Source organism: Aphis gossypii, unplaced genomic scaffold (genome assembly GCF_020184175.1).
Source record: "Aphis gossypii isolate Hap1 unplaced genomic scaffold, ASM2018417v2 Contig00698, whole genome shotgun sequence".
Taxonomy (NCBI): Eukaryota; Metazoa; Arthropoda; class Insecta; order Hemiptera; family Aphididae; genus Aphis; species Aphis gossypii.
In genome coordinates this window covers 17,168-83,278 of record NW_026083234.1, presented here as the reverse complement: position 1 = coordinate 83,278, position 66,111 = coordinate 17,168, and the positions used below count along the sequence as shown (strand labels likewise).

The window sequence follows — 66,111 nt, the reverse complement described above, 5'->3', positions numbered from 1 at the left end:
TAATAAATAATATTTTGTTTGTCAAGCAGTAACCGAAATTGGTTTCTTTTCAAAAATGTTTAGTAGCAAATCTCTAGTTTTTATATACGAATAATTATTTATTAATCTTATTCTTCCATCAGATGATATTATTAAAGGTCGACCTCGTAGACGAATAATTTCAGATTTTACGTGAGTCTGTGATATAGCTGCAGAAATAAGTATTAAATCTGTACGTTAATAGTTGCTGAATTTAAAATCAATTATAATTATTTTATTTTTTGGTTTTTGCCTGTAATTAAACAACATCAATTAATAGTATCATAGTATTATTTTATCTATGTTACTAAAATATATTTTAATAAAAATAAAATACTGATTTCATAACTTTTTATTTTATATAAAATTTAGATTATTGAATGTACTTTATATTTTATTGATTTATTTTTTTTTATTTTTGCGTAATATGAACTTATTTGATATTAAATATTTCGTTATTCATCTGATTTTTATTTCACTGAAATTTTGTAAAATATAAAAATATATTTATTTATAATCAATAATATAAATATTTTATGGACACATAACTTATTATTTTTTAAAAAATATATAAAAAATAAATACGATCATATCTTTTATATTTATTCACTAAGACTAGCAGATTCACCAGCAGCTTAATATTAATCTATAATGATATAAACGATATTCAAATAAAATGATAATTTTCAACTTTGATTTTACATCATATATTTTTTAATCTGATCGCGTTTTACTATGCCATACTTTAATAAGTCATATTTATTAACTTTTATTATATGTACCTATATATTATATATATTAAATATTGTATTTGAATTCAACCAATTTTATTTTTTTATATTTTATTCTAAAAGCTCCGTTACCCCAGCACTGCCATGTTTGAAACTGAATATAAAAATTATCCAGTATTATGTACTTTATTTTGTACAATTTTGTACAACCAAAATAAAATTTTGTACACCTCCCCAAACACGAGAAAACGCGATTTCCCCGTGTCCGTGCTGCGGTAACGTTACCGCGGCACTGCCAATGGCCGATTTTTATAAAATCAAAATATAACTCATACAGTATTATGTACTTTATTTTGTACAATTTTGTACAACCAAAATAAAATTTTGTACACCTCCCCAAACACGAGAAAACGCGATTTCCCCGTGTCTGTGCTGCGGTAAATTATGTATTGCTGTTTGGTATAAGAACAAGTAATTCGTTGGAATACTTAACCAATATTCATATATTTATTTTTTTTAAGGAGTACAATATTAATTAAAGTTACAAAGTAATCTTTTAGAAAGTAAATTTTAAAAACTTGTTATTTATCATACAAATAAATATTATTGCTGGTATCGTAGACATTATTAAAGTGTATATATTAGAAGTTCGACATTATTTTGTATTGATTTTGGTTGTGTAATATTATCTTTTAAATCATCATACACTTCCCAAAAGTTATTTGTCCTACATGCAATAGCCTTATAGTGACCACTTTTCATTCTGAGCTCTGTACGTAAACCACTATTAAATATAATAGTTCCCCGGATGTAATATGTACGACCTTTTAGATTTAATGTTTTTGGTATCTCATCTAATGTCCACATTATTTCTCCAGCGTAATTTTGTTGTACTTCACTTATAATATAAATGTCGGGAACACTTGTTGATGCTTCAAGTTCTATACAAAAAAATAATTTTATGATTATAAACATTAGATTTTGAGATACAATTTAAAATAATTATTTACCTTTTGGAAGAGAAACCAGCTCAATCAAAACATTTTGTTTAACACTCACTGTAATATTCCTTACTGAGTTACAGTGGGAACATATTATTGATTCAGTTTTTAAAAAAACTATCTATTTCTTTTTGGACATCTATTTTCCCATCAATAGCAGTTAAAGTTATAATTTCACAACTTTGGTCTATGGAAAATTCTTCGCACAAGAAATTTGTACAACGATTTATTTTCTTGTATGAGGGCATATTTTTTAATAATTTATGTGCTGTAGATGACACTGTATCCATTGCATCTATCATACTAATGCCACCAACGAGTTGTTTGTCCCTTGATAGATAATATGGGGCTAATAATAGTATTCGTTCTTTATGCATCATTTTTTTTGTTTTTGTATTTAGCATACTTTTAAGTTAAAAGTTACATTGATAAATAAAATATGTTTGTATTAAATTATTCATTATAATACAATTAACACATTTTAAAAATGTAATGTATTAAGCATAGACAATCTACCTATATTATAAATCACACTAAAAAACATGTTTATATTACAGTCTTTAAAACATTTGTCAATTATCAAATTGTGTTGCCTCTGTCTTACTAACGTACATCATAACAAATTTTCGCCCAGTAGAATACATTTTGTGATGTTAACTTTAATATTAGAGTAAATTTACCTAATATCAAATTTAAAGGTATGAATATTATCTAGACAATGACATATGATTTTAATGATATTATTATTTTAAAGTGAGTTACAGCTGTGTAAAATATAACAACTTTAAAATGTTCATAACTCACTTTCAAATGATAATATCAATAAAATCATATATCATTGTTTTATTCATACCTTTAAATTTGATAATAGGTAAATTTACTCTAATATTAAAGTTAACGTCATAAATTTATTCTGTTGAACGAAAATTTGTTATGATGTACGTTAGTAAGACAGAGACAATACATGCGGGTGTATGCCATACATCTTAATAGTTAGAGTAATATAAAATAGTAATAATAATAGTCATTAAATTATTAACTAAGTCAATGGTATTTATATAATATTATGATAGGTAATTATATAATTTAAAAACATGAATTTAAAATTAAGAATTGTATTAATATTATTTTTCACTAAAATTAATATGATTAATTTTCTTTAAGAAAAACTAATTTTTTCAAAATTTTATAAAATTCTCAAATTTGTATTAAATTTTACAAATAAATTTTTTATTGTGACATAATAATTAATATCAGTAAAGATTACCAGGCCTCACTGAGTTCAAACTCGTGCGGAGGCCTAGGAGTTATCTTTTACACAACACATTTAGGTACATTTATCTTTTTCTCCTTAAATACCTACTCAAATGGTACACAATAAAAAAAACAGGTAAGTGAGTATCGTTCTGCTGTACATTAGGGGGTGGGGTGGATCTCGGACTAGGGTAGGTTAAATTTGAATGCAATGATGGGTATCATTGTATACGAAAAACGATTCTGAAAGGAGATGATTTGTAAGTCTAGGATATATTATATTAAACTACCAAATAGTGAAAAATATTCATGATTTTGACGAATTTTTGTCAATATTTGAACTTCAAATGCTAATAAAAAAAAATTGTGCTTATGTATTTTTATAATTTTCGAATGAGAGTTAGAACAAATTATGTGGACCCTTCAATTAAATTTTCAAGTAAATTGTCCTAGCTAAATTTTTTTTATCCACATTTATAAAATAAAAAAAATTTGATTATTTCAAATGCCTATAAATAGCTCAAAAAACGTCAAAATATTTTGAAAATCAAATCACGTAAAGAAAAGGCAATCTAAATAACTGGTATAATTTTCAAGTATTTACGACTTATGCTATTTGAATAACAACAAATATCAAAAATCGTTTGAGGCTAAACCGTTATTTAACGTGGTTTTGTAAAAATTTAAATTTCAAACACTCATAAAAAATTTTTGTATGAATCCGGTAAAGTTTGTTTTGCAGATATTTGAAGAAAAATTTATGGAGAACCTTGTACCAAATTTTCAAAACTTAGTTATAAAAGAAAAAATTGTTACGATTTTTCTAGATAATAGGTTTTAATATAATAGGATATTTTTCTAGTACACATATTTTGATTTGAATTTTTTAAATTTTGAATTATAATACAGTAAATAGTCAGTGATAATATTAATTAAAATAATATAAATCTTACTATTTCCGTCCTGAACAATTTCATGTTTAAACTTAATTATTTCATTTTCGATAATGCTGATGAATTCAATTTTAGGTTTTCTTCCTCTATTTTCACCTGTCATTTCTACTAAACAAAATACTTACTAAACATGCAAATTTAATACTAATTTAATATAATTATCAAGTAACTTACTTTTTAAATTTTATTTGCTACAAGGTAATAAAATTAAAAAAAATGCTTAAGAAAGTATTGTAAATTATTATCCGTATGCAAAACAATTCACTGTAAGCTGGAATATTATACTGAACCAAAAAAAAAATAGTTTCTATAATATCACAACCATGCGATGAGAACAATAAAACTATTTTATACCATTCAGACATACAGTATACACATTATACATAAAATATAAAGTATAAAAATAGACATCGATTAATATTTTGTTCATTCCTATATTGTATTATAATATATATATATTATATATTATAATTGTCATAAATTCAATAATAACAAAATTCTCTTCCTAATCTAAAAATACCGAAAACAATAATAAATCATCGTTGGCCGCAGAACATAATAGAATCTAGTCTATGACTCCATGATGCAAACAACAGTCTTGCCGGATGTTCCAAAACTAATATCAGAAAAATATTATTCTTATCAAACTATCCCAAATATAAGTTTTTGAATTCCTAAAGTATGGTAAAAATGGTAAAATCCAATATTTTCTCATGTTTGGGGAGGTGTACAAAATTTTATTTTGGTTGTAAAAAATTGTACAAAATAAAGTACATAATACTGGATAATTTTTATATTCAGTTTCAAACATGGCAGTGCTGGGGTAACGGAGCTATCGTTTAGTACTTCACACTAGTTAATCATACTTAATCACGATCACAAAATAATAAAAATAAAACTTTCGGGATTATACGCAGATTTCTATAACTATACTCCTGCAACGTGCTCTGATGTCTCATATATTAAATATAATATACATAGGCATCGAAACGTAGATAATAAATGACCAAATCCAAAATGGGGAATATTTCTTACAACTCACGGACGAGTTCGTTAAAACAAATATGATCAGTAATTTTAGGCGTAGAAGTGAAAGGCGAAAACTAATCAAAAAACTTAAAAACAGCGGAGTAACTTTTCCTAGAAACGCTGGCCGCATCGATAATATTATACAGCGGTATCGCTCATGGTCACATACAGCATCATTGCACGTACGCTTATGATTTGACAGGAAATCATCGACATATAATTAACACACAGCGTCGCTCAGATAACGCAAAGCGTGGGAAGAAGCGGATGCAGGTGACGCTGACCAGCAAGGTCCTGCCGGTATCGCGGGGGTCTCTGGACGATATATAAGGGGGTCCAAATTAGGCACATTTCAGACGTGATCCACCAGAGTTAGAGCGAGCACCTTCACGTCACCCAGATCAATAGTTTTGTCATTTGGACTTAGAATATTTTTCACAAGTTTAATTATTTAATTTATTGAACTTAGAATAATTTTCAATAAAAAACACTTAGAATTATTTCAAGAGTCTTCATTTATTTTACAATAACCTATCCGATACGACATCATTCTACTGATTGTACGTGGCACGTTACTTTCCGGTCCACGAGAGATCAGTACCGTCACGCGCATGCAGAATGACCAGCAGCGACGGCGCTGAACCCGATTTCCCCCACTATGTGCCGCAATCGTCGTGTGCTACGACCTGTATACAGTGTTGAAAATGTGCTTATACTATACAGGGTGATGAATTGTCATAAACACTATTTTTTTATATTTTTTATACAATGTTTATATTTTAAGATATTTCAATAAATACACGTCAAAAGTATAAGCAAACAAATTATATTAAATATGTAATTATATAGGTTATTGTAATACATAGAAATACGTCGTCACAAATTTACAAAAAATACATGAAAAACAAAAAAGTAATAACAAAAACTTATAAAAATCAATCTGAATCATCGGAAGAAGAAGTGTCCCCTGTGATTTGCATGACATGCGATGTATCTTCTTGATCCAATAGTTCATCCGTATTGTTGTCAACAGTGCAGAGTTTGTTTTCTTCTTTTATTGCATGACTTACAAAATTGGCCCACATGTCTGGTGTAACTTTTTTGATGCCATCGATCAGTAATTGTCTTACGTCGTTAATTTTGAATGAAGTGTTGTTTTTTTTCACGTGATTTTTCACAACCGACCACGCCATTTCTATCGCATTCAATTCGCAGTGGTAAGACGGAAGACGTAGTACAGTTTTGTTTGATTTCAAAGCTTTTTCATCGATTACGTATTTGTCGTGATGATGTCTAATTTCCTGCACCTTTTCCAACAACAAATGTTTCACCAATGACATATCCACTTAACAGCCTTTTGAAGTCAACCATTCAACGATTTTGTCTTTTCTCCAGGCTATTGTAGGGATGGGGTCCTTTTTTACAGAATGGTATGAAGCATTGTCCATTACTAAACTTTGGGGTAGTTAGATCACCACATTTTATCCAGCCAATTCCTGAAATACAATCTGTGGTTGAAAATCAAATTGATGCCAGGGAATTTATTTTACAAAGATGGCCTATTGTCAATAAACAAATTAATAGTGAAATTTAATATACTCACTTTGATACAAGTGATACAACTATACCATCTATACCTAAACGTCCTACTATTGTTTTATTTTGAGTATTGCATCTTATTCGTGGATTGGACGATGAAGATGAAGAGATATATCCCGAGCACGACTAACAACACCACAAATCGTTCTCATCAGTCTTGAAGACTTGGCCTATAAATAAATATTACATTAAAAAATATATAACTATTAAACCATGCATGCAATACTTGAATTAGAAAAAAATTAAAAGTTAAAAAAACGTGTATATCTTAATATTTAAATATATAATTGATACCCATTATCCAATAGGGTATAATTATTAAGAGTATGCTTGTATGCATATAATGTTTTTTAAAAAGCAGAAAAACTCAATGCAGTTCAAATCAAGCACTGCATGCATATATAATATATTAATTAATATTTATATAATTTGATTTTTTAACATACTTTGAATTTTTAGTTGAACCAATTGTGTCTGATAAATTCTATATATGCCAATACTCAATTACTACTGTCATTGCATATATGCATACCTTGCTAACACCAAGGGTTATGTGCTCCTTGCCATGAGACTTATACAAGGATGCCATGGTATAGGAATGTAACGTCCCACGTATGAGCAACCGTACTGAAGTAGATTTGAAATAATGTGAACGCAGTTGAAATATTTTCTAAGTGTTTTTTTTATTGGAAAAATAAGTCCAAATAATTAATTTAATTAAACTGTGAAAAATATTCTAAGTCCAGGAGACATAAATATTGAACTGAGTGACGTGAAGGTGTTCGCTCTAACTCTGGTGGATCACGTCTGAAATGTGCCTATTCAGGGCCCCCTTATATATCATCCAGGGACTCCCATGGTACCCTCAGGTCCCTGATGGTCATGTACACATACATCCGCTTCTACCCATGCCTTGCATCATCCACGCGACGCCGTGCGTCAATTATGTGCCTATAATATTCTACCGGGTGAGTGATTACGTATTTAGTATATTCTACCGGGTGGTAATTACGTATCCACAACATGTCACCAGATAGCAATCATATAGTCATTATTTTCTAGCGGGTAAAAAGCATACGGGTCATCACCGATTCATACTTTTGATTAGTTTTTACCTTTCATTTTAGGTCCCAAATTGTAGGTCTATACTCGATTAATACTTGCTTGGATGCTCACGCTTAGCGTAATTATAGGGATGTTTGTTATGCCCTTAGTGTTGTGTTAATAATTGTTGGCTACAGTATGTAGTTGTTTATATATTATATTTAATATAAGTATCAGAGCACGTTGCAGGAATATACCATATTATAGATGCCCTTTATGTCGAGTAGAAATTACAACATATTATATAATTGTGTATTTTAAATATGTATAAATATTTTTTTTCTTTCACAGAAAAGTTCCATTGATGATGATTATTCATATATTTCTGGTAGTGATGAATATGAAAATCAATTTGGTTATAACAATATAAATGAGTATAACAATTTAACACAGAAATCGTATCATTGATCATATATCTGAAGGTTAAGATGAGTATAAGTTGGGTAGTAGTAATGAAAATGAAGTATATGTCTGTAAATTATTTTGTCTTGCAACATTGGGATTTTCATAAAAAAATGATAATTTTATTCAAAATATATGCTCAACCAACATGACTGATAAAAGTGCAATTGTGTCTCCTTTAAATAAAATAAATAAAACTGCATGGAACAAATGTGATTTAGAACAAATAAAGGCACACATTAATTTATTCAACCCAACAGTGGCTCATTATAGGAAGGAATATGCCCCCAACAGGAAATCTTGCCAAATGAAATAAATGCGACCTACATGTATACTGATTTTAAAGAAAAAAATCCTGCCATTAAATGTTCATATGATCTCTATAGAAGAACATTAAGAGAAATGAATATATCTTTCACCAAACTAGGCTATGAGGAGTGTGAACTTTGTGAAGTATTTGATTAACAAGATTCAACGCACACAAAACAAACATTAAATGAACAGTGTAATAGTTGTGATGTTTGCAAAAAATACACTTTGCACTTGGAACAATATATAAATGCTCGGGCTAAGTATGAGGGCCATGCTGTTCAAAACAAGAAAGGTAATAAAAATAATATAGATAAAATCTAATAAAATTTTATTAATAATATAACTAAATGTAAATTTTATTATTTTCACAGATGATGAAATGTATGTATCAGCTGACTTAGTCAGTATAGTTATTATGTTACCTAGAATGGAAAACTTTAAGGCAGCAATTTTTACCAAAAGGGTTATTGCTTTCAATGAAAGCTTTGTACTAATTGGCCCCAAAGAATGTATTAAGCCATTAGCGATAATATGGAAAGAAGGTATACAAAGAAAAAGACAAGAAGATTTAACGAATTGTTTTCGTGCATTTTTTTTATATTTCAAAGACATGATAAAAATAACGATTTGGCTGGATAATTGTTCAGCTCAAAACAAAAATTGGTGCTTTCTTACAATTTTAACTCAGATAATTAATTCTCAAGAGATCGATGCTCTAAAAATTAGTTTATTTTATTTTCAACCCGAGCATAGTTTTATGTCTGCCGACCATTTTCACCACCAGGTTGAGTTGGCTATGAAAAAATGGGTAAATCATATGATTATTCTGATTTTGAACAATGTACTAAATCAGCTAACAAAGGTTTTGTTGATGCCAAAGTAATGAGAGTAGAAGACTTTTTTGATTACAAATCAGAATGTTCAGTAGACAAATTAAACAAAAATGTTGTTAGACCTATGTTAAATGATATAGTTCACATTAAAACCGAAAGAGGATTAGATTACTTAATGTATTCCACTACCTATGATGATTATTCCCCACTTCAATAACTTGATTTTCTTAAGCAGTCCACGTTAAAAAAGGCATCGAACAACCACTGCAAAAATTAAGCCCGAGAGGAATCCATCCTTCAAAAAAACAAAGTATTATCCCTTTAATGTCACAAAATCGGAGGAAGTTTTGGTTGGATTTTCCTACTTCAGAAACAGCAAATGACCTATATGAAGAAGGAGACTGATTTATATTAATTTATTTTTGTTAAGTTTTATCTATTGTCTAGTTACTAGTAGGTACCTAAGTATTGATAAGATATAAGATTATTATTTATAAAATATTTAAAGTCCATACTATATATTTGTTTTTATTAAACGATTTATGTCAAGTAAGACATTTTAAGAAATTTTGTTTTTTTTATTTAAAATTTTTTTCTTTTAGATAATCTTAAAGTTTTTCATATGAATTTAAAAATATTTGGTATTATTCAATGCATAAATTATAATATTTTAAATATTGCGTGGAGTTACTGTATTTAATATCTTGAATAAATCTTTAATTTTTAAAGTAAAACACAGTAACTCCAGTATAAGGGATTTACTGTTTTTAGCTTCTTATTCTGATAAGAAGTTTAAAGGTAATTCCATTATCTTATACTTAGAGTTATGATAGACAGTTAAAAATATTACCAATCAATTCTACGGATAATAATTAGTTAATTTAAAAAAAAAATTGTTTAAGGATTTTTTTTTTTTTTTCGTACGGCGTATTTAAGTCCGGGAGTGGGCCCGAAGGCCTAGTTCGGACGCCTATTTGGCAGAATTTCTAATGGGGCACCCGTAGGTTTCTGCCATGCCCCGGGGTGGGGGATGGCGGCACTTATTCTTCGGACACCGTGACTTGCCCGAAGAAAAATGCCACCCGGTGACCGCGGATCGAACCAGCGACCGGCTGCGCCGCAACCGACGCCTTAGATCGCACGGCCACCTCGTCCCCAGTTTAAGGATCACCGTACGAGTTCATTACGTTCCAATTCGTGTTATGTCCGTTTCCCAACATTTCAATTTTCGGAGATACCCTTTTTATGGTTAGGACGGCAGAATTTCACTAACGGCAATATTGATAAGCATTGAGTGAATAATAGTGCAATGTCAAAGTAAATTTCTTTATTTCAGTGCTTTACCGATGACCTTTAGCATGCCTTTTACAATTTTTTAGCTGATTGAGAAAAATTTCTTGCGAAAGCCCTTCAAATTTACTACTTATAATTTTAATAGTTGTTGTAAACTATTTATCTTTAACTGCTGACGCCTAACTTTTTGTTGAAGCAATTTTAGTTTTTTCTTTAGCTTAGTTGATGTTGATGTTGAACGAGTTAACGGTGATTTTGGTAACTTCAATCTCCTAGCAGGTGTTACTAATGTAGAAGAGTACCGAGTAAATTTTTAAGGTGTCTTTAATAAAGGAGATATAGAGTGTGGTGTTTTGATGGGTGTTAAATTAATATTTGGTGGTGTACTAGTGATAGATAAATCAATAGCAACTGATTCAATAGATTCCTGTGATTTCAAAATAGTAGTATTTAAGTCAGGTGTAATTGTCATACTAGTACTTTGTAGTTGTGTTTCATGAATAATTTCAGTATTAAACACTTTTTTAGGTGGTTCCAAACTTCCAGACATAAGAAGGGAAGGAACTGATTCATTTTTTAACATCAATTTATAACTTCCTCCAGGTTTTGCTACAAAATCGGAGCGTAAAAAATGGTCACTACACACTCTACTAGAATTATTCGGATTAAATCCTTTACGCTTAACTGCATCAATCCACAATTGTAGTTTATTGGAATCTTTTAAAGGAAACCTACAATTCATCAAATACAAATAATAATCGGATTCATTTTAGATAGATAACTAAAAATTCTCACTTAAAAAAATGTTGGGAACAACCACGTATCTGTCTATTTGTACATCCATGCACTGAGCATGAGACTGGCATAATGGCAAATAGTATATAACAATGTAATAATTAATATTTAAAATCGTAATTTAAAAAACCAATTATATTCGCAAATATTCGTAAATCGCAATTCATAATATTCATAATTGATAATATTATGATTTATGTTGAATGGTGCTAATAATAGCATTAACAGTGTCCTCGTGATAAGAATAAATGTAAACATTGCCTGCTTTGTAAATGGCGGCCGACTTCAATATCAGTCACAACTATAGTACAAAGACGGCTATCGGATTGTTGTATATATCTATGGTCGTATCTATTATTTTTATTTTTAAGACGTGATAACACTAACAATTTCATTTATTCATTGTTCAACCAGAATATATATTTTTGTCATTTGACGTTTTTGACACTATTATTTAAGTGTTATATTATATATTATATTACCATACTGTAGATAGATTATAATATTATGATCCTATTAAAAGAACGAACTTCGTAAAAATAAATAATATTATTTATGAGGCAAGTACAAAGTAATAACAATATTTTTTTTTTATAATAAATATTATGTTTGATCAGTTTATATTACTTATTAATTAATATTAAATTACTATTGTAGATTATTTTATTCAATGATTAATAATAACCCAGATAGCAAAATTGTAAAGATAATAATATTATATTATTATTCATTGTTTTATATGATATTATTTATAAAATAATATAGTATTATATTTATTAGATTACATTTATATTATTATTAAAGTCATAAAAAAAAATAATATAGTAATATTATTAATCATTACTGAAATAATAATATAAGATAAACATTTTTCTATCATTAAAATAATATTATTTAAGTAATTATATATATATATAATATATATTATATAATATATATATGCATATTATTATAGTATTTAAGGACCTAAGATGTAACAAAGTTATTTATCAAACTTCCACTATTTTACTTCCATGTTTATACTTATTACCTATATAATATATAGGTATATGAATATTATACATATATGATATAGGTAAAAGCCTCAGTGAAGCTCGATTTTTTGGATATGCGCTTCGCTGCAAGTAGACTTCGCTATAATTAATATTGAAACATTTTAAATTTTAAAAAGCAAATTAAATATTTTAAGCATAATAATTATAATTTAATAATACATCGTACGCGCCGAACTTGGTGGGCGGCTAACAAGGGAATGAAATGAATGAATATTATCATTGATTATACATAAATTATAGTATTATATAATAATATATATACTATATAATATAAATATAACCAAGGTGATAGCGCCGGGAACGTTCAATTATAGCGCGTGAGCCCGGCTGCTTTTATAATATTTTACGCGCACAGGTTATACGCAATTTATTATATGTATATTTATATATCTGTATTTAAGTGAATAACGGATTGGAAGAAGAGTTGGTGTTGACGAAAAAATATGGTATCCGTGTAGTGAATAATATAATATAATAAAAAGGTATAATTTTCTATAGGTATATGGTTAAAATATAATATAAATAAATAATAATTAATTGCCTATGACCGTTAGGACTAACAAATAATTTTGATGAATATTACGGCCCTTCTGGCCAACACGTAAAAATAATAATAATAATAACTTACAATATGAGTCGGTGCACCGCTGGCCAGCCGCTACCAATTGACTATAATACACAAAAATACAATTGTATGGACAAGCGGCTATACATGAGCCATAATTTAGTATAATATAACAAATATAATTTTACTATAACTCGCTATATGGCAGAGATTATAATACCAATAATAATAATATACAATAACTAAATATAATATAGATAACTATTACAGCTCGCTATAAGGCGGAGCTTATAATAATATTAACAATAGAAAAGTAGGTATTTAAAATTATAAAATTCACTTTTTACACACAATAATAATTTCGTTAGACGGACGGCATGCTGATCTACCAGTTTGGACATCGGATTTATACTAAATTGCATATAATAACATAATAATTATAATGAAAACGAAATAATATTTTATTAACGAGGCAGGTGAAGCCATATATTGCCTGCCTGTGCATATAATATGCGCGTGTGTATGTATGTGTGTGTGTGTGAGACCGTTGCGGTGTCCACCATCTCCGTGCATTCTCAGTGTTTTTGTACATAAATAAAATATTGGTTCGACGGACTACGGGAATATTTTATTTACAATAGTCACTAAGACATAACATAATATTATAACACATAATTATTTCCCGTATACACCACCAACCATCTGTATTTGTACAACAGTCCCCCCCTATACCCTCTGCAACGTGCTCTGATACTTATATTAAATATAATATATAAATACATTCTGTAGCCGACAATAACCACAACGCTAGGGGGCATAACAAACATCCCTATAATTATGCTAAGGGTGAGTAGTTAAGCAAGTAATGATCGAGTATAGACCAACAATTTGGGACCTAAAATGAAAGGTAAAAGATAACTAATCAAAAGGTATCATCACACGTATGCTTTCTACCCGCTAGAAATAATGGCTATATGATTGCTATTTGGTGAAATAAGTGGATGCGTAATTACCCACCGGTAGAATATACTAGGTGCGTAATTACCCACCCGGTAGAATATTATAGATACATAATTGACGCACAACATCGTTCAGATAACGCAAAGCGTGGGAAGAAGCGGATGCAGGTGCAGATGACCATCAGGGACCTGAAGGTACCGCGGGAGTCCCTGGACGATATATAAGGGGGCCCAGATTAGGCACAATTCAGACGTGATCCACCAGAGTTAGCGCAAGCACCTTCACGTCACCCAGTTTAATATTTTATGTCTCCTGGACTTAGAATATTTTTCACAAGTTTTATTAAATTAATTAATTGGACTTAGAATAATTTTAAATAAAAAACACTTAGAATAATTTCGAGAGTTCAATTATTTCACAAAACCTTTCCAAATCGACATCATTCAACTGATTGTACGTGGCACGTTACACCTCCAACTATATCTGTCGATAATGCTATATAATATACCGAAATATCTAGTCTGCGATCTAAATATAGCAAACATTGTACTAATAAAAACATTATGGCACTAAAATAATTGATAAAAACGGAATAGTCAATATTTTATTTTAATGTCAATAATATTATAATATCATTGTTGAATCTGCATTTACTCGAGTAAAGCCGGTTACACACCTAGCGTTTTCGACGCAGCGTTCAAAACGCTGAATTTATATCTTACACACCGTAGCGTACGTTAGCGGTTTTTAAACGCGCGGGAAAAATTTTTTCACCACGCACGCCTTGAAACTTGCCAATCATTCATGACTCGGATTTCGTTCAGTACCATCACACGATCACGGAAAAATATTTTTGATTTTTATTAAAAATATGGATGCCTTAAGTGACTTAAATGATGCAGAAGCCGTCTGTATAGTGTATGCGTTGTATAAAATTAATAAAAAACAAAAAAAAGATAAAAAATTTAAGCGTCGTTGGTGGGTACATCCACTTAACTTAAAAAGGCCGCGTGAAGGACAGTTTCAAGTAACTTTTTTGACATTAAGGCAATATCCGGAAGAGTTTTTTAAATATTTCCGTACGTCAATTAAAACATTTGATGAGCTGGTAAATATTAAATTATATTATTTTATATAAATCAAATACGTATGAAGTGTAAAGAACTTAAATTGAATTACTATTTTATTTTTTAAAACATTGATTTAGTTATATATTTAAATTGTAATTGATTATTCAGTTAGATATCATTGGAAGACAGTTGAAAAAGCAAGATACTGTGTTACGGTTATCTATTCCACCTGAAGAAAGGCTAACTGTTACATTAAGGTAAGCACTAAGCACCTAACTAATTTGTATGCAATTTACTATCAATACAGAGGTTGCTATAAAAAATATATGTAGTACAAATGAAATGCATAAAATACTTGTGAGTTGTAGTTCAATATAAAAAAAAAACAAAATATTAATTATATTAAATTAATATTGTATTTCACAGCATTAAATCCAAATATTAATCTTAAAAAAAATGATACTTCAAACTTAGTATAACTATAGTTTGTACTATAAAAATGTATAAAATATTAAAAAAAATCATTCTTTATAAATTATACAATATTTAAAAATATTAATATAAAAAAAAAATGATAGGTACTTCAAACTTAGTATAATTGTAGTTTATACTAAAACAATGTATAAAATATTAAAAAAAACAAAAATCATTCTTTATAAATTATATAATATTTTAAAATATTAATATAAAAAAAAAATTATTTGTACTTCAAACTTAATAATGTGGTATAACAATGTATAAAATATATTTTAAGATATATTATGTATTATTTTAATTAACATGTTCATGATAGCTAGGAAGATTGTTGTGGTGTGTTTGAGTACTAGGCTGATTTTGGGGGAGATTTACAGAAGAATAGGTAGACTGAGAAAATTGTATATTTTGATTGTTTTGCATATAATGCTGTGGCATAGAAGCAAACATAGGATACTGATAAGGAGAATTAATATTATTTAATGTATGGTGTGAAATAGGAGATGGATCAGTTAGTACGTTTAATGGTGTCTGTGAGGGACTTGGGGAATAACCTTGGGAATGTGAAGAATGAAAATCTGTTTGTAAATTATTAGAAATATGACTTATTTGTTGAATGCCATTTAAAAAATAAATAAATAATTGAGTTTTTTTGTCCTGTGAGAGTTGTTTAATTTGTGGCAACAATGATAATAGAAATAATATGTCAGGGTCAGTTTCTTCTTTTGGTCTATTATGTAAATAAGAAATCAATTTGTTTTCAAATGATGTTTCAGTTTTGTTGTTTTTAGTTTTTAATTTTTTACGTATAGTAGGTGAGTAAGGACGGTTGTTTCTTAAATTATTATTCTCATTTGATTCAAAGGAGTTTTCTATTTTTTTATTATACATTTTGCTGGTTGATGGAGATTGGACATCTACTTCACTATCATTCGAGCCAATCATCAATATGTCATCTTCTCTTTCATTATCTTGGTCACTATGTTCTTCGTTGCTAGACTCACTAGAAATATTGCTCTCAGTCCTACAGAAAAAAAAATTATAATATTTAATAACTATTTTTACATTAAATTAATTACTTTCTGTTTTCCATTGTTGGACGCAAAAATTCTAATACTTTAGCATAAGTATAACATTTTGCATTTTTAGCAGCCATACCAGACTTAGTAATACATTTTCTACGAAAATTATCTTTTAAATTTTTCCACTTTTTTTGTAAATCTAAAACTGAAAGAACAGTAATTTAAGTAATATTTCAATAATAATAGAATGATAAGTAGGTAGGTATAGAAAGAAAATTTATGCATATACATATTTTTTCATGATTTTATACGACTTTTTTACAATCTGAGTGGAGTGACCTAAAAATTAAAAAAATTGACTTTTTTTGAGTTATTTATAGACCACTGAAATTTTCGATTTTTTTGAGAAATTTTTTTTAAAGTGTCGATTACAATTTTTGGATGACCAAAAAGTTTTGAAAGTTTAATACAAGGTTTCTTATGAGTTGTTTTTATTGTAGCTAAAAAAAATTAAAAATCGTTAGTCACAATTTTTTTTTATAAGCGTTTTTATTTCAAATTTTTACGAAATCTGTCGAAAACGCGAAAATTTTCAAGTAATTTTGAAGTTGAAAAATCATAAAATTTTTTTCTTTTATAACTAAGTTTTGAAAATTTGGTACAAGGTTCTCCATAAATTTTTCTTCAAATATCTGTAAAAAAAACTCTACCGGATTCAGACAAAACATTTTTATGAGTGTTTGAAATTTAAATTTTTACAAAACCGCGTTAAATAACGGTTTAGCCTCAAACGATTTTTGATATTTGTTATTATTCAAAAAGTATAAGTCGTAGATACTTGAAAATTTTACCAGTTATTTAGATTAGCATTTTCTTTACATGATTTAATTTTTAAAATATTTTGAGTTTTTTTGAGCTATTTATAGACAACTGAAATTTTCAACTTTTCTGAAAAATTGTGTCGATAAAATTTTTTTGGCCCTATCAAAATACTTGTAAATTTTATACAAAGTTCCTCATATGTTATTTTTATAGTGATTAAAAAATTATAAGAGTACATAGGCACAATTTTTTTTTATTAGCATTTGAAGTTCAAATTTTGACAAAAATTCGGTCAGTCATAAATATTTGCAAATTATTTTGTAGTTCAAAATTCATAAAATTGTTTGTATTTATAACTAACGTTAAAAAATTCAACACTAAGTTTTCCATAAGTTTTGCTTCAAAAAGCTATAGAGAAAATTTTAAGAGTCATTATAGAAAAAATGTTTTGAGCGTTTGAGTTTTAAATTTTTATGAAATCAGAATATTTGTTTCAAAATAGAAAAATCATCTCCGTTCAGAATCGTTTTTCGTATACAATGATACTTATCATTGCATTCAAATTTAATCTACCCTAGTCCGAGGTCCACCCCACCTCCTAATGTACAGTAGAGCGGTACCCACTTGCCGACTTTTTTTGTTTTTTTATTTTTATTTTTTGAGGAAGTTAGACATACTTTTCAGAAATGTTATATTACATTTTCAAATCTTAATCTGTTTTTAAAAAATATTGTATAAATAGCTAAGAATTGAAAATTTAAAACAAGGTTCCACGTAAGTAGTTAATACTGTTGTAAAAAAAAAATCTAAAAACAATTCAAACACATATTTTTTTTATAGTTATTGTATGTTAAAATGAATCTAAATTTTTTAAAGATGACATTCTTCAGATACGTAAAATATTTAGTAATTTTAGGAGTATTTGAATATACAATCTGAATTTTTATTCATAATAAACATTTATAAAGATGTCTAAAATAGATATAATATTTTCGAATACAAATAATATTCAAATTTTTATTCGAATAATTAACATGACTGATATTAACTATGTATACATTTTTGTTTTATTTAGGTACTTAGCAACCGGGACCAATTTTTCAGCTCTACATTTTGAATTTTTAATGGGTGTTTCGTCCATTTCGAAAATTATTCGTGAGACATGTGAAATTATTTGGACACAATTACACCCAATTGAAATGGCACCTCCTACCACGGAACAATGGGCAGATATTGCTGCTGGATATTTTGAAAAAAGCCAATTTCCTAATTGTGTGGGTGCTGTAAACGGCAAGCATATTAGACTTGAATGTCCTCAAAGCAGTGGAACGCTTTATTATAATTATAAGAATTTTTTCTCTATAATTCTTATGGGAATTTGTGATTCAAATTACTGTTTTCGCGTTATTGATATAGGATCATATGGCAAAGAAAGTGATTGTAATATTTTTAAACAATCATCTTTTGGTAAAAAACTTTATTCTGGTCACGTCAACTTTCCATGTGAAAAAACATTGCCCGGAGACGAACAAGGTGTTCCTCAGCCGTTTGTGTTAGTCGGAGACGAAGCTTTTGCTTTGAGCAAGCATTTATTGAGGCCGTTTCCTGGGAGAAAGTTAAATGATGAACGACGTATTTTCAATTACCGTTTGTCTAGAGCGAGACAACACATTGAATGTACGTTTGGTATATTGTCAAATAAATAGAGAGTATTTCATTCAAATATTTTAGTTGAACCGGATTTTGCTATTTTAATAACCAAAGCCTCTTGCGTCTTGCATAATTTTGTGCGTCGTAGAGATGGAATTCACATCGAAGATACAGTTAATTGTATGTTAGGAGATGTGAATGAAAAAAAAGGAGTTGGAAATGCTCCATTAGAAGCAAAAAATGTTAGAGAATATTTTGTAAAATATCTAAACAAACCGGAATTTTCATTAAGTTGGCAAAACAAAGTTGTGGAATAATATGTCCAATTTCCTTAAATTTATAATGTGGTTTTATTTTGGACAAAATATAATATTTTATTAATTTTGCATAATTTATTAATTTTAGTTTATATACTAAATATATTTTTTATTTCAATTTTTTATTATTATTTTATAAAACAATATATTTACAATGCATACAAATTACAAACAATGTGGTAATTGTTTTGTTATTTTAGATTTTATTATTATTCAGTTTCAATATAATTATTATTTATAAGATTTCATATTCATATAGTTACAAATAAATTGTATAACTTACACTTTTTATGTCGTTAATATTTTAATAGAATTTAATTATGATAATTATGTGAAAGTTGGCCTACAATTAATATACGTAATCTAATATTTTTTTAATTAAAAATATGGTTTTAGATTTATTATTAATTACTATTATATGGTGTTAGATTTATTTCAATAATCATTTTTATTTTTACACCAATATAGGTTAGAGTGTTGTAATGGAAATAAACAATTTAAAAACAAAGTACCTATTATTATTTTATTGTCTTACCTTTTACATCTTTTTCTTTTTCAGTTAGATTTTCAAAATCATTGAACATGACTTTCCCTACTCTTCTCCAGCTGACATGTTTCTCTACACGGTCATGATACAGTTTTGATTCTATGAAATAATTAATATTAAAACATACAAGAATCATTTTATATATTTTTTATTATTGTTTTATCTTATATAAACTTACTCATGTTCCAAATACTTTCTTCCTTATTCACTTCTATTATAAAGAGTTCTGTATCAAACATTTTGTCTAATAAACTTAGCACTTAGGTCTTTTTACTAATTAAAAATTTTTAGTTTAAACTAAAAAATATATGGTCAGTATGCGTAATGTCGTAATGATGGTTCAATGACAAATGGAATAAATATATTGAAACGCTGCAAAACGCGACGTCGAAAACGCTCAGTGTGAATAATAACATGGAAAATACAGTGTTTAATTTTAGATTTTGCCGCGTACAAAACGCTCAAAATTAAACCAGCGCGTTTCGATGCGTCGGGACGCGCGGTTTTTCCCCTGGTGTGAATATGGCCATATGTAGACGCATGTTTAATTTTAGTGCGAGGTCACACGAGCGTTTTATTAACGGACGTTACGACGGACGTCATGACGTCCGTTGTGGAAATTCATTACAATTATACGTAGCAGCCACACATACGACGTCCGTTGGATTTACCGTCCGTTCGACGTTGACGACGGACAAGACATGCTATAACGTCCGTTACGATTTGCTTATCAGCGTTATAGATTATTATTAGATTTAATTGACCAAGACAGACGAACGTTGTTTTTACGTCCGTTTTTGTTATTTTAGTTCATGTTTTTCACTTGTAGGTAGAAGGTGATTTCATTTTAAATTAAATTTTTTACACTTAATTAATAAAATTTAAGTTAATACGGAAACTGAGCAGTTAATATCAGAAGTTGAAAAACGACCAGTATTGTGGGACACGTCTGATATAGATTATAAAGACAGAAATAAAAAAAATGAAGCTTGGTTGCAAGTTACGTCTGCTTTATATGAAAATTTTTCAAACAACACCCAAACTGAAAAAAAAGTTATTGGTAAGTAGATACAAATAATATAAAAACAATTTATTTTATAATAAATATTTTTATTGAAGATAATAAATCAAGACACGATATCGTTAATTAAAAAATAATAACAAATAAGTACTTAATTTACAATATTATAAATTATTATTTTATAATGAATGAAATGGTTTTAAATTTTTTCATTTTGCCAAGAAATTTGTCCGTCTTCAGAAACAAAATAATTAGCTAAAGCGTCCCGATATCTATTTACTGATCTATTTGCGTATAAATTATCATCATAATCAAGGTCTTCCATCTCTGTAATTGTCAAAGTATCGTCAAATTTAAAACCATCACGATCACGTACAAAATTATGTAACACACAACAACATTTTACAATATCAATTGCAAACTCCACATTAACATCAATTGGTCGATGGAATATTCTCCACTTATTTGATAATATTCCGAATGAACATTCTACGTAACGCCTTGCCCGAGACAATCTATAGTTAAAAGTTCTTTTAATATCTTGTAAATATTTTCCCGCATAAGGCCTAAGCACGTTTGTCGATAAACCAAATGCCTCGTCACCTACAAATGCGTAAGGAATAGGAATATTAATACCGGGTATGAAGTTTGGGCTTGGAATATTTAATGAATTATTTTGTAATTTATCCCATAGACTAGAATTCTTAAAAATGGTAGAATCTGAGTCTTTTCCAAATGAACCAACATGAATATAAGTAAAACGGTAATTTGAATCGGCTACTGCGAGTAAAACAATGGAATAAAAATGTTTATAATTAAAGTACAACGAAGCACTTCCTGGAGGCTTGGTTATCCGAATATGCTTTCCATCAACTGCTCCCAGGCAGTGTGGAAAATTTGCTCGATGTTGAAAACCTTCGGCTATTTTTTTCCAATCTTCTTCATTCGGTGTAGGCATACATTCACTTGACATAACATCCCAAATTTGTTGGCAAACTGTTTGTACTATGTTACTTAAAGTAGATCGGCCAATTCTATACGCATAATGTAAATCATGAAGATTGTTTGTACTTCCCAAATATCTAAAAATTTAAAAATTTAAATTTTAAATGTATAATATTTAATATAGGTTTGAATAGGATACTAAGTATAATCTTAATGTTAAATTAGGAAAAATTATTAAATGTTCACATAACAATATGATAAGAAAATTTTTTAAAACAGAAGTATTATTATACTAAGCATAGATAATATAAGATATTATATTATACTATCTATGATACTAGGTATATTATTTGTGGTAATATTTGAAAATAGATGTTTTGACCTATTTAATTTATGTGTTATTTTATTTATATTTTAATATTTTTACTATAATGAGCTCTCTCTATGTTATTATTAAAAATAAATGACACATGCAGTATGATACGATATTATATATTAATTTTATTTGTCTTATTTGTTATTTTATTTTTAAATGGTAAACAAATATACCTATTTAATTTTTAAAAAGTAGGTACTAGGTAGTAATTAAAAAATGTATACATTGTTTAGTACAAGAAGTTATTTCAAAATGGAGAAGTGTTCGTGACAATTATACACGCAGTCTTAAAAAACAAGCTGAATGTAACAAATCTGGAAGTGGTGTGAAAAAAATTCAAAGATACATTTTCGAACAACAACTTTCATTTTTAACTTTCATTTTTGAAAAAATGTAGAGAACAGCGTCCAACTTGTAGTAGTATAGCTAACGAAGATACACCTATATCTGATTTCAATGATATTGAATCAAATATTAATAATAATACTCAATGCTCTGAAAACGAAGGAAACCAAAATGATACATCTATTAGTCCATGCCATAAGTCCACGCCAGCAAAAAAAAGAAAAACAACACATTCACTTGAGGATAAATTAGGTGCTTTTTTGGATTCACGAACAATTAACACGAATAGTTCATCTGTGGACATGACTGATGAATATATGGCATTTTATACATCAACATTGCCTATAGTGAAAACTTTAACATTAAATCAAAAAATGCGTTTTCGAATTGAAGTTATGCAACTGCTACAAAATATAAAACATACTGGTTCAACAATGGAATCTTCAATTGCTCAAACATCTTATGTTGCACCATATCGTCATCACAATATGCCAATATCACCTTACACATATAACGATCAGTATTTGCAATCAAATATATTACGTCCAAACTCAACATCATCTTCTAATTCTATACAGACTTATTACACACAGTTTTCTCCAGAAGACCAAAATCCGCCATCAAACCAGTCAACAAGTGATGGATTTTAATGATTTGCAGTAAAATTATTTTTAATATTTTTTTTTTTTACTTCGGAAATCGTCAAAAATACGTGAATTGTATAATATCAATTATTTCAAGTAAATTGATTTTTTTTCTTTTAATAAATTAAAATATTTTCAATAAAGATTATAATATACAAGATAGTATGTTTATTTTTAATTATTTATTTCTAATAACTTCTTTGTATAGTAATTCTAATATTATAATACATACAAATAACTATCAATAATAAATATATTTATTTTTACTTACCTCAGTGTAACAGCTAGCATTTCTTCGGGTGGTATCGCAGATCTCATATTCGTATCTTGACGTATGATTTTATGTTTAATTTTGGCAAAAAGTTCATCAAATGACGTTAAAGACATACGAAAATAACTAAAAAAACTTACATTATCAGCTCGTAATCTACTATAAAGAGTGTAAAAATCACCATGCAATAATCTTTCACTATTAATTGGGTGAACCCACCATTTTCTTTGCACTCGTTTTTTTTCGCGAATAATTTTCAAAGCAGTATACGCAAAAATCGCAACCTGCTCGTCATCCATTTTGATGATAACTGACGTTGTTCCTAGCTAGTGTGACCGGAAAAGTAACGACCGTTAAAATAACGTCCGTTAATAAAACGCTCGTGTGACCTCGCACTTAAGCGTTCATACGCCGCGTCTAAAACGCTGCGTCGAAAACGCTAGGTGTGTAACCGGCTTAAGTCGATTCTTAACAGAAACATTGGATTGTTAACTGTTTAATTATTCTTTTTTTACCTAGTGTTGTGTTTTATAATAATTATATAAATACAAAATGGAAACCAAAGTAAGTATATTTCGTTTATGTAAATAATGAAAATCGAATTATCTATTAATTTATTGAAATAAAAATAAAAAATCAATTATTGGTGTAGTAATCCGACCATATTACTTTATTTTATTATTTTATTACCTTGAGCTGATACTGTTTGCAATAATTTCATATATCCAATTTATAGATCTAGTATTATATTCTTGTTATATGAATTCGTAGAATTAAAATACGTATATTATTTATAGTATTTATAGATCTAGTTATATGAATTTTTAGAAAGCAAATACGCATTCAATAATCGTGTCTTAGTGTTTTGTGTATTGTGTTCCGGTTTACCATGACACACACGTATATTCTGGGACTACGTCCATGATTAGTTTAATAAAAAATAGGTTGTGGTAGTATTAAGATTCAGACATAATTAAGCCTCAAGTACGCATGGACCGGTGGCGTTGTTCTATACTTAACAACACATCGGGCTAGCCTTTATTATTATTTTACTTAGTCTCAGTTAATAAATAACTTGATTTTCAAACTTATAAAAAACGAGTTGTTTATTTACTACAAATTTCCAACGCTCTCTGAAGAAGATAGACGACAAAGTGGACTTAGTCGTTAAATCGTGTTGAGCCATCTTCACCAGGACCGGCTCACTACATTGGGTATCAACGTATAATCTCAGAAAAGTAAAATTACTCCGCCTGTAGTAGCTAGTCTATGATCGCGTTGGGATGAAATCTAGGTAATTTGAAATTTTGAGATTTAAAGGTGAGTAAAATATATTTTATCAATTTATATATACAGCATGTGTTCACTATTCAGACTGTTGGATTTTCTCTTTCACTAGGTAACCATTTTAGGTTCTGATTGTGCAACTATTGATTATATTTTTAGTATGGTGTGTTTTATTATCTATCTACACAATTCCTACGTATAGAAATTATATATGAATATGATCTTATATTATTATACTTAAATATTTTTAATGTACGATTTTATTACATATGATTAATATGTATCTTAACTATTAAATTATTTATATCATGAATTAGCGTTTATATGCCAATGTCCTACAGTAAGGTTGTATTGACTCAAAAATATATTAAACTACCATAGACAAATATTGTTGAACAACGCAAATAATTTAAAATGTAAAAAACCTAAAAAAATCTAAATAAAAAAAAACTAATAATCTTAAAAAGAATATATATAGTTACTGTGCGACATTTGCCAATTTTCCTAGTTTGGTGGTCCAGCTAACCTTTTGTCATTCACAAGTTTTTTCATTCAACTAATTCTATCATTTTATATGTTTATATCAATTTTTTTTTTAGATTTGTTAATAAAAATTATACTTATAAAACTAAATTAAATATTTCAATGGTCTATAAATAGTTTAAAAAAAATCTAAATATTTTGAAAATTTAATCATACATAGATAACGTTAATATAAACATACATTTTATGAAAGTTTCAAGTATCTACAATGATTCGTTTTTGAATAACAGCAAAATTAAAAAATCGATTTTGTCGAAAAATGTTTATGCGTAAAAATGTACATACGTTCTGGCCCCCACAGTAGAAAATCTAAAAAAAAAAAAATATGCAGATATTTAACACATAATTTGCATGAATTTGCGAGCCTAGTTTCAAAATTCCCCAGACTATCATGCCTTTCTAAAATTTCAAAATATGGGGGTGGTTTCCGATGTAAAAGTGAATATCCTTGGTGCATTATAGAGGTAAAAAGTTAACATTTTCCAACAGTTTTCAAAAAAATCGAGAAACACAAAAAAAAAAAAATGACGGAAAAACGGGAATTTTAACGCAAAACCAGTTTTCGTCAAAATCGAATTTTTTATTTTGCTATAACTCAAAAACTAATCAATGTAAATACTTTAAATTTTCACAAAATGTTTATATTAGCGTTCTCCAAACACAGTTAAATTTTCAAAGACTTTTTTTGAAATATTTATAGACAATTGAAATTTTCAATTTTTCTAAGTAATTTTTTTTTAAATAACGATAAAAAATTTTTGGTTGACCAGAAAATCTTAAAAATTGAATACAAAGTTTCTTATAAGTTGTTCTTAAAGTGATAAAAAAAAAAATCCGAAATCGTTAGTCACAATTTTTTTTTATAAGTGCTTAAAGTTCGAATTTATACGAAATATGTCAAAATTGCGAAAATTTGCAAATAATTTTGTGGTTGGAAAATCGTAAAAATTTTTTCTTTTATAACTAAGTTTTGTAATTTGGTACATGGTTCTCCATAAATTTTTCTTCAAATATCTGTAAAAAAAAACTACCGGATTCAGACAAAAAAATTTTATGAGTGTTTGAATTTAAAATTTTTACAAAACCGCGTTAAATAACGGTTTAGCCTCAAATGATTTTAAATATTTGTTATTACTCAAAAAGTACAAGTCGCAGATACTTGAAAATTTTACCAGTTATTTAGATTGGCATTTTCTTTACATAATTTAATTTTCAAAATATTTTAAGTTTTTTTGAGCTATTTATAGACAACTGAAATTTTCAATTTTTCTGAAAAATTTTTTTTTGGCCCTATCAAAATACTTGAAAATTTTATACAAAGTTCTTCATATGTTATTCTTATAGTGATTAAAAAATTATAAGAATACATATGCACAATTTTTTTTTATTAGAATTTGAAGTTCAAATTTTGACAAAAATTCGTCAAAATCATGAATATTTGCAAATTATTTTGTAGTTCAAAATTCATAAAATTGTTTGTATTTATATCTAACGTTAAAAAATTCAACGCTAAGTTTTCCATAAGTTTTGCTTCAAAAAGCTATAGAGACAATTTGAAGCGTCATTATAGGAAAAATGTTTTGAGCGTTTGAGTTTTAATTTTTTATGAAATCGCGTAACGATAACGATTTATCCTCAAACATATCTATGATAATATAAGGTATTATGAATTATGATAACTACATGCAATGTTTTTAGAAAAATTGATTAACCATGCCTTTTGCAAATGCGTCGTAATTTAAAAATAAAATATTTGTTTCAAATTAGAATACATGGCAATATTTAAATATAATATATCCTAGACTGACAAATCATCTCTGTTCAGAATCGTTTTTCGTATACAATGATACCTATCATTGCATTCAAATGTAACCTACCCTAGTCCGAGGTCCACCCCACCTCCTAATGTACAGCAGAGCGGTACCCACTTGCCCGCTTTTTTACTTTTGACATCCCCCCCCCATGAAGTACTAATTAGATTTATTTTCTTTTTCAAAGAGGGCCTGAAGTCAAAAATTAAAGCATTATTACTATTCCAAAACGTGATGACAGACATAAAAATAAAAAAATAAAAATAGGTTACACAATGTGAAATCAATACATTCATCTTCTCTGTTCAAAATCTAAAATCGAATTTACACTACTTTAATAAATACTAAAAATTAAACATTGAATTTAAATATAAGTGTTGTTTTTACTTTTTAGATTAAAAACAGCAGAGGTCGAAAGCCAGTATTAGACCATGATCATGTATATAACATTTTAGAAAATAATAAATTGAACCTTTTTGAGGATGGAGTATTGAAGCCTTATACAGATCATGTGTGGACTACTATCTGTGAACAACTAGGCAATAAATGTATTCCCAAAAAGTTGTATATTTCTGTATTTCAAGATCGTCATGATTATCAATCAAAACTCAAAAAGTCATTAAATATTTTTTCAACAAACAACGATTCATTTAACAACGATTCATTTGATAACAGTTCTGAAAAAAGTTTAGATAATAATTCAGAAGATGAAACTAATTGTGAAAAAGATGACGAGGAAAATAAAACAAACAATTTAATTTGTCCATTCCATATGAAAAGTATCTCAAATTTGAACCAATAACCATTCCATATAAACGAAAAGATAGATTTCGAGTATATAACGTATTAAAACAAAATATATGGACAGATATAATTAATGACGCATTGTTAGAAAAATATAATCTTCCTTGCAATTTTATTTACAAAAGGTCTGTAGTGATTTCAGATAAAACACGAAGTAAATACTTCATCAAGTTCTATGCTACATGTAAAGATAAAGGTTTCAAGTTATTTGGATCAGCTGATAAACAGCCTCAACCAGGGCAACCACTATTACTTAATATTTTAGTGAATGATACTCGAGGTCAAGAGTTACAGCACGTTACTAAAAGGCCTCTTAAAGGGACCAAACGAGAGACAGTTGGTAAACAACTATCAACCGATTTAGCATGTAACTGGAGGCGAAACAACACATATAGTATGCAATTTGGTCAAATATCACCTCCTAACTTGTACAACAATGAAATTTTACGGAAAACAAAACAACAATACAAAGATAAGAGTTTAGGTATCACTGAAATAGTCCAATTCAATCATTAGTTGAATTCAAGAATAATTCACAATTTTCTGGTTCTATTCATTCAATAGGCATCGATCCTGTCTTGGTTCATTATTGGAGTACACATCAACTAATAATATATAAAGACTTAACGAAGACTTATTGTAGGCTATCAATCGATGTAACTGGTGGATTAATAAAAAGGTTTAAACGTTCATCTTTAAACTTAACTTATAGTCATATATTTTTATATGAAGCAGTTGTAAATACAGGTTATGGGCAGATTCCTGTTAGCCAAATGATTTCTGAAAGACAGGATACACTTTCCATACATAATTGGCTTGCTCGATGGTTGAAATCAGGTATAAAAATTCCCGATCAAACAGTTTGTGATTATTCTAAAGCTCTTTTAGGAGCTATTACAAGGGCGTTTTGTAAAAGTTTAACTTTACGATGTTATGCAGAAAAGTGTTTCAGGGTTATAACGGGACATCCAGAAAAATTACCTCAATGTTATATCCGTATTGATATAGCGCATATGATAAAAAAAATTTGTAAAAATAAGCATTTATCAGGTATTAAAACAACATATACACAGTTAAAACAGTTTTATATTAGAGGAATACGATTATTAATAACATCATGTAAAATTGATGAATTCAGGGAAATACTTATCGCACTTTTAACAACACTGATGAGCGAAACAAATGGGTTGGATGAAGCTAATAATGTAACACCATCAGAATCATGTAAAAATAAGATTTTAAACTTAATAAAAGGTATTACTCTAAATCAGGAGCGGACTGGGATATAAAAGTATAGGATGGAATATTTATTGAAGGCATCAATTTATAATTTTATGGGCAATTTTAAAAATCTAAATATTTTGAAAAAAAACAACACATGTTGTAATAGCTATATTTAAGATTTTTATAACAAGTATATATCTAACCTTAAAAAAAAAATTAAAATGATAAAAAAACAATAACTACTTTTTTGAAAACATTAATTCTACCACATCACTTACTTTAGGAATTAAATCATTCTCAATACTTATAAGCAGTAAATTGTTTAGATTTTGTTGAGAAAGAGAACTTCTCAACCGGGTTTTTATAATCTTAAGTTTTGAGAATGACCTTTCACAATATACCTGTGTACATGCTAATGTTAAAGTATACTTATACAGTAAATATAAATTAGAGTAAGACGCTGAGTGAAGATTAAAGGTGTATAACATTTTAAAAGTGCACGGCACACAATTATTGCACTTTTTATGTGTATCAGTTTCATTTGGTAATTCGCCATCATCAAATTGATCTTGGTTTAAATGTCCATATTCTACAGTCATAAAAAAAAAATTTAATAAAGTTTAATTAATATGATTAGGTAATTTATGTAATAAATTACTGGTTAAAATAAGACAAAATTAAATAATTAAATATTATTTTAGAATATTAAGTTAAATAGGTTATGGTTTTAATTGAAGGAAACAAAAGAAACTTAAAAAATAAAGTAAACTAAGAATAAACAATAGTAAAAAATCATTTTTTCACAAAAATTTAGTTTTACTATTGTTTTAAATTAAAAAAATAAAATCAATTTTATAAAATGTATATGGTTATAAATGTGCTTGATTAATTAATGAATAAATTGATTAATTTTTTATTTATAAAAATACCTGCATCTGAATATTCTTTTTCGTCATCACTGTGAATAGGTGACATAATAGAACCATCAACTGATTTTATTATACTACTGTATGTTAAAGCGAAATTACATAATTCACTGCGTAACTCTTCATAATTAATTTTGGCTACCACACAAAGCTCTTTTACAGCATTATCTAAAATATTTTATAAAAGCAAATAAGCAAAATTTTAAAATTATAACATAATGTGTTATGTGCTGATTTATGAATTTACATTCTGAAAATAAGCATAACATTGACAATTTTTCCATAAATTAATAATTAAATATGTTATAGTTTTATTATTATCTACTATTAAGTAAGAATTGTTAGTTTTTTTTTAATTAGTAAATCTTTATCTTTTAAAATAATTTAAAAAGTTGTCATATCCATTTCAAACAAATTACATAATATATTGATATGGAGTTAAATGCTAATCAAATATATTAATTGGTTATTTTATTATAATAATAAATTGTGTCAAAATTGAATACCTGTGAAGTCTAATTTTCCATCATTAATATCTACAAAGCGATTTGGATCTAAGTATGCTAAAGCACAAAATAGCTTATTATTATTCATGAATCTTTCTTTAATAGCCATATAAATTACATCACTTATTCGTTGAAATACTTCAATTTTAAATCTTTTATTCTGATCAAAAACAGACATTTAGTCATCTGACAATTCTCCAGATTGCTTTTTGATCTTTTTAATTCTTCTAGTAGGTAATTTATCTTCAATAAATATATTTTCTATATCCTCAACTCGATTTGACATATCATGAGCAAATTCAGTTGCTTTTTCTTTAATTTCTTCAAAACTAAGAACAAATTTTTTCATTTCTTCCATTAAGTTTACAATTTTGTTCCAAGCCATTATATAATCTAAACCTTCGGTCTGCAAATATTTTGACACTGGTGTTGTTAAAAAAAATAATTTTAAGTAAATAAATGCCACTAATATATTCTCAAATGAACTCCATTTAATTAGTAAAGCTCTTGCTTCAGATGCCATCTTGGTATCTTTGATATATTTTTCATCATAACCCAACGTGTGAAGAGAAATAAGGAGATAAAAAAACCTGTCTCTTTTATTGTTGTCTTCTGACCATGAATGGAAAATTGTCTTTAATGCAACATCTTTAGAGTTCCATCTAGTATTGCCAAGTTTTTGCAATTTTCTTAATTTGTTTGAACCTTTTTCATTTATAGATAAAATATGTTTCCAAACATCAGTCCTTTTATGTGATTCTGAAAATAATACTGCAGTTTTTTGAAGTAAATCAAATAAATTTTGTGAAACAATATTGCATTTAGTTACATCTCCAATAATTAAATTTAAGACATGTGCATGGTAATGTGTAAAAATAGAATTGGGAGCATCTTTTTTAAAATGTGTTTGAAGACCATTAAATTCGCCTTTCATGTTTGCGGCACCATCATATGATTGCCCTACTAATTTTTTCACATCAATTCCCAAACTCTGCAATGTTGCAATGTTGATTTCACAATTGTATATTGAGCTTCACCAGTACTAAATTGAATAGGTATCATTTTCAATAACCGTTCTTTAATTTCACCTTTATAAACATAATGCAAGCAAACTGCTAATTGGTCCACTACTGAAACATCTTGAGTCGAGTCAATTTCTAATGAAAATTGGCCAGAATATGTAACTTCTTTTACAATAGAATTTTGGATTTGTTCACCCAAAATTCTTATAATTTGATTAACTGTAGTTTTAGATAAGAAAGTAACTAAATTACCTCTTCCACGACTCTTTGATTTTTTTTTTTTTTCATTATTTCTTCAATGTGAACATTTAAAACCTGATCATACTTGGCAACAAGTTTGACTAAAGCTAAAAAATTTCCATGATTTAAATTATCTTGATTATTACTTAAATTGGTTATTGATTCATAACGATGTCCTCTAAATGCTAAATTTTGTTTAGCAAGTACAATTATAATATCTACTACTCTATGAAGGACCATTCGATTTTTCTCAATTTCTTTGTCATACATACTTCCTAGTAGTACATCTACAGTATTATTTGTACATACTCTTAGATAAGTTTCACAAGCATCTTTATGTAACACACTTTTTTCATGTTTTAAGTGCATTACACACTAGGCGATTCGAACGCCCGCGTTCGCGTTTTGAAAAACGCCGCGATTTAAAATCGCAATCGCATCAGACGTACACACTAGGCGATTCGAACGCGCGAACGCAGCTAAATTCAAACTAATGAGCGCGCCAAAATTGTTTTCAAATTAAATTAGTATTGCTCGTATCGTCGTCTAACGCAGACGCCTGTTGTAAAAGCATTTCAATATGGAGATTTTAGACGATATCGAAGCAGAGTGTGTTCTTTATGCATTATACGAAAATAATGAATTAAATAAAAAACCAAAACCAAAAAAACAGAGACGCCATTGGGTACATCCGCTGAACCTTAAACGGCCACAAGAAGGTCAATTTCAGGTCACATTCATGGCATTACGCAGTTATCCAGAAGAGTTTGTTAAGTATTACCGAATGTCAATTGCATCATTTGATGAGCTGGTAAGAACATTTATATAATTTATTAGCCGTATTGGTTTTTAATAGTCATATAATTTATATAATATATTTATATTAATATAATATGGATATTAAATTATAATTATATTTATATGATTATTAAAAACCAATATACTATAGGTATTAGGTACTTACTTAAAAACCAATATAAGTAGTATGCCTATTTACCTGTATATATTATACATATTATATTATTGATAAAAAATAATTTGTTCAGATATCATTGATTAGACTACCTTTGACCAAACAAGAAACTGGTTTACGAGTACCAATCTCTTCAGAAGAAAGACTTACTGTTACACTGAGGTAATAAATACAAAACTTTATTTATTATAGGTACTTATTTATTTAACTTTTCATTTTACATACTATTAAAATGAACGTGGTCCATAAGATCCGTCAGGTGGAGTAGTTGATGAAGAAGCATAATTATACAACATGTTTGGTTGGTGAATTTGACTGTCTGGCGATGTAGTGGTTGAAGTAGTATATTCAAAATGTGGAGACGGGTTATGGAGATCCCGGGAATAGTTTGAATAAGAATGATTATGTGGTATCGTTTGTACATGCGCTGCTGTAGGAATATAAGATGTACGTTTAATTCTTTGTATGGCATTCAGAAATTCAACGTAAAGTTGGGTTTTTTGATCTTCGGTTAGTGTTTTAATTTGTGGTAGGAGGGACATTAAAAAAGATTTTTCAGGATCATCTGGCACTCGTTGTCTATTTTCCAAAATACTTAATAAATTTTCTTCAAAACTTGGTGGAGATTTTAATGTTGTCTTTTGGCGTTTTTTGGACATCCCTGTATTTTGGATTTCACAGTCACTATTTTCCATAACTTCATTAATGTTTTCTTCCATCACCTTGGAAGAACAACCTGTTCCGTGGTCCTCTAATCCTCCATCGCTACCGTCACTTTCACTTCCTTCAATATTACTTTCAGTCCTGTTATTTATAAAATATTTTTTATTAAAATCTACAATAAATTTTTTGGTGTGCTTACTTAAAAAAAAAAAAATCTATTATTCTGTAATATTTCTATTACTAGGTATCAACATTTTAACAGCATAAGATTTATATAAAAAAAAGCGGGTAAGTGGGTATCGCTCTGTTGTACATTAGGTGCCGTATGGTCGTATGGATCACTATTATATATTACAGAAGTGTTAAATTTGAATGTAATGATAGGTATCATTGCATACAAAAAAAGATTCTGAACGGAGATGATTTTGACGAATTTTAGTCAATATTTGAACTTCAAATGTTAATAAAAAAAAATCGTGCCAATGTATTCTTTAATCATTATAAGAATAACTTATGAGAAAGTTTGTAATAAATTTTCAAGTATTTTGACTCATCCAAAAAAATTTATCGACACTTCGAAAAATAAATTATCAGAAAAATCGAAAATACAGTTGTCTATAAATAGCCCAAAAAATTCACAATATTTTGAAAATTAAATCATGTAAAGAAAATGCCATTCTAAATAACTGGTCCCGTTTTTCCGTCACTTGATTTTTTTTGAAAACTGTCGGAAAATGTTTAATTTTCACCTCTATAATGCACCAAGGATATTCACTTTGTTATTGGAAACCACCCCCGAAGTTTGAAATTGAAGCATTATTTCGACTAGTTATGCTGTACTGATTGTACACAGACAATAAAAAAAAAAAACACACATCATTGTAAAATCAATACATTCATCACTCCGTTCAGAATCTAAAAGTGAATAAAGTCACTGTAATGGATGTGTTAAATTTATAGGCAGTGTTGAGCGTTGTTCGAATGAAATTTTATTTATATGATTATTTAGATGACATTTTATTCGAATGATTTTTTTTTATATATATAAAATCTATATATATATAAATGTAAAAACATATATACACAAATATGCTCCTCGCATTCGTGAAGCGTCAGAACAAGCTGCAGTATTTAAAATTATATTATAAAAAATCAATAAAACGTTTGATTAATGAAATATTAAAAAAAAATTAATTTAGTTTAATATATAACAGAATAATTATTAATGTTTAACTACTAACCTAACTACTAACCTAACTACCGATTAGGTTAATCTTTAATGGATCCATTTGTTACTTTTAAATTAATTATAAATTATGCTTACACACGATTTTGCATTGTGGGTCGTAAAAACTCCAATATGTTGCCGTAAACATATTTGTTTTGTTTTACATTTGCTTGACCTGATTTTGTAACGCATTTTCTTCTATAACTATCCCTGAACGATTTCCATTTTTTTTGTAACTCCTGGACTGTATGAATATTGATTTAATTTTAATATAATGATTCATTAATTATTATTTAAATTAAATAGTTTTTAACTTTTTAATAAGTATTCTTTTTAATTAAATATTCTTTTTATATTATAATATAACCTATTATAATATATATTTTGAAATTATTTGAGTTATTTAATTTAGATATTTGTCGACTGGGACCAGTTTCTCTGCGCTTCATTTTGATTTTCTGATGGGCGTGTCAACAATAGCGAAAATCATACAAGAAACATGCGAAGCGATATGGACACATTTACAACCCATAGAAATGGCTGCTCCAACAGAAGAAGATTGGCTAGGAATATCAGAAGGATTTTACACTAATTCTCAATTCCCGAACTGTGTTGGTGCCGTAGACGGGAAACATATTAGATTACAATGTCCCCCGAATAGCGGTACTTTATATCATAATTACAAACATTTTTTTTCTTTAATACTCATGGCTATTTGTGATGCGAATTACTGCTTCAGAGTTATAGATGTTGGGTCATATGGAAAAGAAAGCGATTGCAACATTTTCAAAAAATCCATATTCGGTAAAAAATTATATAATAATAAAGTTAACTTTCCACAACCTCGTTGTTTGCCAGGAGATGAACAAGGCATACCTCAACCGTTTATTGTGGTTGGAGATGAAGCATTCGCTTTACATACTAATCTTTTACGGCCTTTCCCCGGAAAAAGTCTGAACGATAAAAGGCGTATATTCAATTACCGCCTATCGAGAGCAAGACAAAATATCGAATGTTCATTCGGTATACTTTCTAATAAATGGAGAGTATTTCATACCACTTTATTAGTTGAACCGAATTTCGCGGTTGCAATCACAAAAGCGGCTTGTGTTTTGCACAATTTTGTCAGACGAAGAGATGGGTACAACTCTGAGGATGCTCAGATTTGTAACATGGAAAATATAACACGAAGAAATGGAGTAGGCAATTCCACATCGAATGCAAAAGACGTGAGAGAATATTTTGTTAATTATTTCAACAACCCGGCTCATGAACTAAGTTGGCAAAAAAGGGTGATATGAAATTAATATATTGTGAAAGTGCGTGGTACCTACTTATACATATTATAATATTATATTAAATATCCGCATATTTTAATTTGTAATATTAATTATGACTTATGAGTTATAAGTGTTTACAAATACAGTTTATTAATATTAAACAAAGTCTAATGAATAAATAAAGTTATATTAATTGCTTACTTTTTTTCTTTTTTTCATTTTCATCAATTGTTTCGAAATTTTCAAAAAACTTTTTGGCTATTTTAGTCCAGCTGACATGTTTAGCGACTTTGTCGTGGTATAATTTTGATTCTAAATAAATCGGTATATATTAATATAATATATATTGGGTAATCATTCCAAATACAATTGAAATAGGTGGAGGTCCGTATAATGTACACATATAAGTATCTATTAACCAGTTTTAAGCAAATAACGAAAATAATGAACGTAACTTAGTTAATTAAAATTATAACATTATCTTCATTGGAGAAAAGAGGAAAAGTGGATATCGCTCTGCTGTACAGTACGTTAGAAGTGGATTACTGTAATGGATGGTATTAAATTTGTATACAATGATATAATATCATTGTATACAAAAAATGATTCTGATCGGAGACGAGTTTTCAGTCTAGGATATTTTATGATATATTAATTATATTATTTTTAAAAAAAATGTAGGTAAAACAAATTCCAAATTAATCAAATTAGATTTATTATGTTACGTGGAACCTTGTATCAAATTTTCAATCCTTAGCTATAAAAGTTAAAAATTTTATACATTTTTAACAACTAAAGAATTTGTAAATTTTCAGTTAAACAAATTTTGTCAAAATTTGAACTTTAAATGGTTATAAAAAACAATTTGTGCATATGAATTTTTATTATTTTCAAACTGCTATTATATTAACTTATGAGGAACCTTGTATTAAATTTTCAAGTTTTTAGACCAAACGAATAAAATTTTATTAACATTTAGAGAATCAAAAACTAAAAAAAACGGAAAATTTCAAACGTTTATAAATAACTTTAAAATTGTTGAAATATTTTGAAAATTTTAACAACTATAGGAATTGATGAAATTTGGTGAAAAATTTCAAGTTTCTACAATTTCTAATATCTTAAATTGAAATATATTATATATATTATAATAATCAGTGCTCATAACTTCTAACATTTGCATATTTTTTTTGAGAGTTCCTACTGTCCTAGAGATATCTATATGAGCTATAAATTTGTTTCAGATAACTAAGAAGCTAAATACGAAATTTTATGTTGCATATTTTTGCATAATATTTCGAAGCATAAGTGCTTTTTGGCTTTTTTCTCTATTTTTCCATTATTTTTGCATAATACCTATTTATTTTAGTGGAAATTTTAGTCGTGTTAAATGTTAATTATTTATATAAGTAATTAATTCATCTTAATTAATTTTTATTCTTTTAAATTTTAATATTATATAATAAACATAACTTATTTCCACGTGCGACGTAGCGACCACTAACACAAGTTATAAATGTCTATCGTCTATGATACAGTAAATATTATTATATATAATATAATAAAGAATAATATTAATATAGAATATTAATATGTTGATATTATTAATAACTGTAAGGAAACCATTATGATTGTAGTGTTGGACTGGGATTTATTTTTAAAGTTTAAATATATGGTAAATATAGGTAAAATGTATAAAAATATTTATAATTTATAATTTAAAATTTTTATCACAATAATTTTTTTTTTATATAATAAAAGCTAGATATTTTTCTTATACAAATGTTTTTTCGCATATTTTAGTATTTGCATATTTAATCGCTTACATGAACATTTTTTAGAGCATATTATTAAGCTTATAATAACTTTTTTTAGAGCTATAAGTTATTAGTCCTGATAATAATTATTAAACTATGAATTTACACATGATAAATAACTCGAAACTTACCTATATTCCATATGCTTTCCTCGTTAGAAACTTCAATAATGAAAGCTTCGTTATCGAACATTGTATATGAATTATGAATACGTGAATCATCAATGAAATGTAAAACACAAATGATGAATGAAATCGTAAAATATAAAATAAACGCGACGTTTCGGCGGGTAAAACGCCCAATGTGAATAATAACATTGGAAATACATGGTTTAATTTTGAGCGTTCGTGCGATCAGATGCCCAAAATTAAACCGGCGCGTTTCAACGCGATCGAACGCGGCAGAACGCGCGCGTATTTTATCAGTGTGAATATAACCATACTAAAACGGCTGTTTTATTTTAAGCGATCAAATCGCGTCGTTCGAAACGCGCGGACGCGCGCGTTCGAATCGCCTAGTGTGTAATGCACTTTAGTACTTTATTGTATACGGTTTTAAGATTAACAAATATACCTTTAACAAAAGAATTTAATATATCCTTAGAAAATGCCATACATGTACTACAAAATATTTTATTTGTATAAAATTGATAAGAAATCCATTTTCTTTCAACAATCTCTCCGTTTGCCATCTGTCTGTTGTATAATTTTTTAGGATCAAAAGGGACTTTTTTATGATTAAAGATAATTGGCTGTATTAGATGTTGATCTAAAAATTTCAATTTTGATTTAAAACTATCTTCAATTGAAGGAGCCATAAAAGCAGCTGTATCAGAAAGTGTTTCAAAATTATAGGTATTATCATTATTGTATGATTCAGAATTACAACTTTGCTCTAAATATTGTTCAGCTGCAGATAATTCCATAAGATTAACTTTGTTTGAGACACCATCACAGTTTAAATAATTATCAGAACTCATAGATTCTACATCATGATTAATTTTATCAGAAGTATTATCGATACATATTATGCTATTGATCAAATTGTCATTTTCCTCTTGAACAGCATGAGTAAATTTATTGTTTATTATAGTTTCAATAACTACATTATCTTCAATATTATTACACAAACTATTTGTATTATTTAATATAGAAGAAGACTGAGTAATAGGTTTAAAAAATAATTTTGTTTGTGTTTTGTCATTAGCAGCTTCATTTATAATATTTCTGTTTTGAGCACCACTATTTTGCTTATCTTTTACCATTTTGATACAGATATAAGCAACTTACAGTACTATGAAAAACAATTCAAAAATTATTAGTTATAAAAAAAGTAAATCATTCTCAACTTTCAATTATAGAAAAATTAATAAAATGTTTTTTTAACTTTCAACAATAGATACCTAAAATGCAAATAGCTAAAACTACCTAATAAGAAATTATTTATCTTGTATAAATGTTAAAAGTTAAAAAACATTGTATAAAAAACTAAAATATTTTAATATTATATTATTATAATCTGTATGTATTTATTTATGTTGTTTTTTAAACTGGATTACTTGATAAAAAATTGTGTTCAAAATCTTATATAATATTTACATAATACTTTAATATATAAGATACCTATGAATATTTAAATAATTACCTATATTATTTATAATTTAAAAAAAAAAACACTTGATTACCATTTAAGTAAATGTGGCTATAAAATATATCAATACAATTGTATTAGTATTATTTACCTAAATAGGGGGGAGCTCAGGAGGGCTTAAACCCTCTCTAAGATATTTTAATATATAGCCATCTATAATATTTATAATAATAAATAATATAATTTATAATCTATCACTGCTTATGGATTTCAATTCTAATTTTTATGTGTTTTACTTTTTTTTCTAATTACTAATGAAATGAAAACTAATAAATACATTCATTTTAGTGAAAAAAATCGTAGTTTATATCTTATCGATAGATATAAATTTCGTTTCCACGAATCTTTGAAAAATAATGTTGATCGATATTGCTGTACTTAGTAAAAATACTTGTAAAGCATATTATATTCAATTAAATATAAATAATGTAATTATTAAACAACTTAAACAAGTTATAAATTATAACCACAAAAAATATTAACAATTAAACATTAAACAGGCAGACCATTATAATATTATAGACTACTATATTTTTAACCTAAAAAATTGTGACAGTTTTTACCATATTATTAATTTTAAAATAACAACACTTTTAATCTACTTTTATACAACATAGAATTGATGCTACAGACAGTCCTAAGTCTGTACAAAAAAGGTTAGAGAAATGTAATTTCGAATATATAATTTTATATTTAAAAAATGTTTAAAATAATTAAACAATTTAATATAACATACTTAGTACTTACCACGTAAAGATATGGAGTAGGTAATATGACAAATTTTCAACGTAAAATGTAAATACAAAAAAAAAAAAACGTAGGTTCCGCTTGTACGTCGCACGATAAACACATATAATTATTATAGGTAGATATTATCGTGGTAATAAAACAGATTATACCTATAAAGTTTTGTCTAATCTATGTTAATAACTAATAAATAATAACAATTAAAAAGTGCCTGTGATATTTCGTACAAGTTGAGAACATACCAACGTAAAGAATCATGCTCCTATTAGGCACTGTAATACTGCATAATATTGCGTTCGAGCAAATCCCTTGTGTGCGTAACTGGTCTACACAATATTTATAAAAATAACTTAATAATATTACGGATATATTGTATTAAACTCACTCGCATTGGCGGTTTTGGTTGTATTTTTTTAGTAAGGCGAATTATTATGTATTCCCCTCTCTCATAATAAAAATTAAACAGTGTAGATGGAATTTAGAAACATAAAAATATTAAATAATTATCTAGTTTTATACATATTATATATAACATGTACATATTAATATATGTACATGTTATATATAATATGATAAATAAATGACAATATTAAATGACAATAAAAAGTTATAACAAATGATTATTTTTTCAGTTTTCAACATCTATTTTTAGTATTTGTACATGGCACGATTTAAGATAGTATGGTTAACTTTCTGATAATATTGAAACATCGTCGTCTGCTGCAATACCATCGTTCGTTTACGTACTATATACTATATTATAATTTTTTTTTATAATATTATTTTGTGCATTTCTTATCGGTTTATTGATATTTTTTGGTAGTAAACACGGAATAATGTACAATAATATAATAAATAATAATTCATATTAAAGTGAAATAAAGAAGAATTTTTCTCAAATAAAATCATAAATGCATTAAAAATTATTAGCGAAATTTGTGCTATTAGTGAGCCACTGTCTCATTTGCTTTGCCCTCAAAACTACCACTACCTATATTTAAGGTTTTCTCCCATAATAGTAAAAAATCCTGAAAGACAATAATATTATCGGTAGTAAAGTATCCGACCTAACTGACGACAATCATGACTGTATGTCTGTATGACTGTATTATTTAATTTCATAAAACGAAAATATAATATTATAATTTATAACTGTACTATACGGTATACTCGAGAATAAGGAAGACCAAATTCTGATGGCCAACTATATACAATAAAGATAATAATATAATAAACTGCACAATAAATTATATCATCATTAGATATTCTCGCAAGCCTACGTCCCTAGTGGATTTAACGGAAATATGTATTGTAATATTATAGTTATACTCCAAAGACTCCAAGAGCGTAAAACTATGATAGTTATTACAATTTACATAGATCAAGTATTTAAGTAAAAGGGCAAAGTATAACAAGGGCATGGGGTGCTGTAGCACCCCTGCACCCCAGCCAGTCCGCCACTGCTCTAAATGATATTAATGGTGAAGAAATAGAAGAAAATAAAGAAAGTTATATTACCGAGAGTGATGATGAAGACGGAGAATCTGAAGGAATCCCAGAATTTTTAAGAACAATTGAAGAAGAAAGTCTAAACAATTCAAAAGTAATAGGAACAAGTTTATCGGGTTACTGGGCTCCCAACCTCGCAAAAGATATTTTACGTGTATGTAAAGACTTTCCATTATGGACAAATGTTATGAAAATATCATTTAACTCAATTTATGATACTCCCACTTCAGCTTCAGTAGAGAGTGATTTTGGTGACTTAAAACGAAAAATACTTCGTTACGAAGTTCAACCAATGACCGCTGACAGATTTGTGATTAAGCATCTGAAAGCTATAGACAGCAACACTAAACTTTTCAGAAGTAAACAATAAAGGCATGATTTAAGCACCGAACCTGTAAAAAATACACTTGACGATATAACTGTAGATAAAAAATCACCAGAAAAAAATATAAAACGATCATTATTTGAAAATTTGGATGAAGGTAGTGATTCAGAAGTGTCGGAAATATCAGAAATATCAGAAGGTACAAATGAAATGGATGCATTTGATAATTGGCGAGGATTGGGAGATAATAATGAAATTGAAGTAAATATTAATAAAAAGCCCATTAAGAGAAAAAAATTACGAATGACCACATATATGGATGTAGTGCCAGAAATTGAACATATATTGACACAAAAGACAACGAGTTCAAATACTCTGCTTATAAATGGAAATATAACCACGCCACTAAAAATCTCAAAGCAAAGGTATTTATTGCATAACACTTGCCCTTTTGACTCGATTGCAGTCATTATAACTATGGCTTACATTGATAATAACCAATATCAACAATTTATTAACACAGAGAAAAATGAATTACTCCAGTTTTGTAAAGACTTGGCTATTCACGGAAGTTCAAAAATAATGTATTTGAAAAGACTTCATATTTTAAAAAATATTTTTGACGAATCTGATGAAATAACTAATGTAAAATTAATCGACAGTAGTATAAATATGGGGCGTCTGGCTCCATTTTTCAGCGGAGATGAAAAAAGTTTGAGGGGGTATGGTCCCCTTGCAGTGTAAGAAATTCCCGCTGTAAAATGGAGCCAGACGCCCCGTGGTTTTTCTAACCATTTATTAGTATAAATATGGGGCGTCTGGCTCCATTTTTCAGCGGAGATGAAAAAAGTTTGAGGGGGTATTGTCCCCTTGCAGTGTAAGAAATTCCCGCTGTAAAATGGAGTCAGACGCCCCACGTTGTTTCAGGGAAACCATGAAGCGTTTGGCTCCATTTTTATAGGGACACAAAAAATGTTTAAAGCGGAATGTCCTTCTTTCAATATAAAAAATCTCCCTATTACTTTTACTGAAAATAAAACATGATTAGTTATTAGTTAGACGAATCATTTTCGTTTAAATTTCTGAAATAAATAAAAACATTTTTTTTTATTATCATTTTGTTTATTTATTTTAAATTAATTAATAGTATTTAACATCAAGTATTTTAAATAAATCAGTTTTTTAATATTATTCACACTAGTTTTCTTACTTCTCTAGTAAAAGGTACATATTCAACAATGCGATCATGAATTAATAAACAATAAGCAGTTACACCTGTAAGAGATTCCGATGCTTAAATTTCCAATTGAACATCTACTGATGATGCCTGTAGCCGAATCGTTCTGTTTTGAAGTATCGATAACTACAATTGGAGCGTTCGATAGAAAAGTAGAGGGACTTAATATGGGGTTTCGTAAATTTTTTTCATAGTACGATTCTTGAAACGATGTATACATATGTCATATCATATAATAAGGTGAAATTATTTTTCGTAAAATCTAAATTCAAATTATCATATGGATAAGCTATTGAGTTAAGAAATACTATAACGTTTGTTATATTACAGTGATCAAATATACTACAATCTTTTTCTAACGAATTTTTACGTCCTTTTTGTAATCCAATTATGATAAATCGTGGTTTTTCTAATTTTGATGCTGTCTTCAAGTTCCACACTACTTTTTTTGTGGTTCCGAGTTCAGGATATTCAAAAGTTTCAAAAGATCTGAACGGGATAAACAAACTTTTTTCTTTTTCAATAAGTTTTAATAATTTTAACCTTTCTTCATCATTAACAGTAATATGTGGAACCTTCCAAACTATTTTACATATTATGTAGTAAGTAGTTTATATTCAAGATTTATTTTATGTAATGGGCTTATATTAAATTTTAATCCCATATTAAGATCCGTAACGTTTAATATGTAGATTGATTATTAATTTCTCACTTAAATTGTTTATCGGATTATGATCTTGATCAACTAATTGTATAGTTATTGAATCGATATTTGTTTTATTTAATTTGTAATATATTAGGTTATTTGGTGTTTGAATCAGCTTAGACCCTATGTTCTCACTAGGGGAAAACTCATAAATTGAATGACTTGACATGTGGTTGTTGAATGAACCTTGAGCTATATTACACATTACTTTTATTGAGTTAACACTGATTAAATTTGTCACTTTCTGTGATCGATGACCATCAATGTGAATACGTGGTTCATAACTTTTTTTTTCAAACCCCAATAAAGGTCCTATACTGTTCTTTACGTTAAAACGTATTATACCATTACTAAATATGGTTGTTCTAAAATCTATTTGATCAATCCCGATATCAAAAGTTATTTTCTCTGTCGATTTTATTCTAAAGTAATCGTTATCATTATTAAAGTCATCTATTTGGGTCAAAATTTGATTTTTAATATCCTTAATATCGTAACACCCCTTTTTCAGTGTGATAGAACAGATTGGAAATTTATTATTATTTAGTAAATGATCGGGGTTTTCTAAATATATTTCGAAGTTGTTATTAGTTTCGTTTATGTTTGCAAATGTATTATATTATGTTTGCAAATTTAACAAAGCAATTTCCGAGTCATCGTATACATCAATTGGTGGACAATAATGTACAAATAATGTGGTTGTATTACCAGATAAACTTAAAGTAACTGATTCTTGCATTGTAAAAAATTAAGACATAAGTGTCCACAATTAAATGAATTAAAATCTTGATAATTTGTGTAGTTATATTTAATTTTGTTTCCTTTAAAATAGTTTTGTAGTTCAATCGGTGGAGGTAAATCACCGAAGCTATCAAAATATTCAACCTTATCTTTAATTTTATAAAACGCTACCCAATGACTTCCATTATCGGAAGATACATCTAACCACATTCGATTGCGAGAGGTTTTTTAGGTAAGTTATCACGTGAAAATACTCCGCGGAAATGACTGATATTAAACTTTGCAACGTATTTTATAATATCTCTAGAAGTTAGTGGTCTGTTAGGTAGCGTATTCATCAGTTTTTTTTCCTTGATCCATTATTATTTAAATATAATCCATTACCTTTCTTTCTTTTTGAATTTGTATTGCATTATACACACTGGCACTTCCAGACATTAAACTACCAAGTGCTGATAATCCTGCAAAAATAGGTATTAAGGGAATTGCACCACCTGACTGACCTGGTGTTAAAATCAACCTTTTACCAAATTTTTTTTTTCGCTAACAGTATACCATTATTTTTATTTTTGTAGTACGTTTCCGTTTACGTTTACAACCCATTCCTATTTTTCTTTTAGCTTTCATTGCGTTTATTACGGTGTACGCAACGATTTTCTCTTTTCTAGGTGTATCTTTTGCTTTAAATCTTTCCCAAGCCCGAAGTTCTAACACTTTAAGTCTATCTTCTAAATGTTTTCTAGTTGCATGCAAAATATCGTGATCGTAACATGCAGTATCCAACGGGTTTATTCCTTTATCACCACAATCTAGTCTCTTTTTTAATTTTGCACCATGTCAACAATACTAATAGTTTGACATACGAGCTTCAAACGGATGACTATTTATAAGCGAGTTTACAAATCCTTTACCAGTCTTACCTGATTTACACTTATGAGTTGAACGTATCATTTATAACTGATTATAAAGTAAAGATTCATGAATATTTATACGAAAAATGAACTTGAATGAGCAGAAAGATAAATTAGATATTACAAATGTTGATGTTCAGATAGAAAAAAAACCATCAAAACATGGATCATTTATCAATTTATTTTTGAATATTATGGATTCATCGAATGATAGAATTACCAGAGGAAGAAAATCCTGTTATACATTACAACCTGAATAAAGAAAATTTTATATTGGTAATATCTACAAATTTTCAACTCCAAATGCTTCAACGTTTTGGAACCTCTTCAAACTCAAAAATATGTATTGATAGTACCTATTGTACCAATGAATATGGCCTTCAATTAACAACAATTGTGGTTGTTGATGAATTTGGAAACGGATTTCCATGTGCATATTGTATGTCCAAAAAAACTGATGCAGTAACATGGAAAATATTTTTTCAACAGCTGAAATGTAAAATTGGTATTACTAGTACTCAAATTTTTATGAGTGATGACGACCCATCATACTATAATGCTTGGGAACAAATAATGTTACCTGTGGAGCATCGACTTTTGTGTACCTGGCATGTGGATCAATCTTGGAGAAGAAATATTCAATCAAAAATAAGAGGAACTCCTGAAAAGAAGTGCTTAATTAATAAATCATTAAGAGTGATACATCAAGAACCAAATGAAATTATTTTTACGGAACTTCTAAATGGATTTATGGCTGAAATAATGGATGACGATGATACTAATAAATTTGGAGAATACTTTAATAGCTATTACTTGAATAGAGTCAAACAGTGGGCTTACTGTCACCGAAGAAACTGTGGTATTAACACAAATATGTATTTGGAGTCGGTGCATAAGTGCTTAAAATATTATTACTTACATGGTAAAAAAAATAAACGATTAGATACCTGCATAAATGCGCTTCTGAAATTCACAAGAAATAAAATTTTTGAGAGATTTATTAAATTGGTTAAAAATAAATATACTGGTAAAGAAGAAAATAAAATTAAGAGTCATAATATTGGAATACATTATACAAATAGACCCTGAATCAATTAAAGTAATTGATGATAATCGATGGGAGATTTCTGCTAGAGAATCAAACATGGCATATGAGGTAATTCACAGTATAGATGTATGTAACACGGAAGACTGTCGATTGGTTTGTCGCAAGTGCAATATATGCATTCATAATTATACTTGTGAATGTAGTGATTATATAATTAAATTAAATATATGCAAGCATATTCATGCCTGTGCTATTCTTTCTTTATCAAAAACTCGAAATAATTTGTGTGAAACAACAGAAAAAGAGATTCTAGTTCCTGCTGCAGAAATAAATCTAATAGAAAAATCATTAATAAATACAAATATGGACAAAGAATGTGAACAATTAATTCAAATAAAAAACCAATTAGAAGCTGGAATAGGTGTATTATCGTCCCTTATTGCAAATAAAAGTGCAGTAACCGAGAAAGAAATAGCAGAAATGAATAAACATAGCAATTCCTTACTTCAAAGATTGCAAGGAAAACGAAAAATAATAGAAATAGAAAAAAATAAGGAACCTGTAAATAAAAATATTGATAAACAGAAACGATTTGTGAGCAAAAAATAGAAAAGTTGAATTACTTAGTGGTAGAATAGAAAGTAATGAAAGAAAATTTCTAAAGGAAGAGTTGGTAAAGGGACAAGTACAAAACATACATACTTCCAATGATCACACTTACTAATAACTTATTAACTACAACCCTTAGTAATATAACTAATATATTTTTAATGTTTTAATACCTATGTCCTTTTTTTTATTATGATTTATTTTTATTTTACTGTTAGTAGACTTTAGGTTGACATATTTTAATGTGATTTTTTTATTATGATTTTACTGTTGATAGACTAGGTTGACAAATGTTTTAATGTGCTTTTTTTAATTATGACTTATTTTTATTTTACTGTTAGTAGACTTTAGATTGACATATTTTAATGTGATTTTTTTATTATGATTTTATTGTTGATAGACTAGGTTGACAAATGTTTTAATGTGCTTTTTTAATTATGACTTATTTTTATTTTACTGTTACGAGACTTAAACTTGACTAATATTTTAATGCAATTTATAATAAACACAAACAAATATTTAATATACAATATACCTAATGTATAATGTAATTTAATATTTTCTTTTTTCCATTGTTCCAGGGTAGAGCAGTTAAATTATGAATCCAAACCTGACGACTATAAGAAGATACATTATTACTTAAAAAACAAACAGGTCTTCTATAGCACAAGAACCTAGTAACACTTGACTTTTATTCACATTTACAATAATAGATGGTGTAAACTATAAAGTAAGATTACCTGCAATCATGGCTCTTTCTTCAGGTGTTAAATTACATCTACCAAGATTCATATTATGGCCAAAATGAGTACTACAAAACTCTAAACAGACAGTTTCGTCTTCTATTACTACTATCTGAGTATTAAAACAGAATATTAAGTAAAAAAAAAAAACGAAACGTCAAGATTAAGAAATTTTAAATTTATACCATTGACGATGGACATGTAGATCCAATTTTGTTTGTGCCCTGACTTTTAATTTTACGGACACCTGTTGATCTACTTTGGAAATTACCGGTTCGATGACAATCCAGATACGTTATAGTTTTATTCTGTCCTACAGTCTTACGAGCACTTAACGCATAAAAACATAAATTATCATCTTCCAGTTTTAATTTCCATTCCTTGAAATCTAAAGATATATATTTCATAATACAATATAACTATAAGTGTGGCATACTAGTCTTAGGTATAGTAAAACAGAATATTTCAAGTAAAATTAAAATTCAGTAAATCAAATTTACCATGAAGAGTTGCAAACGTTCTTTTTTCGTTTAGTAATTTCACACCATGGTCTGCCTCTATATGAAATTTTAAGTTTTTTTTGTTTGTGAATGTTTTATTACAAGCTGAATCTGGACATTGCACGCTATTAATATTTTTAGACTCTTTAGAGCCACAAGTAATTGAGTGTCTCTTTAAAGTTCTTTTATACCTAAAATATTTGTTGCAAACCAAGCACTTAAGCTCTTCCATGTTACTAGTTGCAATTCCTAAATCTTCCATATTATAATGTGTAATTGTGTAAATATTATAATTTATAATTAAAAATTAAAATAATAATAAATTAATAATTATATATTATAAAGAATATATCACCACAGCAGATAACAATATCACGTTATAATTTCAAATTTGTATAAATGATGATAAGAAATGTGATTTTCACAAATATTGATAAGAAATGTGAAAGCTTCTAATTGGTTGCGAAATTTTGCTCTCGAGACGCTCGTAAAATAATGGAAATGAAACGTGGTATCATAGATTCCGACAACTATTTTCGTGAAGCATTTAAACCAATAATAGAACCATTGAGCAACCAAACAGAAAAGAATACACAACCGGCTGATGAAATAAAACTGGAAACTTCAGACGTTAGTGATGATGATAATGATAACGAATTAAATTCATCATTTTCAAATTTTTTCAATAAACGTCCTACATCAAAACGATATGATAAATCATATGGTATGTATTATGATAAAGCCAGTGATTCATATAAAATAGGAGGCCACTCTGTAACTTTTAGTCATAGTAATTTACAGTTATTTAATAAATACTATCCATGGACTGAAGGACTATGGTCTTTACTATGTGAGAAAGAACCAAAAAATACAACTCTACAAGATATGGAATCTTATTACGACATTTTAAAAACTTCACGAGTTCATTTAAAAGCAGATGGGAAACCTAAAACCTCAAAGTTTCATAAATGGACGAATGTTGTAAAACCTCTATACGATAGAATGAAAAATGAGGAAAAGCAATTAAACGAAGAAATAGATAAAATTAATAACTCAAGAACTCTTCGATTAAGTTTAGCACAAATTACCGATAATTTATCTAGATCTAACACTAAACGTAGTAATATTCATAATAATACAACTATACCAAATGATCCATTTGAATTTCGTCCAACAGCAAACAGTTCTATGACTACAGATCCAAAGAATGAAAAAATGTTAAATTTTACTGCAACCCCAAAGGTTAAGAGAAGTTCTGGTTTATATAAAGATTATATATATTAGATATATAAAAGTTCTGCGACCACCCCCAATTTTTGTAAGAGGCTTATACAACTTTCCTGACCTGTGCACTAAACTTATCGAAATCGTCAGAGTAGATAATTTCTATTGCAAATCATCGACAGATCGAGTGAAAATAATGACAACAAACCCAGAATCGTATAGAGCATTGGTTCACTTCCTGAGAGACCAAAAAGCAGAATTTCATACTTTTCAACTTAAAGAAGACAAACCATTACGAGTTGTGATTCGAAACCTCCATCCAACTACACCAACTGAGCTAATTAAATCTGAGCTTGAAATGCGCCTATTTGAAGTTAGGCAAGTCTCAAGTGTTCTCCATAAGGTAAATAAACATCCATTACCTTTATTTTTTGTGGACCTTGAACCAACTGATCATTCCAACAACATCTACAACCTCACATCATTACTTCATACGTTAATAAAAGTGGAAGAGCCATACAAGCCCAAAACTATAAACTAATGTTCAAACTGCAAGGATTACGGACACACTAAACCCTGTGGTTATCCAGCACGTTGTGTTCGCTGCGGTGCTCAACACACGACGTCCGACTGTCGAAACTCCAGAGACGCCCCTCCCAAGTGCGCACTTTGTTCCGGAGATCATCCTTCAAACTACAAAGGCTGTACAATCTACAGGGACCTTCAACGACGCAAAAAATCAAAGCCTAATAATCAGGTAACTAATAATATTAATCCTAAAAATATACATGTACAAGAAACACAACCAGTGAAAGCCTCCTCGACACACCCACCCGCTGTGAGTTATACCTACGCCCAAGCTACGTCTAACTCCAACGCCAATAATAAAGTTCCTCCTCCTCCAGATATTAATATACTATTGGCGAGTTTCATGAATGAGTTCAAACAATTAATAAGTCCATTAATAACTCTTCTCACTAAAGTAGTGTCAAATCTTTTAGACAAAAAATAATGCCCTCTTCTACAAGTAACTCTATCTTAATTCTCCAATTTAATGCCAACGGTCTTAAAAATCACGTAAATGAATTGCAACTAGTCCTTCAGGAAAAGCGCATAAACATTGCGTTAATTTCTGAAACTCATTTTACTAAACACTCCTCTATGTTCCCATTACTGGATATAATCTTTTGAAATCCAACCATCCGGACAATACAGCCCATGGAGGTGCTGCGATTTATATCAAGTCCTCCCTGCTTTATCAGTCACTTCCGAACTTCTGTCAACCCTATTTACAATCATGTGTCATTCTACTACATCTCAAGAACATACCAACTACAATAGCAGCAATCTATTCCCCTCCAAGACATAATATGAACATACAAAATTATGTTGATTATTTTAGTACCCTTAGTCATAATTTTATAATAGGAGGTGATTATAATGCTAAGCATATTAATTGGGGCTGTCGTGCAAATAATCCCAGAGGTTTGGTACTTTATAATTATACAAATCTGAAAGGCTATAATATTCTAGCTCCACCAGGACCAACATACTGGCCTACTTCCCTGCGTAAAAAGCCTGATATACTAGATATCTTTGTCTCCAATACACCATCAAACTTATTCCTCACGACTGGAAATCTTCTTGAACCCACTTCGGATCACTCAGCCGTACTTTTAACAGTCAGTGCTTCACCACCAATCCGCTCTTCGCCACCTAAACTATTTCATCCGAATACAGATAGGTGTAGATTTCACGATCTAGTTGATCAAAATATAGATATGAAGGTTAGTCTCAAATCAACTCAAGAAATTAATGATGCAATAAACAAGTTAACAAACGTAATCCAATCTGCAGCATGGGAGGCTACACCTACTCAAGCGCAGTTTTCAAATAACTCCTCATCAATTCCAGAACATATTCGCATCCTGATAGCCAACAAACGTAGAGCTAGGGCCTTGTTTCAACGCTATCGTTACCATCACATAAACAAAACTTTAATAGTCTGGCTAACTCTCTAAAAAAAATACTAGCTAAACATAAAAACCTTTTTCAAGCCAATTACCTTACTAATCTGTCACCAAACAAAAGTCTCTGGGATGCTACTAAAAAGTCCCTAAAAAACGCAGTACCAAACACCCCGTTAATTAAATCAGATGGCAGTCTCGCCTCCTCAGATGCTGATAAAGCTGAACTACTTAAAAGACACTTAGCCGAAACTTTTAGCCCTCACACTGAGATACAAACTCCTCAAAATACCAAGTTAGTTAAGCAGTACCTAGATAGCCCCCTTCCTCTCTATCTACCCACTAAATCATTTACTCCAAATGATGTTAAATACGCTATACAGAAATACAGCCTTAAGAAATCTCCGGGCTATGATTTAATAACTGCGGAAGTAACCAGGTGCCTTCCAAAAAGAGCAATCATTCTCCTAACAGTCTTATTTAATGCCGCACTAAGATTGACATATTTCCCTCTACTTTGGAAATTTTCAATTATCATTTTATTTCACAAACCTAAAAAGTCTCCTGACCTACCTTCTTCCTATCGACCTATAAGCCTCCTGCCTTTCTTCGCTAAGATTTTCGAAAGACTAATACTAAAAAGAATCCTTCCTTGTATCTACTCTAGTAACGTACTTCCTAATACTCAATTTGGCTTTCGTGCCAATCACTCTACAACACACCAGCTGCATAGATTAGTTGACGCCATATCCTTTTCACTTGAAAAAAAAAATACTGCTCTTGCGTATTTCTCGATGTGTCTCAAGCGTTTGATCGTGTCTGGCACGAAGGCCTTCTCTATAAATTAAAACTTTTTCTTCCACCAACATACTACTTGCTGATAAAATCATATCTAACCGACCGTCACTTCCAAGTCAGGTTTGGTTCTTCCGTTTCAAATATTGCAAACATTAATGCAGGAGTCCCACAGGGTGGCATACTCTCGCCAATCTTTTATAATATATATGCCGCTGATCAACCTACCTCTCTAAATACAACTGTAGCTGAGTTTGCGGATGACAAGGCAATTATAGCGATGCATGAAGATCCAATTTCTGCTTCCCAAAACCTTCAACATCATCTTAACCTATTGTCTAACTGGTACGATAATTGGAGAGTTAAAGTAAATCAATCTAAATCACTCCACACTACCTTTACACTTCGCCTTCCTCCCTGTCCTGAAGTTTTCTTAGCTGACATACCTATACCTTCATCTCAATCTGTTAAGTATCTAGGACTAACCATTGATCGTCGCCTCACCTGGGTGCAACATGTAAGGGAAAAAAAACTCGCCTTAAATGCACGTATCCGGTTGCTTAAAACATTATTAACTAACAAACATACTAAATTAAATATCAAATTGCTTAATTACAAATCTCTAATTAATCCTATGTGGACATATGGTCTTCAACTGTTAGGTAATGTCAAAAAATCCAATCTCAACAAAATACAAACCATTCAAAATAAAATCCTACGCTCCATCACCAATTCCCCCCCTTATATTTCTAATTGTACTCTCCACACAGACTTAAAAATTAAAACTATACACGAAGAAGCTAAAACGTATTACAAACGTTTTTTCAATAAACTGCCTGGTCACTAAATGTAGTGTAGCACATATTCTTATTATGCCTCTGGGTATAGATTGTATATTCTCTAATAAAATTATAAAAAAAAAAACTTTGATTTTATATCATATATTTTTTAATCTGATCGTGTTTTACAACTTTTATTATATATATTAAATATTGAATTTGAATTCAACCAATTTTATTTTTTTATATTTTATTCATTTTATTTATATTTTCATATTATACGTATGTATTAATTTATATTTTAAATATTTCATTATTCATTTGATTTTTTATTTCACTGAAATTTTGTAAAGATGTGCCTCGCTCTGCTGTGAAATTCGGTGTAAGTGAAATTCGGTCTAAGTGAGTATCCTAGATCGAAGACGGGACTAAAGAAAATATTGTAAAAAGTCTAGTAGTCACTATTTTAGTTAACCTAACCTCCGGTGGTTTGGAAGGAGCCGAGGGAGTCCTAACCTAACCTTAGATGGGTTCGAGTGAAAATCGTTTTACGGGGAATTCAGTCGGAAATGGTAATCAGGTGTCTAGAAAAGAAATAATTTACTAAAAAAGTACTTAAGTCGATCGTTGTGTTTATAAGTTATTACCTATAGTTAATATACCTAACTGATAGTATTATCATTGTTATCGCTCTCGGTGTAAAAGTTTATCTCGACATAATAGCCCGGCTGTTTTTGAAATGTGTAATTATATAATAATATATAATATATTACATATACATTATACATAATATAAAAATACAAAAAATGGTAATTGTGATTGTCTATTTCTCCTCAACCAGTGTAATACGGTGTTCGGACGCTTGCCCGGTTCTTTTGTGTTTGTAAAACAAAAAACAAATGAATACGAAAAATTGCAACTGAGTGTCTAGCTATCCGTCCTCAATCAGTGTAAATCGATACTATTACTCCTCAACCAGTGTAATACGGTGTTCGGTTGCTTGCCCGGTTCTTTTGTGTTTGTAAAACAAAAAACAAATGAATTTGAAAAATTGCAATTGAGTGTCTAGCTATCCGTCCTCAACCAGTGTAAATCTATTCCTGTGAAAATGTGATGTTAGTTCTTAAACGCATACATATTATATTATAATTTAATCGACCACATCATATATTGTACACATGTATTTGAAAATTAAATTAAAGGAATATAAAGTATTTTAAAGGACACTATAGTGTAATATTAACAAACAATAAATATATATTATTGTATACGTAAAATAAACTTGGCAATAATACGTTTAGGTATTGGAGTTATTCTTTTTAATTGTTTGTAATGGTAAATAATTAAGAATATTGTATATTTTTATGATATATTTGATATAAATTTTGAACATGAGACATAAAAAAAAAACATACAGTACAATGTGTATTATAATTATTATTATAATGTAAGTAATTAATGAAAATATTACATACATAAAACACTGTACATGGTGTGTGTTATAAAAATTGTTATGGTCAACAGTGTCTGGTTTGGTTACGAATCAGTAACTACAATGCTTATGTTGTATTATAACAATTAAAATTTTTGTTCAATGAAACAATGTCAATCAATATTATTAGTATTGTTTCTTAAGGACATTGACAAACAATATAAATACAAATTAAATGTGTAAATACGACAAATATTCACGTTGAAAAAGTGCGAGATACGAACGTAATGAGAATGTTGTTGACCACATCGACCGACGATCCCGGAAAACAACTTGAAATAATAAAACACATCAGTGGCGCAACCAGGATTTATTCAAGGGGGGGGGGGGGGGGTTCCAGGAAAATTTTTTATTTATTATATATTGTTTTTCTATTCTCTTCCTGAGTATATACTTTATACATTATAAATACATTTCATTGCTTTATATTATATACAATTATATTATTATACCAATTCTAATAATAATTATAATCAATACATTTTGATGAAAACTTTTGGGTAACTTTAAAAATATAAAACAAAAATAAATACTATGGCATGATTCAAGGGGGGGTCCGGACCCGGGGTACATCCCCCTGGTTGCGTCCTGGAACACATTAAGTTGTAAGTATCAAAAAAGCGGCATCCTCGAAATCACATACGTACTTTGTGGTAATACGGCCCGGTAGTAATTCGCGTCGCATTCTGAATTGGACGACTATAAATTATAATGCATATCCCTGTAATACTCGGGGCGGATGCGCTAATTAATTAGCTTATATGAATGATACAAATTGTACTTACCGGTCTATAAAACGTCCAACGAAGTTAAAAAAAATATATATATATAATATGTACTAAAAAAAGTACAGAAAAAAGTGCAAATTTTTGTTTACGTAAAGACAATCGTGTTGCACGAACGTCAAAGAAAAATTGCCTGATGCAGGCGCACCGGACCCAGGTCCTCAACGCTTTTCGCTCTCTACTCCGCCACAACATAGCATCAGTATTAACAAATATTAAATAATTTAATTAATATTACAAAGGATATTATTAAATATTAATTGTCAATCGTCACTAATGGGTAGACCGATGGACCAGACTTGCGGTTATTTAAAGTACTAATTCCAACCATAAATGCGTAATATGCAATGGAACAACGAACGTCTTACGGACGCCATTCAATTTGAATTGTTCATTCGAAGTGAGTACACGTATTAGTTATTATAACCTTTTCGCGTGTATTTTTTGTTTGTTTTTAGGTTAACTGTAATATGTCATTTTACTTTTTACTTAATTAATAATTTAATATTAAATGTTATAGATTATGTTCAGTTTCAGAAACTGTACGGTGATGGTCAACACCGACCAAAAATGCCAAAAAAGTATGAATATCAAAAATAATGAATATTTACAATGTTACCTATACACTTTTATTTTTCTGGATTCTATAACTGTAGCACAAAGGGCCATCTGGCCCGTGATTGCACGTATATTTTGTAATTATATATATTATTATTATTATTGCGCGTAAGCAATAAATCTTCCTAAATTATTAATAATAAGATATGTATTTTTAAATACTCGTTATCCAGGCAGAAGTAAGAAGAATCGGCGGCGGCCGATACCGGGCCGTAGGGCACCACCGCGATCACGATCGCCCTATCGGTGGTCCTGGACGTAAGTAGTATTTATTTATTATTATTAATTTTTTTTTTTTTTTTTTGTATAGGTTTTTTACTGTGAGGTTGTGGGAATGGTAGGGGAAAGCACGTGTGTGTATTGTGGCAGAATTTCTAGTGGGGCACCCGTAGGTTTCTGCCATGCCTCGGGGTGGGGATGGCGGCACTTATTCTCCGGACACCGTGACTTGCCCGAAGAAAAATGCCACCCGGTGACCGCGAATCGAACCAGCAACCCGGCTGCGCCGCAACCGACGCCTTAGACCGCACGGCCACCTCGTCCCCCAACATTATTAATTAATATTAATTGTTAAAAATATGATTTAAATACAGGACAGAGAAGGATGACCAAGTGGTAAGCAATAAGTTTTTTTTTGTTAGCATTTTTATTATTATTTTTCTAAATTTTAAATTTGTTATGTTTATTTTTACAGAATAAATAAAATATAATCAATATATTTGTATGTGTTTTTCTTTAAGAGTTTTCATGGTGTCTATATTTATATTAATATAATATGAGTATCTAATAATTAAATAATAGTATCAGTTGTAGTAGTGCAACTTGTTATGTTAGTTTATTGCTGTGAATTTGAAATTTACTGTAGACATTGACTTATTTTGCTAATTCTTATTTTTGTTGTTATGGTTTCAATAAAATATAACAACAGGTCTATAATTATTATATCCAATAATAATCAATAGTGACCTTAATATAGTTTATTTTCTTGCTGGACTGTAGTGATAGTTGTTGTTGTTTTTTTACATCCAGATTCTGAAGTTTTCTGGTGGATTTTCCTAAAATTGTACTACATAAGCACCTTCTCTTGCGACCAATAGGTCGAATCATCAGTGAAAAATGTTACAAAAATGGGGAAAATAAATAATAAAAACAAAAAATTGTTACCATGATTACCGAAAATAAATAGTAATAATAATAATAATAGTAATAGTAGTCATCGGTATTTTTTATTTTTCATTGTATTTTCCGTGCAATTTTCTTAACTTTTTCTTACATAAGAACCTTCTCCTGGAAATTACGACCCAAACAAAATAAGAATGAGCGAAATCGATCCAGCCGTTCTCAATTGATGAAATGTTATACATTTTTGTCTCTATTTTTATATGTATATAAAGATAGAAGATAGATAGATTATTGTGAACTAAAAAAAAATTCACTCAACAAATTTCAAATTTCCAAACTAAAATAACTATAGTAGTCCAGTCAAGGAATGACCCAAAATGAGGGGTAGAGTGCGTGAGCAGGTAACTAAGCGATTCCTTCGGAAACTTGTTCAGGGGTCTTAGGGTGTTAACATACCAAAAGTCCTGACACCTAGGTGGTGAGCCGGAAGGGGAGGGGGGAGTAAAGATAGGCATTTTGGGTTTTTCGCTTATAACTCGAAAACGGTGCATCGGAGGGAAATTTTTTTTATAACAAAATAATGCTCATAAAATTATCTAAGACTTTTATACCATATATTTTTTTTCAAATTCACAACCGTTTTCGAGCTACACCTTCGAAAAAAGTAGAATATTACAAAAATATCATTTTACATCGCTATATTCGTCAAACAATCCATTATATTGTCTACCATATTGTATTTTTTAATTTTTTAACTTAATGATAGACTATAATATTGTTGTCTAGTAAATATAGATATAATAGTAAATCTTTGGAAATGTTCGAGTGTCTCGTCAGAAAGATAAGGTTATTGTCAATCCGTTAAACGTCTATATAATATTATGTGCTGGCTACGGCACCGCTAATCGCTAATATTGGTTCTAATAATAACTTGTTACAAAATACTATTATATACACAACTTAAGATATAATATATTATTATGATATTGATATTATGATATGATATGATATAATACCATATTATTTTTCATTTTGTTTTTCTGCGAACGTCTGAATAGTGAATAAGTGCGTCGGTCATCGAAAGAAACCAAATGGTGAGTATCTATAATAGTATTATTTTGTAATTATTGTAATAATCGATATAATCATAGGCTAACACAGATTTAAATTTCCTGTCGAATTTAGAAAAAAAGTGTGTTCCAATAGTTTGACAGTGAACCTATTTTTTTTTTTAAACATTAAAATAGGTACATTCTAATCAAAAATTAAAAATTAAAACCGTGTAATATTTGTATGTACCTACAGAGAATCAAGTTCAATGTAGGTATATTTATTTATTTATTTTTATTAGTACATATAACATAAATATGCTTTATTTAACAGCGGCTCGAAGAGAGTATATTTGAATCACAAAGTTGTTGATTAATATTATAATATTATAATATTTATTTAGATACAATAACACGTTTAATTAAATTTCATAATTTCAGTTTATCATTTATTAGATCTTTTTTTCGAATATTAAATATTAATAAGACCCCACTATATAAGAATAAATGAAATTTTTAATGTCTTAAAATTAAAAATATATTCAAGGTCAATTGTCTTGTGCGCTACATTTTGTGTTATTATGTTTGCGTAGGATCTAGAAAATCGATTATTAAAAATAATATAAAATTGTGCACCTAGAAAAAAAAATAAGATAATAAAGATATTATATATGTAGCGTAAACGACAATAGACTATTTAAAAAAAAAAATTGCAATTTTCAGTTCATCGTAAAAAACACCATTTATATATATGATATATAATAAATTGTTAACAGATACTACAATGAGTACTACTAAATGTCCCGTGTGCCTATATGATGTCGTTAGGGGAAGTAAAAATGTCTGTGAGGTTAAAGAAAAGGGTATACTGGGCCTTGTTAAAGCAAGTAAAGAACGGAATGACGATAAGCTTGAAAATTTCCGTGGTTTGACATCCCTTTTTATTCACATAAGCTGGCGTAAAAATTATACCAGGACTGACACAATAAAAAAATATGTTAAGGAGGCATCCACATACAAGGAAGAGACAGGGCCGTCTCAGCTCCGGTCTTCAGTTCCTAAATTCAATTTTAAGAGCAATTGTTTGTTCTATGGACATTGTGCAAAGAAAGAAATTAAAAAGCCGTTGGCAAAAAGAAGAATTGTGCATTCAGTTGAGACTTTAACTGTTCAAAATCGAATCAGGGAGGTGTGTTCTATGAGGCAGGATACTTTAGGTGACGAAGTTCTTGGTCGCCTTTCCTCGATTAACGATCTTGTTGCTGAGGAGGCAGTATACCACAAAGACTGCTATATTAATTTTTTGAAGCCCACGAGCATACAAACTCTAAAAACTGAGATTCCAAGAGACAGCCATGTTACAAAGGCTATGGAAGAGATTTGCATCTACTTGGAGGGAAGCAGCGATTGTCAGTTTTCCAAAGATGAAATAATGGGTATCATATCAGAGACCAAACCCCAGTGGCGGACGATCAAGGCTGAGTTGGAGAGGATATATGGAGATCGGATACTAATCACTCCAGGTGCCAACAGATTTAGTGTGCCAGTGGTATGTTTTAGAGATAGTGGGAACAAGATTATTAATGAAGCGTGGTATGGAAACAAGGCCAAAAATGAAGAAGAAGAGAGGTTGAGAATTGTTGGTAAAGCTGTGGAAATTTTGCGGCAAGATATTCAGAGTCAAGTGTACAGCACAGACACGTACCCTCCTAGAGACGACTTTTTGAAGAATCCAGGTACAATGCCGCAATCCCTGACTTTTTTTCTTGAGGGTCTTCTATTGGCGAAGACAAAGAGGAAAGAAGAAACAAGGAGAAAATGTGCTGCACTGGGAAACGCCATAATTGGAATTGTCAGACCTAGAACCTTCGTATCACCTCTATTATGTAGTCTGTCATTGCTTATATACAGAAAGTATGCTTCAAGACATTTAATCGATCTACTTGCAAATTTGGGCTTTTGTGCATCGTATCACGAAGCACAAAAGTTAGAAATGTCAGCTATAGACAGTGTGAAACCTGGTTTTGTTGTAAAGAAAGGCGGTTTTAATCAATTTGTTTTTGACAACGTTGATTTCAACGTATGTACTATTGATGGGCTCAACACTCTCCATGCTATGGGTGGAATCAGGTGCATTACTCCCTCGAATTCACTTGAAAAAGGTGCTCGCATACCAAGATTAAAGAACATGCCCTTATCACATGATGTTGGAAAACTTGGGATTATTCCGCTGAAAACATTCCAGAAAAGAGCTAGCCTGGAAAGTGTAGTGGTCAAACACATTAACGTACCCGAAGAAGTGGTTCACCCTCAACCTTTTAATGTCCTCTGGTTTGTTGCAAAAAAACTAAACATCTCGCTGCCAGAATGGAAAGGGTACATGACAACCATAACAACAGGGGATTTCAGTGAAAAGACAAGAGTAATAACCCTCCCCTTCATCAATGCGCCACCATCAAACTACGACACGGTCTATACAGCTTTGCAATATGCTAGCGAGTTGATCCAGCTGTCTCAGAAAGACGATGAAAATAACAAAATAAAAGTAATTATCACCTTTGACCAGCCACTATACTGGAAGGCACGGGAAATTATTGCTACAGCTTCTCCTGACTCTCAGATAACGAACTGTATTGTATTTCGTTGGTGAGGATGTAGACCTTGCTGTTCTGTTGATTGCTTCCACTCCTCCAATTCAAGATATAATAATGCTGAAACCGGGACGAGGGGAAACCAAAACAATGGCACTGTCCACCTAAGAGATGCAGAACCGTGGATTTGAACACATCCTGTTCCTTCATGCATTTACTGGATGCGACACAACTTCTGCTACTTTCAGGAGAAGCAAGGTGGGCTTCTTTAAATTGTACTTGGAGTCAGAAATCATCACACAAGCAGCAATGACTTTTTCAAACATATCCTCTACTTACGACCAGGTTGAAAAGGCTGGGAAAATGTGCTTCTTGAAATGGTATAAGGCGCCAAAAAAACAAACCTCTCTTAATCAGTACCGCTTCCAGTCGTTTACGAGGTCAGTGTCAAATATGAAGCCTGAAATCAGCTACCTACCTCCAACAGAGAATGCAGCTAAACAGCATTCCTACCACCAAGTGCAGCAGTGGCTCGGAAATGAGCTTCCTCCCCAAGAATGGGGGTGGAAACGTGAAGGAGAAACCCTGGTGCCAATTACAACAGAAGATCTACCAGCACCTGAGGTCCTTCTGAAAACTATATTTTGCCGCTGCACTAAGGATTGTTTGATTGGCAAATGTGGCTGCCGGAAAGCTATGTTGACTTGTTCTGCAGCGTGTCTCCACTGCCAAGGGAAATGCCTGAACAGTGTGCCTGTTACCGATGAGGACGATGAAGACGACATAGAGCCCGTTCAGCAAGAGTCACCAACTATTGCCGACGAAGATGCCATGGACGAACAACCTGGGCCCTCAAGTTCAAAGAGGATGAAAATATGATTTTATAAAAAATAGCAAGTATAAAATTAAGAATTAATTGAGAACAATAGGATTTTCAATTATTGTATTGATGTAACAAAACTACTTAGGTATCTGTAAAATAAAGTTTGTATTTTCAAAGTGTATTATCATTTTTTTGTCTGTTTTATTTAATAACTTTCATAAAAAAAAGTGTCCACATATATTATTAGATGTACGAAAAAGGTTGTGGATCTAGAATATGATATATTAACAAACTTTCTGAAAATTGCAAAATGTTATGAAAGTTTTAAAATAGCTGTAAATTTAGGCAGGTTGAATATTAATAATTAACATATGAGTATATATTCTGAATGGGAAATTTAAATATCTACAACTTTTTTTCTATACATATTTGTTGTTTATGAATAGATTTTGATAATATGATAGATTGTTTGACAAATATAGTGAGGTAAAATGATATTTTTGTAATATTCTACTTTTTTCGAAGGTGTAGTTCGAAAACGGTTGTGAATTTGAAAAAAACATATAGTATAAAAGTCTTAGATAATTTTATGAGCTTTATTTTGTTAAAAAAAAAAAATTTCCCTCCGATGCACCGTTTTCGAGTTATAAGCGAAAAACCCAAAATGCGTATCTTTACTCCCCCCCTCCCCCTTCCCGCTCACCGCCTAGGTGTCAGGACTTTTGGTATGTTAACACCCTAAGACCCCTGAACAAGTTTCCGAAGGAATCGCTTAGTTACCTGCTCACGCATTCTACTCCTCATTCCTTGACTGGACTATAGAAACCATAGATTATATTGATTGTACATCGAGCTGATGTTTAGATGTCTACGTCTACCATAGAGTAAATAAAGACAATGGTATCGAGTTCAAATCCTAGACATCAATGAATAGATTTTGCACTTTCTCTACTTATTCGGTTGACTTTTTAAAAATTTCCTTTCGTAAAAACTTTCTCCAGACAATAACAAATACAACTAAAAAAAAAAGAGGGCAAGTGAGTACCGCTCTATGTGCCGTATGGATCATTATTATATATTATAGGAGTGTTAAATTTGAATCCAATGATAGTTATCATTGTATACGAAAAACGATTCTGAACGAAGATGATTTGTCAGCCTAGGATATAATTTCTAGTGGTTGGTGAAAAAGGTGGTTTGTTTTAATGGCCTGAATACAACAAAATTTAAGTTATTTTATAATAATTGTAAGCTAAACTTATGAAAACCCTTGTATTAAATTTTCAACTCTTAGCTACTTATACAAAAATTTTTATGAAATATACCTACAAATAATTTGCAAATATTCATGCTTTTGACGAATTTTTGTCAATATTTGAACTTCAAATGCTAATAAAAAAAAATTGTGCCTATGTATTCTTATAATTTTTTAATCACTATAATAATAACTTATGAGGAACTTTGCATTAAATTTTCAAGTATTCTGATAGGGCCAAAAAGATTTTATCGACACATAAAAAAACAATTTTCAGAAAAATTGAAAATTTCAGTTGTCTATAAATAGCTCAAAAAAAGTCAAAATATATTGAAAATTAAATCACGTAAAGAAAACGGGAATCTTAATAACTGGTAAAATTTTCAAGTACCTACGACTTATACTTTTTGAATAATAACAAATATTTAAAATCGTTTGAGGATAAATCGTTATCGTTACGTTATTTCGTTAAAATTTAAAATTCAAACGCACTTAAAATTTTTCCTATAATGATGCTTAAAATTTTCTCTATAGATACTTGAAGGTAAACTTATGGAAAACTTAGTGTTGTGTTTTTAATTCTTAGTTATAAACACAAAAAATTTTATGATTTTTCAACTTCAAATAATTTGCAAATATTCATGCTTTTGACGAATTTTTGTAAATATTTGAACTTCAAATGCTAATAAAAAAAAATTGTGCCTATGTATTCTTATAATTTTTAATCACTATAAGAATAACATATGAGGAACTTTGTATTAAATTTTCAAGTATTTTGATAGGGCCAAAAAAATTTTATCGACATTTCAAAAATATTTTTTCAGAAAAATTGAAAATTTCAGTTGTCTATAAATAGCTCGAAAAAACTCAAAATATTTTGAAATTTAAATCACGTAAAGAAAACGCGAATCTTAATAACTGGCAAAATTTTCAAGTATCTACGACTTATACTTTTTGAAAAATAACAATATCAAAAATCGTTTGAGGCTAAACTGTTATTTAACGCGGTTTTTGTAAAAATTTAAATTTCAAACACTCATAAAAATTTTTTGTCTGAATCCGGTAGAGTTTTTTTTACAGATATTTGAAGAAAAATGTATGGAGAACCTTGTACCAAATTTTCAAAACTTAGTTATAAAAGAAAAAAATTTTATGATTTTTCAACTTCAAAATTACTTGCAAATTTTCGCGTTTTCGTAAAAATTTAAACTAAAAACGCTTATAAAAAAAAATTGTGACTAACGATTTTTAATTTTTTTTAGCTACATTAAAAACAACTCATAAGGAACCTTGTATTAAATTTTCAAAACTTTTTGGTCATCCAAAAATTTTTTATCGACACTTTAAAAAAAATTTCTCAAAAAATCGAAAATTTCAGTGGTCTATAAATAACTCAAAAAAAGTCAAAATTTTTTGAAAATTTAACTATATACGGATACCACTGACATTAACATTTGGTGAAAATTTCAAGTATTTTCAGTGATAAGTTTTTGAATTACAACCATAAAAAAAAATCGATTTGGTCGAAAACTGGTTTTGCGTAAAAATTGCCGTTTTTCCGTCATTTTTTTTTTGTTTTTCTCAATTTTTTTGAAAACTGTTGGAAAATGTTAACTCTTTACCTCTATAATGCACCAAGGATATTCACTTTTACATCGGAAACCACCCCCATTGTTTGAAATTGGAGCATTATTTCGACTAGTTATGCTGTACACAGACACAAAAACAAAAAAAAAAAACACACACCATTGTAAAATCAATACATTCATCACTTCGTTCAGAATCTAATAATTAGCGAAATCGGTTCAGCTGTTCTCAATTGATGAATTTTTATACATTTTTAAGCGAAATCGGTCCAGGCATTGTTGAGTTATGCGCGTACATACAAAAAAGGGGGTTCTATTTTATATAGTAGTATAGATATGAGTATCTAATAATTAAATAATAGTATCAGTTGTAGAAGTGCAACTTAAATGTATCATGTTTGAAAAGGAAAGTACAAGTTCGATCAAATTACTTACATTACAATTACAGGTATTTGTGCAGCTAATAGGTTAACCTAATAATAATAATAAACATGTATTTTAAGTACCATTATTATTATGTTGATTGTTGGCATCGTTGGTATTGTTAGGTATTTTTTATTTTTTGGTTAGTAGCTTAAATAATTAAAACATTTATGTATGCTTATTCAGCTTATTGTAATCTTAAGTATATTATATTATATTAATTAATTTTAAAATATATAATGCAATAAAATATTAAAATGTAAAAAAAAGAAATTAAGCAGTATAATAGGTAATAGGTATTGGTTAATTTACATGAGCTATTGCGTATAATACATTTAATTTTTTTTTTTTTTAATTTCATTTTCACATAAAAATGATGAAAATAGAAGAATTTTTGTAAATGAATTTAATATTAATAAGAATAAATAACATAATATATTTAATAAATTCATATTTACCATATTAAGTTACTATAATAACATGTCCAATGTCCATCCAACATATTATATTCAGTCATAACAATTCTGCTTTAGTATACACACACAGTAATATAAGTAAGTATATATATATATATATTGGTATACCTCATACCAGTGTATGTATTGAAATGTCACACTTATAATCATAATCATAACTATACACTGTATAAACTCTTGTTTCTTATCCATATGTACAGTGTCAGTGTGTTGTAGGTATATCCGTATTCCGTATATATTATAATACTACATCATAGTCCAATATATTAGGCAAAACATTAAAACAAATCAAATAGGTATCAATTGTACAATACAATATATAACAATATTTAATATAGGAAATAATTATATATATTTTGTTCAGAGAAATTGTTACAGTATACATTAAAACGTATTACACATTACATCATAGGTAGTCAATTTAAAGGACATGCATAATAAAATACTATAAGAAAAGGGTCATAAACATTTCCTACAGAAACTCTTATTTATGATTAAGAATATTTGCAATTACAACTTTGACTTACCTAACTATACCTGTACTCAACTCTTTCAGGGGCTTTTATATTATGAGACATATCAATTTTATATGTAAATGAAGAGTATGCCATCATATATACCTGTATAATAATTCCGTATAATTCGTGTGTAATAAAGCTTATATTAAT

The 66,111-nt window shown here is 29.0% G+C and overlaps 7 protein-coding genes and 1 long non-coding RNA gene across 8 annotated transcripts; 3 read left to right on the top strand and 5 right to left on the bottom strand.

Annotated features, from left to right (window-relative positions):
* Positions 1-5,921: 5,921 nt before the first annotated feature.
* LOC126555073 (uncharacterized) lies at positions 5,922-6,326 on the bottom strand. The gene has a single exon (XM_050210037.1). It carries the CDS (start codon positions 6,324-6,326, stop codon positions 5,922-5,924), a length of 405 nt encoding a protein of 134 aa, XP_050065994.1.
* Positions 6,327-10,842: 4,516 nt separating this feature from the next.
* LOC126555072 (THAP domain-containing protein 1-like) lies at positions 10,843-11,395 on the bottom strand. The gene is made up of 2 exons (XM_050210036.1): positions 11,325-11,395; positions 10,843-11,260 (listed from the first exon to the last, which is right to left on the bottom strand). The coding sequence occupies exons 1-2, from the start codon at positions 11,393-11,395 to the stop codon at positions 10,843-10,845; spliced, it is 489 nt and encodes a 162-aa protein (XP_050065993.1).
* Positions 11,396-14,596: 3,201 nt separating this feature from the next.
* On the top strand, positions 14,597-15,328 carry LOC126555068 (uncharacterized). The gene is made up of 2 exons (XM_050210032.1): positions 14,597-15,012; positions 15,143-15,328. Exons 1-2 carry the CDS (start codon positions 14,776-14,778, stop codon positions 15,233-15,235), a joined length of 330 nt encoding a protein of 109 aa, XP_050065989.1. The 5' UTR covers positions 14,597-14,775; the 3' UTR covers positions 15,236-15,328.
* A 358-nt stretch (positions 15,329-15,686) lies between these two features.
* Positions 15,687-20,353, bottom strand: LOC126555067 (probable serine/threonine-protein kinase yakA). Its single transcript, XM_050210031.1, has 4 exons — positions 19,985-20,353; positions 19,795-19,905; positions 16,528-16,675; positions 15,687-16,472 (listed from the first exon to the last, which is right to left on the bottom strand). The coding sequence occupies exons 1-4, from the start codon at positions 20,043-20,045 to the stop codon at positions 15,746-15,748; spliced, it is 1,047 nt and encodes a 348-aa protein (XP_050065988.1). The 5' UTR covers positions 20,046-20,353; the 3' UTR covers positions 15,687-15,745.
* A 673-nt stretch (positions 20,354-21,026) lies between these two features.
* Positions 21,027-21,800, bottom strand: LOC126555071 (uncharacterized). The gene has a single exon (XM_050210035.1). It carries the CDS (start codon positions 21,798-21,800, stop codon positions 21,027-21,029), a length of 774 nt encoding a protein of 257 aa, XP_050065992.1.
* Positions 21,801-32,351: 10,551 nt separating this feature from the next.
* LOC126555070 (putative nuclease HARBI1) lies at positions 32,352-35,936 on the top strand. Its single transcript, XM_050210034.1, has 3 exons — positions 32,352-32,582; positions 32,818-32,906; positions 35,048-35,936. Exons 1-3 carry the CDS (start codon positions 32,352-32,354, stop codon positions 35,934-35,936), a joined length of 1,209 nt encoding a protein of 402 aa, XP_050065991.1.
* A 12,123-nt stretch (positions 35,937-48,059) lies between these two features.
* Positions 48,060-48,720, bottom strand: LOC126555069 (uncharacterized). The gene is made up of 2 exons (XM_050210033.1): positions 48,459-48,720; positions 48,060-48,346 (listed from the first exon to the last, which is right to left on the bottom strand). The coding sequence occupies exons 1-2, from the start codon at positions 48,718-48,720 to the stop codon at positions 48,138-48,140; spliced, it is 471 nt and encodes a 156-aa protein (XP_050065990.1). The 3' UTR covers positions 48,060-48,137.
* A 7,060-nt stretch (positions 48,721-55,780) lies between these two features.
* Positions 55,781-56,836, top strand: LOC126555066 (uncharacterized). Its single transcript, XR_007606761.1, has 2 exons — positions 55,781-56,186; positions 56,296-56,836. It is a non-coding gene; the product is annotated as an uncharacterized LOC126555066 (long non-coding RNA).
* The last annotated feature ends 9,275 nt before the right edge of the window (positions 56,837-66,111 follow it).

Bases quoted from the DNA above. Each gene is read 5' to 3' on its own strand.
- LOC126555067 (XM_050210031.1), bottom strand. From the start codon at position 20,045: ATGTTTGATACAGAACTCTTTATAATAGAAGTGAATAAGGAAGAAAGT. The intron at 16,676-19,794 runs GTAAGACAATAA...CTGTTCTTTCAG, and splicing joins AAAAGAAAAAGATGTAAAAG to TTTTAGATTTACAAAAAAAG. The intron at 16,473-16,527 runs GTAATTAATTTA...TTTTTTCTGTAG, and splicing joins CCAACAATGGAAAACAGAAA to GACTGAGAGCAATATTTCTA.
- LOC126555068 (XM_050210032.1), top strand. From the start codon at position 14,776: ATGGATGCCTTAAGTGACTTAAATGATGCAGAAGCCGTCTGTATAGTG. The intron at 15,013-15,142 runs GTAAATATTAAA...TTGATTATTCAG, and splicing joins TTAAAACATTTGATGAGCTG to TTAGATATCATTGGAAGACA.
- LOC126555070 (XM_050210034.1), top strand. From the start codon at position 32,352: ATGGAGATTTTAGACGATATCGAAGCAGAGTGTGTTCTTTATGCATTA. The intron at 32,583-32,817 runs GTAAGAACATTT...TAATTTGTTCAG, and splicing joins TTGCATCATTTGATGAGCTG to ATATCATTGATTAGACTACC. The intron at 32,907-35,047 runs GTAATAAATACA...TATTTAATTTAG, and splicing joins AGACTTACTGTTACACTGAG to ATATTTGTCGACTGGGACCA.
- LOC126555071 (XM_050210035.1), bottom strand. From the start codon at position 21,800: ATGTCAAGTGAATGTATGCCTACACCGAATGAAGAAGATTGGAAAAAA.
- LOC126555072 (XM_050210036.1), bottom strand. From the start codon at position 11,395: ATGCCAGTCTCATGCTCAGTGCATGGATGTACAAATAGACAGATACGT. The intron at 11,261-11,324 runs GTGAGAATTTTT...GATGAATTGTAG, and splicing joins TGTTCCCAACATTTTTTTAA to GTTTCCTTTAAAAGATTCCA.
- LOC126555069 (XM_050210033.1), bottom strand. From the start codon at position 48,720: ATGGAAGATTTAGGAATTGCAACTAGTAACATGGAAGAGCTTAAGTGC. The intron at 48,347-48,458 runs GTAAATTTGATT...ATATATCTTTAG, and splicing joins AACGTTTGCAACTCTTCATG to ATTTCAAGGAATGGAAATTA.
- LOC126555073 (XM_050210037.1), bottom strand. From the start codon at position 6,326: ATGTCATTGGTGAAACATTTGTTGTTGGAAAAGGTGCAGGAAATTAGA.